The 62,041-nt window shown below is 37.7% G+C and overlaps 2 protein-coding genes across 3 annotated transcripts; both read left to right on the top strand.

The window, feature by feature from the left end:
• The first annotated feature begins 11,632 nt into the window (after positions 1 to 11,632).
• LOC308686477 (uncharacterized protein) lies at positions 11,633 to 23,038 on the top strand. Of its 2 annotated transcripts, none has more exons than XM_081394896.1 (13): positions 11,633 to 11,726; positions 12,737 to 12,811; positions 13,026 to 13,115; positions 13,949 to 14,014; positions 14,229 to 14,318; positions 15,157 to 15,222; positions 15,437 to 15,526; positions 16,314 to 16,419; positions 16,521 to 16,591; positions 16,679 to 16,898; positions 18,440 to 18,584; positions 18,669 to 18,694; positions 22,772 to 22,988. In XM_081394896.1, exons 1-11 carry the CDS (start codon positions 11,634 to 11,636, stop codon positions 18,475 to 18,477), a joined length of 1,005 nt encoding a protein of 334 aa, XP_081251022.1. In that variant the 5' UTR covers position 11,633; the 3' UTR covers positions 18,478 to 18,584; positions 18,669 to 18,694; positions 22,772 to 22,988. The 2 variants fall into 2 exon arrangements, with proteins under 2 accessions (XP_081251022.1, XP_081251023.1); XM_081394897.1 differs by lacking the exon at positions 11,633 to 11,726 and adding an exon at positions 11,860 to 11,917 and having other exon boundaries at positions 18,669 to 18,722; positions 22,772 to 23,038.
• Positions 23,039 to 30,006: 6,968 nt separating this feature from the next.
• On the top strand, positions 30,007 to 58,252 carry LOC308686478 (3',5'-cyclic-AMP phosphodiesterase 4C-like). The gene is made up of 15 exons (XM_081394898.1): positions 30,007 to 30,485; positions 46,126 to 46,302; positions 48,940 to 48,976; positions 49,244 to 49,314; positions 49,448 to 49,497; positions 49,691 to 49,803; positions 50,649 to 50,742; positions 52,293 to 52,462; positions 52,540 to 52,638; positions 52,821 to 52,985; positions 53,096 to 53,195; positions 53,330 to 53,484; positions 54,686 to 54,808; positions 55,079 to 55,261; positions 56,146 to 58,252. Exons 1-15 carry the CDS (start codon positions 30,358 to 30,360, stop codon positions 56,539 to 56,541), a joined length of 2,061 nt encoding a protein of 686 aa, XP_081251024.1. The 5' UTR covers positions 30,007 to 30,357; the 3' UTR covers positions 56,542 to 58,252.
• Positions 58,253 to 62,041: the final 3,789 nt, after the last annotated feature.

Here is a 62,041-nt window from a genome sequence, read left to right as displayed (position 1 = left end):
CCCTTTTATCACATTCAAGTTCCTCTATTTTCCCCCAAAGCACTTTGAGGACTCATGGTAATGAAAAGGTGACTCCAGAACCTCTGAACTAAATACAAAGTGCTTAAAGGACCCCATAAGTTCCAGCAAGAACCTCAAATATTGTCAATGCTCCTCCAGTAACCCTACTATAGGAGAAAGAGCTTTGAGGCACCTAAATTACATTTTTAAGTTCCTTGAGTATCCGACAGGATATTTGAGGCTCCTTTAGTTTTTACAGTGTATATGGAAATGTATAAAGTAATATATCGCATAATATTTAGCTGTATTTTCCCTATATTTTTGTTCCGTAAGGGTCACTATATGATCAAATAAATGCTGTTATCATTTAGCTTGATATTACTTCATTGCAAACCCTTCAAAACAGTCTGTACATTCCAGTCTCTGTGAGAAAGAGGAAATCTAAAAATTCCAGATCAGAAAAGTGGGCAGATTTAGGCCTGACTCTTAGATGGCTCTAATCCAGGCAGTGGAGTCATGTTCCTACAGGAATCACTGCATGCTTGATGACACTTAACTGTGGCGATAACGAAACTGATTGCCAGATCAGGCATACTGTAATAAGGTGACTGAACAGGATATTGAACCAAACTGAAAGTAGTGTTGAAACCCAGTACTGGACTGAAGTTCTGATTAGACACAATTTTAAACTGACCAAAATGAAGTTCAAAATGGTCACTTGAACACTAAAATAAAGTCGAACACAGTGTCAAAATAAGTTCTAATTGGACACTCAGACACAGTACTGGACTGAAATTAAAGTACAGACTGTAGCAAAAGACAGATCGAACACATTACTAGACTGAATTTGTGATCGGACACAATTTTAAACTGACTTCTGATTGGATATGGCACCGGACTAACATTGTAGCAAAATGAACGATTGGACACAGTACTGAATTGAAGTTCTGATCAGACACGCTTCCGACCTTAAGTTCTGATTGGACGCTTTGCAAAGCTGAAGTTCTATAAGTTTAAATCAGGTCATTCTCTCGCTAAATGGAACAAATGAGTGTGCAATGAAAATGAAGTATGTAGACAATAGCATAGGCATGTCAGAACAGCACCCGCAGCAAGAGTGTGTTGTTTTCACTTCATGCTGTGTGTGTGTTCGCGTGTTACTCTGATGATGTTGGCGGGCAAACAGGAGCCACCCATCACAGACAATTCACAATGCACATGTATATGAAATGCTGCAGCGTGTGACCGCACACCACCCTCCAGGCTCAGTTTTCTACACCTCCCCCTCTCTCTTTCTTTTCTCTTCTCTTGCTTCTTCCCGCCCATCTAACATTTAGCCAAAGAAACACTCTTATGGAAACTTAGCAGGACCTTGAACCTCTAAACTGTGTCCCTAGGGATTCCCTTAAGATAAATATAGAGTTTTATGAGTGAATTATGAAAGCAAGTTTTTGAAAGTAGATAGAGTTTCTGATTAACCTTATTTGGCATGTTACAGAAGATATTTGTCAGCTTTGGATGATGATCTACATGAGCTAGTCATCACATTCTTGTTCAGCAGACCCTGAGGATGAGGTTCTGTAAATGGAGACAAAAAGTCCTGGACTAAGGTGTCAGATTTTTGCTTAGCCTCTTTCGACTGAACATGTGTTTTTTTTACATGTTTGCTCATTTGGTTGAACTTTAAAATAGACTGAAACTCTATGGATGTTTCCTTTTACTAAGTGCTGGTAAAAGACCAAGACTTAAAGTTGTTTCCACAGCTTTTTGAAATGACGCACAGGGATCCTCGAATCCTCAGGAGGAATTCACTATTTAATTGTGGCTCAACTCGGAGACGACACTCTTGCATTGGGTATGTTTGGACATCTACTGTACATTACGTCAGTTACATAGGATCTGCTTTGTCAAAGTTTATTTTGATTGCTGAAGTCAGATCAGGCAGGTCAACTGCAGTATGAATGGAATAACTAAGAGTCGTTTGCCGCTGAAGGGCTGAAAACACTGAGTGCAGTTCAGATTTATTACTTTGGCAGACTTCACAGGAGATGGAAAGTCTCAACAGCCCAAGCAGCTGTATAGACTTTCCGACTTGGATGTCTCATGTCCAGATTGTCTCATGTCAAGACCTGTTTTGGAGAAACATTTCAAAGTTTAAGTAGTTCAACTAATGTTAAGATACTAATAAAAAGCAGCTAACGGCTATTTTTAGGCACATTATCAATGAGGATATCAAATTAATAATCTAAGTATTTATCCGAATGAACTGATTAACTAAAATGAATCAGACTATCACAGAGGCATTCGATTATTACCTCAGTTCACTTGGTTTTAATCCTGTATGTGCAGTATAATATGACAAAAAAATATGAATTATATTGAAATATTTCTGAAAAAGGCTACACTATTTTGAAGCTACTGAGCCACTTTCAGTTCAGTTAGTAGCTTCACTACTTTTAGTTACTGCCCAAAATTGGTTAGCCTACTTGATATTATTTGCATATATGTGAGTATCGAATGTCTCTGTAAATATTTGTCTGTATTTTTGGGTTGGCGCATGCAATGCAAAACAAATGCAAATTTATGGCTTTATGGTCCAGATGTGCTGGAAACATGTAAACAAACGGATTAACATTAACAGCATTAATATTTGGCTGTCTATACTCATCACATTAACACCCTTTACACCGGACTACTCACATTTGTAATGCACTAAACACTTTAAGATATTATGTGACTTTGGCCAGTTATTGCTTAAACAACAGATCGCTAATCTATTCTTAGGTGGAGTGAATATAAACTCCTCTGTGAACTTAAATTTCTTCCAGATGTGCAGACGTCACAATGCACGTGCCTGTGTTTGAGGATGCCATGTTTTAATAACATTGTCATATCATATTAGAGTTCTCAAACATCCTAAAGACATCAGTGAAACTGTGTTCAAGCCAAAGTTTGTAACCATACAAACAAAGCAGCACAAAAATATTTTTTATTGTTGAAAGTGCTGTCATTATCTGACCACGTGCTGTCACTCTCCAACCGCACTTGTGTCACTCCAGTGTTTGTGTATTGTGTCCACATACTGTACAACTCCATTCCATGTTTTCCGTTTGGTTTTCAATTGTGTTGGCGTAAGCACATACAACATAAATGATGTGCTATAGGAGAGGACAACCATGCACAATTAATCCTCAACTTTAGAACTGCACCACACTGTGCAACATATCGGGCCTTATCATACACCTGGCGCAATGTAGCACCAGGCACGACGCAAGTGGTTTTTGCTAGTTTCAGCCTGACGCAGTCATCATTTTCACATCCTGCGCCACATTGTTTAAATAGCAAATGCATTTGTGCCCATTTGTGCGCCTATGGGCCTGCTGGTCTGAAAACCAGGTGTGTTTAGGCGCATTGTTGGCACGTTGCTATTTTGAGGCAACTGAAACAAAAACCTGGTCTAAAATCAATGGCGCAGTATTTTTTATTATTATTTAAAGGGCGCATTAGTAATATGAGCCTATAGACAGGTGCAAAACGTGCGTACACTCTGCTTATTAAACACACAGGGATGCACAGCAGAGCCATTTTGCTTGGTTTATTTTAGGGCTGCCTTCGACAAAAATAAATTTCTAGTCGACTAGTATTCGTTCATTTAAGCGTTTAGTCAACTAGTCATGTGTTTATATTAATAAGCCTTAAATCATAATAACAAGCCTTTAATTGGCAATAGATTACATAGCCTAATCAGCGCTCAAACGCACGCATAAAGCTTGCCACAGCGCACAGGCAAATGATTATGAGTGTGTCGTGAAAAAACAGAAGGAGACTGTCTAAACCACTCAAAAAAATAATTTACTGCTAATGTTTTCTGTGTTTATGGCTGCAGAGATTAAGTAGACTCATCATCTCTGCAGTAGTGGATGCGCCTAGCTGCCTATATGCACGTTTCATACGGATTACATAATCTCTGAATATTTATTTTCCATTTGAATTGGTTCATTTAAAAGTGGATATTTCAAGCTTTCGGTCCGTGAGGCAAGTATACACTGAGTTTCGGTTCGTTTTGTGACGTGACTGAGACCAAGACTGCAGAAAGCACATCCTGATTGTTTTCATTATTTTACAAAAGCACAACATTTTGTTGTTACTGTGAGTTTACAGAAATAAAAGTAGACCCTATATAGTTAGCATTACTCTTATCTGAATGAGCAAAAATGACGCAGCATTTTAAGTTAAATGCAAGTGATGGTGCTGACTCCTGTATTTCATGCAGTAAGAGCGCTCTCCACACAAACACTTATGCGCCTGATAATAGCACACATTTATCTAGGTTAACATTAGTGCGAGAGGATTTGCTACTACTTGTTTCAAGTGATAAGCCATATTTGAGGTCGATGGACGATAAGCTAATGTTTGGATTTCCAGAAAACAGCTAAATGCCACTTCCCTTTGTCAGCATAATTCCCTAAATCCACAAAAAACAATCATAAGATGCAAATTGAATTGTATGATTTCAAGATGAATGACAGTGTGCGACTGAGCCGGCTTTCAATTGCCGATCTGCAAGCAGGGGTGTGAAGTACAGAATTACAAATGCTCACTTTACTGTGTTTTTTTTTTCCAGAAATTGTACTTTTTGGAGTAGTTTAAAAGTTGTGTACTTATAGCCTACTTTTACTTGAGTAGGCCTACATTTAAGTGATGTATCGGTACTTTTACTCCGTTATTTTCCCTCCGTTTGTTGTCATTACTCGTTCCATGCTTGTTATTTCATCGAGTAATCGGTCTCGTGACTGTCGTCAAATCAAATTCTGCATTGAAAACTTTAACCGCTGCTGTTACTCGTGGCTGATGTGGATGTGCATTCTTCAAGCATCAATTCAATCGAGATATCAGCGCCTTTCTCCTAATATGCTAGGTACATTTCAAATTTCTGCTTACTAAATTGTTTTATAGAGGCTAGCCTATCTACAGGGCCTGACATTTGGTGAACTACTTCCTCAAGAGCCACATTCATAATGCGGTGAATTCCCGCTCCTATCTATAGATAGACGTGCGTCACGCGATCTGTGCACTGATGCGACTCCCTCGCGCTCAGCATCACTTGGAGAAGTCGTCAGCTCGTTGACTCTTGAGGAGTTTATGAGTTCGCAATGCGCGCTGTGAAGGTGTGTTGTGTTGGTGATACTCTAAAACGCTTAAAGTCCGTGTGAACCGGAAGTTGCAAATGACTTTTCTCCAGTGTTGTGACGTATTTCCCAGTGAAAAGGAATATTGAACAGAGGGCAGGGTTTTACTCTAGCGCTCCTCCTCTCCATCTCTCACTCATAGCAGACTAATGGTTTGAGGGGAGTGGTTAAGCGTTTCCCAACCCAAGCAGTCAAACCTACGTCATCAGCCATTCCAGACCGGAAATAACTTTTCAGACTTTGATTAAAAATTACGACGGCAAACTATTTTTTTTCTGTGTATTAACTTGCACGGATTAATTTTTCACCACAAGACTAGTAATATGCGCTAACAAAGTAAATAGGGTCAACTTTGATTTCAGTTGGACTTTAACGTGGAAAAACACCTTCTGTACTGAAATTGGAGGACCATAGCACAATGACCCATGGCGTTAATTTGTAGGCCTACTGCGTTTCTGTCAGTGCATGACTACAGCTCGTTAATAAACAACGTTTTTTGATTGGTCCATTTCATACAATCCGCCTTTATTTAGCTAAAACAGTTTTCAAGTTTTTTTTTTAACCATTCGGTTGTGGATGCTGTTGAAAACAGCTACGCTAAGACTGCAGAGAGACGAGCGTTTGTGTGTGTTTCTTTTGAAAAAGTTTCCCCGGAAATACTTCCCTATTTAATGCCAAATTTACCTTACAAAATACAAATTATATTATCCGCATAAAAATTTGAGTAAATGTAGCCGTGTAAAATGTAAAGGATGATGCCCACCCTTCTAGGACAATGTGCTTTTACGTTTAAATTGTAACATATTTTATGGCATGGAATTACAGTGTAATATAGTGTTAGCCCACTATCTTAGCCTTTTTCAGTGCATTAGGTGAGGTAAACTGATAATTTATTAGAGAAATTTGCTCTTTTTTTATTTCTCTATTTAACCCATCTCATTGTGTGTGATGCTGAATTCTCGAATCGTTTTTAAAGGTTTTTTAATTCTTTGCACAGTTCTGAACATTGATATTTTATGTGCAACAATAGCATGCTGAGGCTCAGCCGCCTTATGAGTGTACTGAGAATAACTCTTTCATCTTCCCATCTCTGTACTAGTCTCTCCGTGTTGTTTTGATGCAGTTTAAAAAGATGGATGATAGATATTTTTATATTATATTATATTTTATATTAGATGTATCTTTCTGACAGACAACAAAAGATAATTTAAATTACAGTATGTACAACAGTGTTGTAGTCGAGACCAGCTCACTCGAGTCCGAGTCGAGACCGAGACCAGAGAGGGTCGAGTCCGAGTCGAGACCGAGACCAAAGAGAGTCGAGTCCGAGTCGAGACCGAGACCAAAGAGAGTCGAGTCCGAGTCGAGTCGAGACCGAGACCAGAGAGGTTGGATAACCTAAGGTTGGGTCTAAAAAACCAGACCTAAAGATATCTTCAAGAATATGTAAAATATTTGGTGGTAACAATAAAATTGGCACCATACTCAAACAGTAAATCAAATATACCATGGAATCATGTACACTGTAATGGTAAAAAGGCCACATAGTAGGTGGTGTGTAAAGGTAATTTTATTACAATTATTACTTACAATTATTACAATCAGTAAGTGCTCTTGTCCACATTGCAATACAAATAATAGAGAGAAATATGTAAGGGATAATATATAGCGAGGTGAAATCAGCTTGAATCAGCCTGAAGGGGTTGTATTCATAACAACCGCCTCGCTATACATTATCCCGCTTATTACATGGCTACCTACCAAATAAATCAATAATTTGACAAAATATTGATTTAAAAAGGAGCTTATTGATTTAAAAACTATTAGGCTATATTGCTTCCAACTGCGTCCATAGCAACGCTCTGTTTTTCATGGCAACGGTGTGTTATTATACTTCGCAGCGGACTATTATCAAGAAATATCAAGAAATAGCGTTTACGTGCGTCCGGGGCGTTTAGCGCGGCGCGGTGGACGCGAATTCGACTCAGTCGCGCGTCCTACTGCACACGAATTCTGTGTGGCTCTTATATGCAAACTGAATTATGGATGATAAGGCAGACATTTTCAATACATAGTTGAGCTAGAGGCTCCACATCACATCTGACCAGGCTCCTGCTGCATTTGCGTGGCGCGAACGTTAGTCTCAAGTCATGCGCAGTTGCGCACAAGAAAGTCAGCAATCATTGGACGTTTCAATCAAACAACAATTTAAAGAAATATTAACATACAGTAACAATCATGAAATATTTTGAATGGGACTCGAGTGGACTCGGGAATAAGTCCGAGTCCTAATATGTTCGAGTACGAGTCAATTCCGAGTCAAAATGCACACGAGTCCATGACAAGACCGAGACCATTAAAATATGGTCTCGAGACCGAGTCCGAGACCGAGTCCGAGTCTCGAGTACACAACCCTGATGTACAATGTTTTCAAATTTATTTAATTATAGTGTACAGTGTTTATTATAAGGGGGTAGAATCCGCAGCTCAGTACTCAATACTCACTTCTCACTTCTCATGAGTACTTTTAAATAAGCTACTTTTTTACTCTTACTCAAGTAGTTTTCTGGACAAGTACTTTTTACTCTACTCACACTACATTTTTTGGAATGTAATGGTACTTTTACTTGAGTATGTTTTGTCAGTAATCTTTCCACCACTGGTAGAATCCGCAGCTCAGTACTCACTACTCACTACTCACTACTCATGAGTAATTTTAAATGAGCTACTTTTTTATTCTTACTCAAGTAGTTTTTTGGACAAGTACTTTTTACTCTACTCACACTACATTTTTTGGAATGTAAATGTACTTTTACTTGAGTATATTTTTTCAGTACTCTTCCCACCACTGGTTGCAAGTTATCACGTTTTGTCCATCGTTACAGTGGCAACCAGTGGCAATGATGACAGGATTTTGCGAGTAGCAAGTAAACACAACAGTGTTCCTTCTGCTGCTGTAAAACGCTAAAAGAAATGGACGCGGCAGTCACTTGCATCACTACTCCCCTACTGTATGGATCAGTTTCTTCATGGTTTCATTTAAAATTCTGCTTTCATCATCTGCAATGTTTCCAGTGATTTTGGAATACTTTAGTGATTTTGCAACTGTTTACTATATCTTGTTGTCCAAAGAGGTGGACTTAGAAGTTTTTTTTGCCAAAAAAACACAAATGGACTTTTGGTTAAATATCAATTAATTTACTAAAGTGACTTATTGAAAATAAGGCATTTCAATAACTGACTAATAACCTTTTCATTGCCATTAAAGGGGCTATATGTAGTTTTCAGCGGCCTCTAGCGGTGATGTTTCAGATTGCAACCAGTACGTTTACAAGCAAGTGCTCGTGCGTGTGCTCAAACTCAGAGTTTACATGTCTGAAGCTGTGAGTAGCCTATCGAACTCCTGTCCGATGATGCGAGAGCCCTCCCGGTCCAGCAACCAACAAATGCTATACCAATAGCCTTGCCCTCCGCAATTTGTGGGGGATTGTCTGCACCATTTCCTGGCTGCTGTCCCACGTCTGTTTTGCAACTTTTTCGGGGGAGTATTCTAGGTTCGGGCCAAATTCCGAGCTGATTTTCAGCATGTTCCTTTCAACATCTGACATGTTTATGTTTTACATGGCATAAGAATGTGACTTGGAAAAGCTGTGCAAAATCCAATCAGAGCGATCTGACTAAAACTGATTTCCAGAAATTCTGACATGACGTGTATTTGCTAATTATGATTGGATCAGATCCAATCAGATCTGCACAAAAATCAGATTTGGACTGACAGGCTGAACAAGGCTTTATTTTAGAATTACATTTTTCAGATGAACTTAACAGCAAAGGGTTTCTTGGTCAGTGAGCTCCTTGCTGTCTAAGTGGATGGTTCTTAGCCTAAACAAGCTGCCAAAGTGGGCCAAACTTTATTCTGCCAGTCAGAGATCTTGCCATGTGAGACTAGTGTTTGAGAAAACTGTTTGTTTTGTTTCTACTAGTGTTGCAGAAAGTACATACTGCACCAATACTATTGTTTAATAGTTTTATTGTTGAAAAAAAGTATAGGTTGCTTTGGATAAAGAGTGTATAAATATCAAATGATGTGAAGGTGCTGTAACGATTTAGGTCATATTGCTATATATAATGATCTAAAACAAATTCAGGTAAGCTTTAGAGATAACCAAACAGATGTTTACAGACTACAATGCTTGTTTCTTGGTAGAAATTGAGTCATAAGTAAAAAGAGGGCTACTACTCTATCCTTGGGGTCAAGAAAATAAAATAAAATAAAATAAAATAAAATAAAATAAAATAAAAAGTATCTAGAAATGATCGTCCATCAGCAGATTGCAGAATTTAAATCAAGTGTGCCTGCTGAGTAGTTGCCATCGAGATGAATGGGAATGCTAACGGTTAGCTCTAAGTATTGTCACAGAAAGAGGTGTAAATTCTCAGGACACTTATTTCTGTGGTATTGGTGTTGAAGTAGGGAAATTTTATGAATAATATTCAAATGACTCCTGTAGAACTCTTGTTTTCTTTTCATCCTGATTCACTCCACACAAACATATTTGTCCTGTTGCTAACATAACAGTGATAATATCTTCAGGGTTCTCAAGTCTCACGCATTGGCCGTGAGACACACGCAATTCAACCAGTTCACACGCTCACACGCCACACCGTGTATTTCTCACGCTGAAAAGGCAATTCCAACCAAGTTGTCCTACAAGCTTTATATATAACGTTGTATACGAGGCGCGGGCACACAAAGTGAAGGTTTCTGCCGCCAGCACGTATCTCGGCCAGATTGCGTTCGTTAATAGGCAACATAGATGCGCGAACTCACGGAAGTTGACGGAACATTCTCGGCCACCGTACGTTCGTTACTAGGTAACCAACAACATCGCGCGAACACACGTCGTGATGATGGAGAAGGTAAGTTGGAAGAAAGCTCGTCTAACATTTTAAGGCTAGAACATTTAATATATAGCCCATCGTTTACCTTATTATTGATGCAGTCAAAAACTCTACAGCTACTTTGCAACCAGGCCAGAAGCTTTGGCTCAGTTTGGCTAGCTTACGTTATCTGAAACTAAGGGAAATGTTTGTGGGTATGGGAAGGAATGAAGATGTATTTCTTTTTATTTCATTTTATTTTAAATAAATTTAAATGTATTTATTTTATTTTATTTTAAATTATATATTATACTGTATTAATAGTATTTCTAGTTACATTAAGGCTACATACGTATTAAAGCAGAGTGCTCTGGGTAATATATATCCTGTCAAAACATACATTAATCATTGCCATTGCATTTGTATTTTTCAAACACTTACAACACAAAACACATTTCATAAGCTGGAGTGTGTACTCTTGTGTACACACACACACACACACACACACACACACACCTTAATAATACACTAATATGTCATTTGTTCACAATGTCCCACCACACAATAAATCATTATGCCGTTTCAACTAGACACATTCAAAATGCAAAAATATTTGTTTTTCCAAACTGTTTGGAGCAATTTGTTAACTTATTTGTAATTTTGAAATATAACATTAAAGAGTATATTTTATGTGATGAATTGCTCTGTCATTTATTAGATTTACTAATTGTTATAATTTCAATTTGTGCTGGTTAATTATGAACAATGGGTAAAATTGGGGGGCGGGGACAGGTGGGGGCGGGACTCCATTAGGCTCCTCCCCCAACCACATGTGATCTCACTCCAAGCTTTTGATAAAACTTGAGAACCCTGTATCTTTCCTGACCATGCTCTGTGTGTAGGTTTCTTTGGTGAACTGGTGTAAATAACTTTCCTAGCAGTTCTCAGTTTGTGGCTGCCCCCATCTGGCTGAAAGGTGAATTTTTTGCTTTGTGTGACCTGCCGGGACTTGATGATTTGTTTTGAGAATTTCGGCCAGCATTAGTCCATAAAGAATAGCATGCAAAGTTACAAACACACACATACTTGCAGAAACAGCGCTTTTTTGGGAATTTATTGCATGTGGAAAGATAAACTTTTGTAGGGGTGTGTGTGTGTGTGTGTGTGTGTGTGTGTGTGTGTGTGTGTGTGTGTGTGTGTGTGTGTGTTGGTATATGTGGTTTACATGGACAACACGCCAGACATTTCACCTGGGCTCCACGGACCTAAGGGTAATACGGGGACTATGCCAAGGTCCTCGTAAATCAAAGAGTGTAACTGCATTTGTTAGTGTCTGAACAACATATATTCTCTTTTTCTTTGAAAGTCCTCATTTACCACTTGACCTGATTTTGAGTGTATCCCAGTGTATAGAACAGCGACCCCACAGCTGGGTTTTATATTGCAGTTTCATACACATTTCTGATACACACGGTGCATTTTGGCGGGCCGTCTTGTGATTGGCTGGTTTGCGCACGTGGGCGGTAACAAACGGAAGTCGACGGGATGCTCCGCCCATAGCACATGGCCCAGCTGTCGCTAATTAAATACCTAATGGACCACACCTCGGAAGTGTCAGCTCGACGTCGTTGGATTTACTGGATTAAATACATACAGGTAATAATTATATTTATAAATATAGCTGCATTTTTGCATTAAGTGTTTCTTATTTGCAAGAAATTGTAACTTGTAACTTACAATTACTGTAAAATGCTATATATTTACCACAATGTTAGCTGAGCTAGCTTGAGTGGCTATCAACATGTCCTGCTCATTAAGCCTCAGGCTAAAGAGGTGGAGGGCAAAAGGTAGAGATGAGGACAGAAGTAACATTGCCAGCAAGTCAAATTTGGTAGTTTTGTTTTTAAAATGAAAGCTAGCTAGGTTTAGTTGAGCTTGTGGCTACCGCATGGCTTAATGAGCAAGGCGTAGCTAGTTAAAGCCTTAACTTTTATTACAGACATTGTGTTTGTTTTATAGAATTAAATACTTTCTTAGTAGCCCACATTATTTTATTTAAATATGAAGTTGCAGTGACACAGGAAGGCTGTTATATCATTAATATGAGTACTTTCAGGCCATTAAATAAATGTAATGCGTTTATGATGTTCTGTTAGTGTACTAAACCTGTAAGATAAATTAATTGGTACCTAGTAACCAACCACAATGATCAATATACAAAACATGAGGGGCAACAGACCTGACAAGTATCTTGTGCAGTGTGTAAAGTGTTTTTTTTATATATATATATATATATATATATATATATATATATATATATATATATATATATATATATAATTACAAGTTGTTAACTGTTTTTATCTTCTTGACTTCATTTAACTAACTTTGTGAAATTGTTAGTTCTCATATAAGAAATGCTTTAACCATAGAACATTTCACATACCAAAATACTGTACATTTTCCATCTAGCTTCAGGTGGAACATGATTTTTATAGCTTTTGTTAGCACCACCTAACCAGCAAACCATAGATGATACTGACCATTACAGAATGTTAGAACAAAAACAATGAAGTCATCAAATGCTGTGTTCATCAGAGTGTAGTTTTCATAATCCACGGTCTCCTATGTGTATATTATTATTATATTTTTTTTCCTTTTTACAGGGCCTTGATGATGAAATGGCCCCAAAGATGTGTGGTACCACAAACCCCCCATTCACAACTGATGACACTGAAGAGGTATGTCCTCACAAAAGATAGATTTTTATTAATATCTTGCACTTGATTGTTAATATCAAAGAAGTTGTCAGTGAGTTTTAATGCAAGGTTTTCCTCTGTCTTTGTCAACAGTAGAATGGTTTCTTTTTTTACTCAGATGTCAAATGTCCTCTATAGTGTCACGCTCCCAGGACTTTCTCTTTATTGTCCTTTGTCTCTGTTTCATCTTCTACAGCTGACCACTGAGAGCAAGTGCACCCATACAGCCGTCAGCCACCCGAATCAGACTAGTCCAGAGCTCGGCCCATGCACCAAGGTTGGAGAGGTAAATTAAATCTCATGTACAACTTATTTGTGGCAAAATGTTAAATCTGCCAACCTATTTCAATATGTGTGTGTGTGTGTGTGTGTGTGTGTGTGTGTAGTCGCCTGAGTAGAACGTGCTTTATGTGGACAGTCGCCTGAGTAGAACATGCTTTATGTGGACAGGCGCCTGAGTAGAACGTGCTTTATGTGGACAATGGAATGGAAGGACATTTGTCTAAACATGCTTTTTCAAGCTTCAGTCAGTATAATATCTGAGTGTGTGTATCAAACACTGAACCCCACCCAAACATGACTTGGGAGGTCCATGCAGTTTAGAGGGTCCCGTCCCCAGAGGCATCACTTTGGTTTTTAAGAACACTTGGACTGCCTGCATTGGATCTTTATGTTTGTTTAATGTGAATGCTAAGTTGTTTGGTTACATGTAATGGAAAGGCACCCATTCAACAGCACTGACGAAAATTCATGACAAGATGTCATTTAAAAGAATCATAGCAAATCTAAGAACTATAAAAGGACTAACCCCTCACTCCATGTAAAAGCTTAGTCAATTATTCTAGAAGTGCAATCATTCTACGAAGTTGGCTGACAATAGATAAACAACAAAGTAATCAAATGCTGTATTCATCAGTGTAGTTTTCATAGTCTACAGACTGTAGTCATGTGGCCTGTTCAGTGTCAAAGAACCGTTTCAGAGACTACATGTTTTCCACAAAACACTCACTGAAATACAGCCATGATATCGTTTCACTGAATGCTACACAGGGAACATCTTGTCTTCAAGATATTTGTTATAATTTATCTTTTTTTTTGTTGTTTTTTTCCTTTTTACAGGGCCTTGATGATGAAATGGCCCCAAAGATGTGTGGTACCACATTCACAACTGATGACACTGAAGAGGTATGTCCTCACAAAAGATAGATTTTTATTAATATCTTGCTCTTGATTGTTAATATCAAAGAAGTTGTCAGTGAGTTTTAAAGCAAGGTTTTCCTCTGTCTTTGTCAACAGTAGAATGGTTTCTTTTTTTACTCCGATGTCAAATGTCCTCTATAGTGTCACGCTCCCAGGACTTTCTCTTTATTGTCCTTTGTCTCTGTTTCATCTTCTACAGCTGACCACTGAGAGCAAGTGCACCCATACAGCTGTCAGCCACCCGAATCAGAATAGTCCAGAGCTCGGCCCATGCACCAAGGTTGGAGAGGTAAATTAAATCTCATGTACAACTTATTTGTGGCAAAATGTTAAATCTGCCAACCTATTTCAATATGTGTGTGTATGTGTGTGTGTGTAGTCGCCTGAGTAGAACATGCTTTATGTGGACAGGCGCCTGAGTAGAACATGCTTTATGTGGACAGGCGCCTGAGTAGAACGTGCTTTATGTGGACAATGGAATGGAAGGACATTTGTCTAAACGTGCCTTTTCAAGCTTCAGTCAGTATAATATCTGAGTGTATGTGTATCAAACACTGAACCCCACCCAAACATGACTTGGGAGGTCCATGCAGTTTAGAGGGTCCCGTCCCCAGAGGCATCACTTTGGTTTTTAAGAACACTTGGACTGCCTGCATTGGATCTGTATGTTGGTTTAATGTGAATGCTAAGTCGTTTGGTTACATGTAATGGAAAGGCACCCTATTAGTTATACTGGGCTACAAGAAGTCAGCTCCTGGCACTGAGGCTAACCACAAATTCCCCATCTACAATTTAAAAATATGAAGAAGGTATATCTTCATATAGGATATGCTTTAAATAAGCTGCATTCAAACATTCAAAGGAAAAAAACAAAAACTCAGATAATATCTACAAGGGCTAAATTCTGCACAAACCTTCAATTTCAAACTCATCCAGTGACTTCCCCTGGATGCTGCAAAGGTTTCCTTTCTCCATTGACAAAAGGAGTTTGGAAATCTTAGCAAGTTGTGTTGTGGGAACTGGTAATCTGTAGAAGTCGAGGTGAACACGAATGTGTTCATCAGAGTAGTTTCCATAGTCCACGGTCTACAATATTTTTGTTATTTAATTTTTTTTACTTTTTACAGGGCTTTGATGATGAAATGGCTCCAAAGATGTGTGGTACCACATTCACAACTGATGACACTGAAGAGGTATGTCCTCACAAAAGATAGATTTTTATTAATATCTTGCTCTTGATTGTTAATATCAAAGAAGTTGTCAGTGAGTTTTAAAGCAAGGTTTTCCTCTGTCTTTGTCAACAGTAGAATGGTTTCTTTTTTTACTCCGATGTCAAATGTCCTCTATAGTGTCACGTTCCCTGGACTTTCTCTTTATTGTCCTTTGTCTCTGTTTCATCTTCTACAGCTGACCACTGAGAGCAAGTGCACCCATACAGCCGTCAGCCACCCGAATCAGAATAGTCCAGAGCTCGGCCCATGCACCAAGGTTGGAGAGGTAAATTAAATCTCATGTACAACTTATTTGTGGCAAAATGTTAAATCTGCCAACCTATTTCAATATGTGTGTGTGTGTGTGTGTGTGTGTGTGTGTAGTCGCCTGAGTAGAACATGCTTTATGTGGACAGGCGCCTGAGTAGAACATGCTTTATGTGGACAGGCGCCTGAGTAGAACGTGCTTTATGTGGACAATGGAATGGAAGGACATTTGTCTAAACATGCCTTTTCAAGCTTCAGTTAGTATAATATCTGAGTGTGTGTATCAAACACTGAACCCCACCCAAACATGACTTGGGAGGTCCATGCAGTTTAGAGGGTCCCGTCCCCAGAGGCATCACTTTGGTTTTTAAGAACACTTGGACTGCCTGCATTGGATCTGTATGTTGGTTTAATGTGAATGCTAAGTCGTTTGGTTACATGTAATGGAAAGGCACCCTATTAGTTATACTGGGCTACAAGAAGTCAGCTCCTGGCACTGAGGCTAACCACAAATTCCCCATCTACAATTTAAAAATATGAAGAAGGTATATCTTCATATAGGATATGCTTTAAATAAGCTGCATATAAATAAGATACGCTATAAATAACAAAATACAATGCAATAAAAGGGTAATCATATGTATCAGGTAAATTAAATGTCACATTGGTATTGAATTTAAAATTATTAGATATCGACATGTAATATGAAATATATTTCTGTCCAAACTATGTGGCGTAAATATGAAATATCTTTGTCCAAACTATGTGGCATAAGTAAATACTACAATAATTTTTTTTGCCAACAGTGTCAAAAACACTGCCTTGTGTGTGCAACAGTATCCTCCTTGGACAAGTGTGTTCGTTGTGTGGGACCCGTATCTTCCTTCAAGTGGCTTGGCTATCAATGCACAGGTTAGATATTTAGTGAATTAGTATAGAGTGTATATGTGTTGTGCTCTAACCACTTAAATAGACCTGCAGTGTTAACATTGTTTTACTCAAATGTGTTCCAGTTTGTTCAGGGGTCTGGCATAAATCCTGCCTCAAGCAAATTAAAAGAGATGACTTTAACAGCACAGCACAGGTGAGTATCTACTAAGTGAGTGTTGAACTTGAACTGTCTATAAGATTCAATCACCATGTCAAATAATTTGCTTTCTCACCAATTCAGGCGCAGCAGTCTCCTAAGGCTTCTGATGATGAACTGCTGTCAGATCAGGACAAAATTCCACATCCAGCATTGGACAAAATATCATCTGATGATGCTGAGGACATGTCTGACAAGGAATACATACCTGATTCGGAGTCAGAATATTCTTTGTCATTACTTGCCAGTAAAGGAAACCTTTGCAGCATCCAGGGGAAGTCACTGGATGAGATTGAAATTGAAGGTATGTACAGAAATTAGCCCTTGTAGATATTATCTGAGTTTTTGTTTTTTTAGATAAACATCAAGGCTTGGCGTTGTCAGCATCCCTTTCCAAGAAAAAAAAAATCACCTTTCATGTCCAAGTATGAGTCGAGGAGCGAGGACTACTATTCAGAAATATAAACTTAAGTCTACAGTATGGCTGGACAGTAATTCAAAATTATGTTTGTGTAGGTGCAGTCGAATTACTTTAAATATTAACCTAATATCATATTGTGTAATCATTTATCTTATGTGCTCATGGACCACCTTAAACATAAACGCAGGTATAATAGCTCAAAACTACTACTTTGCAAAAAGTGGCAAGTACAAAACCAAGTACTTTCTTTTCCTTATTTTATGTGGCTATTTCAACCACAGATTTTTATGTCCAGCTATTTATGAGAGTTTTACCAGAGCTGTAAACTATTTGAGTAAATGTAATTAGTAATGTAATTTTGGCTACTTTGTAGTTGTACTGAGTATCAAAGATATTAGCTACTTTTACTCTACTTGACTACATGAAGTTTAGTCAAGTACTTTTACTCTACTTGACTTTTGAAGAAGTAAATGAACTTTTTACTCCAATACATTTGTGATGAGTAATGCAATTACAAATTACATTTTGCATGGCACCTAACTTTTCTTTATTGCAAAAACAAACTGCTGCAGAAAGTGATATTTCCATCTAAGTGGCATTGACTGAACTATATCTTGTGAGTTTTGCCCTTACTCACCCAAACTTGTCAACAAGTCTACTTTACGTGAATGCGAGTGCATTAGTAGGTGCTAAATCGCAGACGGTTGATTTAGATGAAGTCAGGACTGCAGCCAGTGATGAGTCCGAAACCAGCACATCCAGTGCAATTAGACTTTGACTATTTAATTTTACTTAACAATTTTTTTTTTATCCACATTATTGACAAGGCCTTTTTGAAGGATATTGGTTTGCGTGTGGCCTTTTTGTGCACTTGAGCTTAACTGAGACTTGAGAGTTTGTAAACGCTTAAATAGATAGTTCACCCAAAAATGAAAATTGTCATCATTTACTCACCATCAAGTTGTTACAAACTTCTTTGTTCTGCTGTACTAGTCATTGGCTGGCAAAATCTGCTTGGTTACAAAATATCTATCTTTGTGTACCGCAGAACAAAGAAATGTATACAGGTTTGGGGTTGAGGTTGACTACATTTTTGGGTGAACAATCCCTTTAAGAGGCTGTTGTGTCGACCCTGATTTATTAGACTATTGAGGTGTTCAGTTTTATTTAGATTTTAGAAAATAAACATGACTTCTCATTTTACAAATCAATTGTTTCTTATTTTCACCTGCATGTCTCAGTGTCAAGGACTAGTGCATCTTTGAGCCTAGATTTAGTATAATACTAAAGTATTGTTAATCACTTTTACTCGTATTGGTGACTGGTAATCGAGTAATTTATGCTGCAAGGTATCTGTCTTTTTACTCAAGTATGGTTTTCAAGTACTCTTTCCACCTCTGAGTTTTACTAATGCCATTTTCCAGATGAGATTGCGTTAAGTGATGCTGAAGACTGGGAGTGAATCTGATGACAGCAACACAGATCTCACCGCATCAGAGCTTGGAACTGTGGAGCCTATGGATATTGACTCTACAACCACAGAGCAAGACCATGACATGGGAGACTTTGGTATGTTAATTCAATTCATAGTCTCTGCTGATAAAATGTATTTTTTCCTGTGACAAAAGTAACTTGTTAAATTGTTTTCAACAGGATCAGTGTAATTTGTGTCGTCCACAGTAAGTGAGAGTGTACCTCCCTCTGAAGGTAAGATGAAGGTAACCTCTCTCGTCTCAGTGCGTGCACTCAATCGCTCTGGCGCGCGGCGACAGTTTGATAGCACTTAGCTTAGCCCAGTTCATTCATTAGGGACCAAACAGAAATGAAGCTAGAAGCGACCAAACACCTCCAAGTTTTCCCTATTTAAATACAGTTACACGACCAAGTATGGTGACACAAAATAAAACGTGGCGCTTTTCTAAGCGGGTAAAAAGGATAACTATAGTGTATGGCGGAATAGCACTGGGAGCACTTCGGCTCGCGCAGTAAAAAGTCACGTTGGTTCTAATGACAGAAGTGAGAGGGAGAGGATTTTTCAAGCGTGACTTTTTACTGCGCCGAGTCGAAGTGCTCCCGAGTCCCAAGTAGAGATGCACGGATGGGCTATTATTTCATCCGCAACCGCATCGCAAAACTCATCATCCGTCCGCCATCCATCCGCACCAACTTTTTTGACCAATTTTCAGGGGTGCAAACACATGTATGGTCAAAAAAGAGAGAGGTAATCGAAGCCCTCGTCCCGCGGCAAATATCCAGATACTACATTGCCACCATCCCCAACCCACCCACCCCTATAGGCACATAGTCAAATGAAATTTAGAAAAACTATCTTGCACTTCTTCTTCTTGCTTTACTGCTACTTCCTGAAAACAATTTCACCTGATTTGAATAGCTCTTTTTGTAAAGAATTAATAATTCTAGGATGATTGGGGTAATTGTGTAGGGTAGGCCTAGTGCATCTGCATAGAAACTAATAAACAAAATACAAGCATCAGGCATGTGATTGGCTAAGGACAAAATAGCAGGAAAATATACTGAGACCCCAATATAGGCCATTTATTAGCCTATACTTTAAATTATCATTTATTTCTGTGATGCAAAGCTGAATTTTCAGGATCATTACTCCAGTAATTACTCCATGATGATTCATTATCAAAGTTGGAAACAGTTCTGCTGCTTAATATTTTTTTAATAACGTGTGATACTTTTAGGATACTTTGATGAATAAAAAGTAATAAAAATTAAAATAAAATTAAAAAGGAAGAAGAATTAAAAAAAAATAGAAATCTTTTGTAACAACAATATACTCTACTGGTCAGTAATTTGGGTTCAGTTTTTTTTTTCTTTTTTTGAAATAAATCAATACTTTTATTCAGCAAGGATGTGTTAAATTGATAAAAAGTGATAGTAAAGAAGATTTATATTATTAGAAAATATTTTTAATTATTTTGAATAAATGCAGTTCTTTTTAACCTTTTATTCATCAAATATTTTAGGCAGCAGAACTGTTTCCAACACTCATAATAAATCAGATTTCTAAAGGATCATGTGATAGACCGGATGTCACATGCTGAAAACTGGAGTAATGATCCTGAAAATTCAGCTTTGCATCACAGAAATAAATTATAATTTAAAGTATAATAAATTGAAAACCAATTATTTTAAATTGTAATAATATATCACAATATTAAAAAAACAAATCTGTATTTTTTATCAAATAAATGCAGGCTTGATGAGCAGAAGAAACTTCTTTCAAAAACATTAAAAATAGTAATGTTTCCAAACTTTTGGCCTGTACTGTATTCCCCCCAAAACTGCACAACTGTAGGGTAAAACATTAATAAAAAAGTGATAATAAATAATGCGTCTTAAAACTGACATGATTGTTACAAAATCACACAGTCTGGACTCTGGAGCTCTCAGAACTGCTTACATTAAGTTTAAGGTAAAAATAACTGCCATGAAATTATAGTATCTTACTCCCATGCAATTAGATAAACTGTTCATTCACTACATGACTTTACCTCTGTCTTTATCCCCTTTTATCCTCTTCTCTTCTTTTTGGCTCTGTATCTATCGCAGACTATAATGCTCATTTATAATGTGTCATGTAAATTCGGCCATCCGTCACAATCAGGAAACTTTCACCGTGTCTAGAACTGGCGCGAGCTGCCAGGGCCGTTTCTACGAGCCTGTGTGTTAAGCGCCCTCAAAAAAAAAGCAATGTCTACATTGGATGCGGCGTCGAGCACACTACACAACAAATTACCAACAACTGATCGCGCGCGCGCTCTGTTTCTGACGCACTTCAAGCACTGGCTGGGCGGGTATTCCGGGGAAAGATTGCATCTCTCTGCCATCTGTAACCATGTTGACGTGCCGCCGGGGTGGCCGCGATCCGCGGCGATTGTGGTTCCGTCCCGGGTTACCATGGTGACGGCTGAAATTACTCGAAAAAATCGATAGGCCTATTTTTTAAATTACAAATATGCATTTGTCAAAACCGAGAGACTTTCATGCATCAAAATGTAACTTATTAATATGTATTTGCGCCTTCTATTTTGTCTGGAAACTTCCAACACTCTTGCGTGTCGCGTGAAAAATAGGCGTCGGTTGCGGTTCTATTTCTAGCACGCGGTTTCGGCGCGGCTCGAGAAGTGTGTGTGTGTGTCACGCAGGCATTGTGCTCTAACACAAGCTCTGACCAGTTAACACGAGAGCGGACATAAAAACGGACACTCCACGCCACGCAGGGAGAAATGTGATGCAGTGGCAGATCCAGAGTGAGACAGAAACACTAGTGGTTCACGCTTGCGCACATACTGCTGGTTTGGCGCGCAGTGTTCTGATTCGCTATTTCCTATTTACTTGTTGGTGGATGCAATCCAGAATTACTGTTGGTTAAATTATAATCAGACCCTCTCAGACCCCCCCCCCCCCCCTTAAAAAAAAAAACTCTTCGGATCTGCACGATTCACACAAGTCACCCAAACGGACGTGAAAAAAGCGGGAGGCGCCGAAAAGCGCGCTGTTTGCACCCCTGAATTTTCAAAACCGCACCCACCCGCCATCCGCTGATTGGGCAATGCAATTTAAAAAAAAGACAAACCATCAATTTAATATATATATATATATATATATATATATATATAAGGATGCATTTATAGCGTTTTGGGGGAAAAAATGGATGGATGACCTTCTATTGCCTTTGTTTTTAATTCTCCTTTTTTGAGTTTGTCACGTAAAGTTACCTCCTTCGCCGGCGTTGCCATCTCTGATAATAACAAGCAGTCTGCATAGACTCGACTAGGCCATATTACTGCGTAATGAAAATTTGACTTTTAAAGTGTGCTCTTTTTTTTTTTTTTTTTTTTTTTTTGGATGTAGGTATAGTTAGATAGCAATATTTACATATATTTTTCATTTGATTGGTTCAACCGCCCGCCACCCGCCCAAATTTAATTAAAATATTATTTTTCGTCACGTCATCCGCCCGATCCGCGGCTGTAACCGTCAACCGCGCATCTCTAGTCCCAAGTGCTATGTCGCCATACATCATAGTTATCCTTTTTACCCGCTTAAAGTGCCACGTTTTAATTTGTGTCACCATACTTGGTTGTGTAACTACTCGACTAACTGTATTTAAATAGGGAAAACTTGGAGGTGTTTGGTCGCTTCTAGCTTCATTTCTGTTTCGTCGCTAATGAATGAACTGGGCTAAGCTAAGTGCTATCCAAGTTCAGCCGCGCGCCAGAGCGATTGAGTGCACGCACTGAGACGAGAGAGGTATGCATCAACTCGTCTTAGTTAAGGGAATAACAGTTTAATATGAAAAAAATGGTGAAGTATCCCTTTAACAGAAGGATTATTATGCACGTCTTTGTGATGTTTTCAACTATCAAAATGCAAGAGTAATCTTAAAGAAAGAGATATAAATAAATAGCCCTAAATTTTATTTTTAGATTGTAGTATTACTTACTGCAATTAATTCAAATAGTAAAAGGTTTGGCCACATAAATAGATGAACAGCAAAGACATTCTAATATTACACTCCATATTGTCCACACTCTAGTGGGTTAATAAAGTTGGTGAAATCACATCGAGTGAGCAACCAACTGATACCCAGAGTGAATTAAGAAAAGTAAACTGCAATTTCTTGTCAACTGTGGCATTAACTGAACTCATGTTTTGATGGCTTCAACTGGACAACACATTTTGTTTGAGATATATTCTTTTTTTGTTTGCCTATCTTCCAGGGAATTATGCTGATGAGGAACATGGATCCAGAAGAGTGGCGAAGAAAGTATGGTCTAAGGCTGAGGTCGCCGCAGTAATGCGACACTACAAAGGTCATATAAGCAGGGGAAAACTGGCCACCAAAACTGGTGGTAGACCCCGTGTTAGCACAAAGAACAGTGCAAAATATAAGGGACTTTGTACAAAATAGAGGAATAGCTGCAAAGAGGCAGTCAGAAAAAAAAAGATTTAAATACACTGACTATTGTGGTGGTGTTTCTATGTTTGTGTTAAAGGAACACTTCGACCTTTTGGGACTTTAGCTTATTCCCCGTATCCCCCAGAGTTAGATAAGTCCACACACACCCTTCTCATCTCCGTGCGTGCCGTAACTCTGTCTGACGCACCCACCGCTAGCCTAGCTTAGCACAAACACTGGAGGTAAACGGCTCCAGCTAGCATACTGCTCCCAATAAGTGACAAAATAACGCCAACATTCTCCTATTTACATGTTGTGATTTGTATAGTCACGGTGTGTATGAATAACAAGGTCACATGACACACAGCCGTCTTCTAACCGTATACATACTGGGAACTAAATTCTCATAGATTTTACTATATAGAAGGCGAAGCACTGCTGGCAGGAGTGATTAGCGCAACCCTCTGAGCGAACTCTCTGCTCCTCACCACGGGCTTCTCAGGTCCTGCGAGCAAATCCCTCCGCCCAAGTAGCAGTGCTTCGTCTTCTGAGAATTTAGTTCCCAGTATGTATATGGTTAGAAGATGTCCATGTCTCATGTGACCTTGTTATTTGTTCACGCTGTGACTATACAAATCACAACATGTAAATAGGAAAATGTTGGCGTTATTTTGTCACTTATTGGGAGCAGTATGCTAGCTGGAGCCGTTTACCTCCAGTGTTTGTGCTAAGCTAGGCTAGCGGTGGGTGCGTCAGACAGAGTTACGGCACACACAGAGATGAGAAGGGTGTGTGTGGACTTATCTAACTCTGGGGGATACGGCGAATAAGCTAAAGTCCCAAAAGTCCAAAGTTCCTTTAATGTTTTAAATAGAGGCCATCACAAAAGCAAACTGTTAAACAGTTTTTAGTTTTTTTATATTTTATTTATTTTTTTGTTATGAGCAACCATGGGTATTTTGAAGTTGGGTAAGAATAACTTATTTGACCTTTTTTTTTGTTGCCTATGGCTTGCTCAGTTGGGGATACTTCATTTAATTTAATTAATCAATCAATAATTCTATTGATCAGCATTACCAAACGTGGACGTTTTACACTAGAAACAAACATTGATGTATTATTTTAATTGAATACTGTGAAGCTGCTTTGATACAATCTGTATTGTGAAAAGTGCTATATAAATAAAGTTGACTTGACTTTTTTGCTCAATTCTCATTGTCATGGCACTGGTGTTGTGTGACAATCTATTGTTTAGCTCTTACAGGCTGTTATCTGGCTGTTAGCCATTGTCACCAACTAACAATGGTGATGTTAGAGTTGTGCAATAAAATAATAATTCAAGTCCCATTAATGCTTGGTGGTGTCAGGTTAATGTGTATTTGTGTTAGTGTATTTATGTTAATGAGCAAGTGACGTCATTGTCCCTTTAAAGTCCCATTAATGCTTGGTGGTGTCAGGTTAATGTGTATGTGTATTTATGTTAATGAGGAAGTGACGTCATTGTCCCTTTAAAGTCCCAATAATGTTTGTTTTGGTCCTTATAAGTCACATATTTTTCAAAATGAGAACTGTCTCTATAAACCACAATAGTTTTAGGGTGGTGTGTATCACGCTCTGAAGGGTGTATCTGAAGTCTAAAGTGTCCTGAATTTTTTTCAAATTTTTTTGAGTGTTTTAATCGAACTCTCATAGCTCTAGGACCTCAGGAAAGGGTAGTCCATCTAAACCACCACCGGGCCTGTTTGGAGAAAAAGTCTGGCTAATCCACATAAACCAGTATGTGTGTGTGTGTGTGTGTGTGTGTGTGTGTGTGAGAGAGAGAGAGAGAGGGAGGCTGAATAGAATCAGTAGTCTAGCCAGAGGTTTATTTTGGCTTCCTCAAAAGAGTTTTGTTTAATTTGAGAAAAATAAGCTCAGAAGAAGTATGCAGAATACATCACTGATTGTTTTGAATGTTATCTGAAATCATGGGAGGAGAGGTGAGCTATTTTTTTTATAAACAAGTGGACTTTGTTGTGTTCATAAGTGTTATGGACCTCCTTAATGTGTGTGAGATCTGAAGTGAATGAGTAAACAAGATGGATGAAGTTCGCTACTCCTGTCTTGTGTGCTTTATTGCTGCTTACTAACTCCTGACAGACACCACAGACATAGGCCTACTATTTTCTCATGGCAATAAATTGTCAAAGAATTTTTATTTAAAAAAGCAATAAATTGTGTGTATAAGTAATCATTGTGTATATTCACACCAAGAGCGATAAAGATAACCTTACTGACAACTATATATTAGCATCCACAACAATGCATGATAACATTCTGTTTATTATGAGCATAAATGCCACTTTAAATGCTCGAGCTCTTTGAAACAGGATGGATTCTGATTGGCTGCCAATGTTGTAATCATTCATCAGCTGAAAAAAAAGTTATTTGAAAGTGATTCCAACAATTTCTTCCTCTGTTGTTATTGTTATAGTTGTGGTGTGGACCTCCCTATTCTAATAAAATTAGGATGATTATTAAAACTTTATACTTATCATTATCGTCATAATTTTTGTCCTTGGTATGAACTGGCCTTAAAGGGATAGTTCACCCAAAAATAAAAAAATAAATACCCCTTGATTTACTCACCCTTAAGATGTATATGTATATGAAATTCCTCTTTTAGACAAATACAATCTGTGTTATATTAAAAAATGTCCTGGCTCTTCCAAGCTTTATAATTACCGTGAATGGCCATTAAAGGGATAGTTCACTTTGAAATGAAATTTTGGTATGTTTTAGCTTACCTCAAGGGCATCCAAGATGTAGGTGTCTTTTTTTCCGCAGTAGTTTAAATTTTGATATTTTTAGGTCAAACCGTTCTTGTCTGACAGTCTTATCATGCAGGTCTATGGTCACTGTCTCAAGAGCATGCACAGAGTCCAAATTAAAACAATTCCCCATCGTCTAAATTAAACAATTCCCCATCGTAAGTACACATTGATGGCCTAAGACACGAAACGAGCGGTTTGTGTGAGAAAACGAACAGTATTTATAACGTTTTTAGCTCTATTTCCCAAAAGCCACGTCCAAGTGATCTGAGGGCGCGCGCACATCCTGGTGTGTGACATGTACGCAGACTGGTGCATAGAAATATATACTAGATGGGGAATTGTTTTAATTTGGACTCTGTGCATGCTCTTTGAGACAGTAACCATAGACCTGCATTATATGACTGACAGAAAAGAACGGTTTGACCTAAAAATATCAAAATTGAAACTACTGCGGAAAAAAAGACACCTACATCTTGGATGCCCTTGAGGTAAGCTAAAACATACCAAAATTTAATTTCAAAGTGAACTATCCCTTTAATCCACACGGCTCTGGGTGGTTAAAGGCACACTATGCAGTTTGCCCCTATGCCCCTAGAGTCGCTGTGGAGAACTTGTATTTAACGTTACTGTCATAAATACCACTCACGCAGAGCCGGCTCTGCACTCTTCCGACCACGTTTCTTCGTTTTCTTCGTCGACTCTGCCATGATTCACGTCTGAAATGCGTGCTAGTGTCTTCCATAGAGGCTGCTTCATATGTTGTTGATGTAAAGCAAGTCGAGATTCTCGCGATATTTGTCGGGGCGCCATCTCTCAAACTTGCATTGCTGGTTTTGCCAGTGGCGAACAGGGCTGGGCAACAAACTCAAGCTCCTTCGACATTTCTCTTTAAAAATTCTCGTTTTAGACTTGACTGGTGACTGGTGTTTTGATCTTCTGCTCCTCCGCGTTCATCAATGCGTCGTGCTTTAGGGTCACAGGTTACTCTTTCACCGTAAATCGATGCGTACGGCTGTCTGCCGGAAGCTAGTTATTTTAGTCGATAAAGTTTTAAATATGGATATTTTTCTCACACAAACGCATCGCTACACTTCTGAAGGCCTTTATTAACCCCCCAGAACTGTGTGGAGGACTTTTATCATGAATGGATGCTCTTTTATGGGCTTCGAAACATAAACAACCATTCACTGCCATTATAAAGCTTGGAAGAACCAGGACATTTTTTAATATAACTCCGAATGTATTCGTCTTAAAAAAGAATGTTATATAGTAAATCATGGGGTAATTTAAATTTTTTGATGAACTAACCCTTTAACTTCATAGATTGACATTGAAAGTGGGACCCAAGTAATATATCTAGAGAGCAAAAGGTCAGATAGCGACTTGGTGGCTAGCTCTTTCTTAAAGCAACCACCCACAACACACCCACCAATCAACCAGTGTTGTTATTAATAAAACTAAGTAATATAAATAAACTTAAACCTTAACAATTACTATGACTATTCATACTAAGTGCAAATAGCTTCAGATGCTATATTTACACTAAGTGTAAATGGCAAATAAAAAGTATTAGCTGTGCACTGAGTGCAAATAGTGTTAAATGTGTAAAGTGTAAATAGTAGGGGTACTCAGAAGTCACGGTTCAGTACGTACCTTGGTTTTGGGGTCATGGTTCGATTGAGCGCTTCCGCTTCTTCAGGTCAAGCGTATGTGGGGTAACGCGGCACTGTTTTATCATTTATATTTGTCTGTTGAAAATTATGTTATAACTTGCGTTCGCTCAGCAGCTGCTATAATACACTTGTTGCACACTGCAAAAAGCTACTTTGATTTTAGAACATCATATTAATAAATGCTGTATAGCTTGTGTTGCTAAATGGCATGCAATTAATTTTAAAACTGCAAAGTAATGCAAAATGCTGCATTACTGTTACTAAAAATAAAGCTTCATCTGATTATGTTATGTTAGCCACTTGACAAAATAGTGTTTTTCTCTGAAGCATGGTAAAAACATGGTAGGTTACTGAGGCATGGTAAACAATGAATGGGACCACAAACTAAAGCAAAAAGCAATAAATCCACAATGCTAGGTTTATTTTATTTTATATTGAAAAGACAGTAGTGCAAATTACAGTTTGTTCCAACTAGCGACATTTAGTCCCCCTGAGGTAGGTACAGTATAGCCTCCTTTAGCAAAACAGAAAGTAAACAGAATGCACTCTTGCATAGGTCACATTTTTGCAGGGCTGATAAAAAAACAAAAGGTATTTGGTCACAATCAGCTACAAAACTTAAAAGCATTTCGTGTTATAAAGTACAAAACAAATAAAATAATGAAAAAAAAAACTTGTGCATTAGGAGTGTTACACTGTCGAGTGTGCGAGCATTTCAAAGTATACTCCTTTGTCCGTGAGCGCAGAAAGACGCATTCAACGCAGCTTGTTTTCAAGCGCTCAAGTCATTTGTACGTGCACTGTTCTTCTTCTGCTCTTTTTCCTGTTGTGATGGTTAGCAAACAGCATTGCATTACAGCGTGCTGCCGCTTGATTGGAGTTTGGATCTCATGTTACTGACGGTATTTGTTGTCTGACTGCATGCACTGAACCATGACAGTTCGGGATGAATACATGTACTGTTAAACACCTAGTAAATAGTGCTATATTTTAAGATAGATAGATTTTAAGTGTAAATAATTGTTAGAAGCTGTTTATTCTTAGTGCAAATAGTGGTAGATGCTAATTGTACCTCAGTGTTTTGTAGAATATTATTCCATACATGTTCTGTCTGAATACTTCATTTAGATTGGTCACCTTCTTAAATTAGAAGGTGTGCATTGAAACCACTTGATGCACAGGCAGTTCCAGTCAGTTTTTGACCACTGTTCTATGTACAATTTTCACTGAAGCAATCACACACACACACATCAGTTTCACACAGAGATCTGAGATTGCGCTGCGCACATACAGAAACATTCAGGAACACAGAAACTTACAGTATCAACACCGCCCCATGACTTTTATTAATAAAATAGCTTTGCTACTAAATTGCTTCATTATATTTTACAGCAAAAAGGGGGTAATATTGCTGTTTTTGAAGTAATTAAACTCACAGATTCGTTGCTAGTATAGAGACCCTTCCAGTCAAATATTGCAATGCAAACATCAACAACAGCTTTAATTTGTCAGTGCTGGCAAATGACCATGGTGTAAGCAATCTATGGCTAACTGTGCATTAAATGATTTGAATGTTTGTTTGTTTTTTGCCTCCACGTCATGCATTAATATCGTTGAATGCACAGCTAGCCGTGGATTTTCCCTTACTTAAAAAACAGTATGCAATAATAATATATTTATTAAAGTCATAATGGATGCTGCCTTTTTGGGACATTACTTGTCCCTGTCCCTAATGCCATCCCATACATCTACCTCTAAACCTACCCATTATATACTTTATTTGCACTTTATTTCCACTTTTTGATTATTTTCTCACTTTTTATTAAAAATAAACGAGCACAAAAGGGAGAGCAATGCTTTCAGAAAAAGCGGATAAAAGCTTGTACTTAACCCAGAATATTCTTAGTTATGCTCGTGTTCCCCTAACCCTAACAATCAATCAAATTTGTCTTCATTTTGTCATTTCAAATTAAAAACCTAATAGACATCTAAGAAAAAAAACAATCCTGATTATTTTAATTTACCATGCAGTACATTTGACAGTACAAAAAACACATTTCAAAGTGAATAGAAATAATTATTAAATGATATAAGCATGTACTTAAGTCCTACTTAAGTGGGTCAAAAAAGGACTCTAAAGTACAGCTAATTGCATTTAATATAATTTGTATCTATAACTACAATATATCGCACTTAAGCATATTTTCAATAATAAGTATTCTTTTTAAAAGTATGGTAAAGTGTACTTCTTTATCACAAATAATGTTTTGTTTAAAACATGGCACTTGGTTTGATATTTTAATGTAGTGACATTCATACCTTTTAAGAATGAGATAATTGTACAGGGACATACTATAAATGCACTTGCGTTATTGCTCGCTTTAAGGGGAGTCTCCAGTAAAGGGTTAATGTTGAGACAGTCATCTGGTGGTTCCACCCTCTCCATAGGCTGTGACTCACTGTTCAGCTGCCAGTCCCACAAACACACATAAACACAAATGCACACACACACCCCCATATGAGGCCAGCATGCTGGTGTAAACTCATGTGTATCAGAGTTCAGCTGTCTGAGCTGCAGGGAGAGAGAGAGAGAGAGAGAGAGAGAGAGTTTACTTTGGTGCTTGGTGACACTGGAAGTTTGTTTGTTTGTGTATTATCCTTGTATTTAACAGCAGAATTCAAGACTATACAAATATTTTTTATGAGGATTACAAGGAGTCAATGTGATTTTAAACTGAAGGATGATAACTAGGCTAATACAAGATGTCTGGGCGAACTCTGTCATGTCAGCGTGGCTCCATGTGTTCATCAATCGACAGTAACTCAGCGGTGGGAAGCATGTGTTTCAGACTACATAAAAGGAAGAGCTGATTTCTGGAGGGAAACAGCAAAAAGAACCAGCGAGAGACACGGAGGGAAATATGAGTTTGCCAACTGGCTGTGTCTTTCTTCCACCCACTGACCGCACTTTTAAAGTTCGAAACGTCAGTCTTTGCGGCTCTCCGTGTGCTGTCAACTGTCCGATTGACATTGTGCAGAAACGCAGGCGGTAATTGAATTTCATATTCTTTTGCTTCTGTTGTGTCTAGAATCAGTTATGCATGCAAAATAGCTTTGGCTCTTCTAAAAAGTAATGTTCTCTCCGATGTTAAAGTACTTTTCCCCCAGTTTAACAGGACTTTAAGCCAGTTAAGCAGTTTGATTTCCACAAAAAGGGAGACACTAGCCGCGTTTCCACCGCAGGAACTTTCCCCAGGAACTAGGAACTTTGGGCTGGTACTCGATGTGTTTACACCGCAGGAACCAGGGTCTAAATGAAGTTCCGGGTAAATATTTCCCCCTCCGATAGTCCCTGCTCACGAGGTAGTACTTTTTCAAAGTTCAGGAACTTTCAGGGGTGGGACTTGTGCGCTGCACAAGCTGATTGGTTGTGTTCACGCCGCATTTTGGTTGGATGACTCCACGCAGCATTTTCTTTATTTTTAACCTCCCTTTTAAAAAGTGGCTTCATGCAGTAAAGTTGTCTGTCTGCAAATATGGAATTTAATAAAAAAAACTGGGGGACTGGCGACGAGTTTCAGGCTTTATTATTTGGGTATTTGTGGAAGAGGAAACTTTCTGCGCGTTCGTCACAGCCATCTCACGGCCAATGTCCGCAATAGCTGATAACATACAATTTTATATTTAACGTTAGCATTACGAGCTCTGAACACGCTTTATCAGTGCTCGTCTCTTTTATGCCACAGCTTTTAATATTAAGTCATTATGTTTACACATTTGTCATCTATTTCAAGGCAAACCATGTTACAAATTTACTATAACAGGATTGAAATAGCGCATTGAGGTGTAACAAACAACTATTTACAAGACTGTCACTATTTATGATTGATAGACGGGGTTCAGGCTTTTTTTAAAGAGTATTTACGCAAAAGGAAATTTTTGCGCGTTATTCCCAGTCATCTCACAACGTACCTTGTCTTAATTTTATACGCATACAAGCTTTCTGAACACGCTTTAGTATCAGTGCTCGTCTATTTTGTTATGTTAATTACCACGTTAGTAAACCAATAACTGCAACACAGTTTGAATCTCCTCCAAACTTATAAATGTGGCGCTCAAAACTGATTACTGTCCGTCGCAGACTGGGAGGAGCAGTTGCGCGCAGTTTACCTTCCCGTTACTTTAGACCGCGGTGTAAACGCAGAAAGCAACCGGTCTGGGGCAAAAAAGGTTCCTGGGAAAAAAGTTCCTGGGACAAATTGTTCCGGGTAATTTCGGTGGAAAAGCGGCTACTGAGGCTCTGTGCTGCTATCAAAATATTTGTTTGAGCGGTCCGTCTTGTCAACTTATGGCTCAACCAATAGCATATGTTTGGGGTGGGCCTACTTGTTTGCCTGACCAATAGAAGATAGGGGCAGGGGTTGAAGTGGTGGTAGGAGTGTTTGGGAAAACCTGTTTGAAACCAATTATTGTTTTTGAAGGTCAGACAGGTGAAGTAGAAATGTCTGATTTAGAACAGTTTATTTATATTGGCATTTCTGTCAGGACCACTATCGTCAAATATGATTGACCATTAGCAGTTTGGATTGGCGGTATGGTTCTGTTCTGGGCAAGAACTCTCTGTGCGTCCATGCATCCTAGCATGGATAAGAGCAGGGAGAGCACAAGAACTCCCCTTAGGGTAAACAGAACAGAACCAACATGAATATATTGCAGATATCATTAATTCAAGATTTTAAGTACAACATAATTCGAGAATTTATTCTGATTCAAGGGGAATCAGAAGGCCAAATACTGACTGGCGAGAGGAGGAGCTGGGGAGGGAGGAGGGTAATTATCTCCTGAGAACGCGATAGCTGATGATAATACTGAAGGAGCTTATATTTACAGTGATAGGCGTCGTATTCCTATAGGTAGACGTGGATCAGCTGAGAGTCAGCTGACGCGAGCTTGACTAACGCGACCTGCCAGAACTGACGCTACGCTTAAAGCTGCAGTCGGCAAGTCTGGCAGATTGAGTGGACTTAGCCAAAATTTTGAATGTTTACAACTCTCATGCCCCTCCCCCACTACCAGCGAGCACCCTCCCATCGAGTTCGTGCTCGTCAGTGCGTGTGCACCAGATTTTCTGTGAACGCGTCCGTCTCTTCAGCATCGATCAACACCATGGACTCGGAGGTAGGCTGCCCTGGCTAATCCACCCATAGATAGCAATAACCAAGGAATTGGAAGCTTGTTAGTAGATTTTCTCTCCGCCATCACGCTTCGTACAATCCAACACACCTGCGAACTTCAGGCGTGTGCATGTGATATTGTAACGTGCGCAGGGGAGGGGGGATCTGTGGCGTGTGCACAAACTGTGATTGACAGTCAGATCTCACACAGCCCTGCACTGATTGGACCAGAAGAACCGGGAGCGGTGGATTTTTGCAAAACAAATAACACGCTCTTTGTGGAGGTAGAAGCGCAATTTTTAAAACCGGCTGATTTATGTTGTTCTGTCGGAGCATAGTGTCAGTTTCAGTGAATATGATCAAAAAAATCTTTCCGACTGCAGCTTTAATTTTGGTAATTTCCAATATGCTGAAAAGTGACAATTTGTTATGCAAAGTGACCAATCTCTTTTTTCTTACTTGTTGCCAATATCATCATGACATATAGTAAAAGTTATGTTTACTGTGCAGTTTCTAGCTTGAAGTTAACTGAAACAGATTTTTTTATTTTATATATAAAAACATTTCAAAGATATGTAGGCTACTGTGATAACTTTCTTCAGATGAATTGAGTCCAGTGAAAGACTTATTTTTTAGTTGTGCTTCATGGAAACCTGTAAATTGTAATTAAATAGACACGACTTCATGCATTTAATTCAGAAATACATACAGAACAATAAAAAAAAAAAACTGTCTACTGAAAATTATCGTAAGAAACATCCAACACTAAATAATTAGAAAACATAACTATTTGACAAGATTTTGTATGGATTTGTACGATATGATTCGTGAAAAAGTAAGCAAGAAGGTCCACCCTTAACCCTAAACATCAGTTGGGCATAAACAGATTGTACTAAAAGATACGAATGAGATCATACAAATCGTATATGAATTTGCCGCAAATTTAGGTAAGAATTGCTTTAATATTGTTTTGGAAATAAGTATTGTTTGCCTTTGGACTGTTGTTTTGTAGGTGTCAGTTTCTGTGTAGCGATTTGTGTGACTCAAATAAGAACTAGATGGTATATTCTTGAGCCACACATGCTGAAAACATTACAGAAATGAACTTTCACTGATGTTCATTCAGGAAGTTTGTTTTCGTCATTAGCAGTCCCCTTGAGAGTGCTCTCATGACAGTGATGAAGTGATTTCACAAAAACATGTCCAGGTCATATTTCACACCAAAATCAAATCATAACACGTATAAAAATAAATGCATCCAAGGTCAAAAAAACACTTTCATTTTCTCATAATATACATTGCAGCATCACCTCTTTTCTCACAGTTTCTAAAACGGTATGAAAAAGGATTCTGTCTCTCTAAACCGGTCCTTTCTGAGAGTCTACTCTTCTCTGATTGGTCAGATGGCACAGTCTGTTGTGATTGGTCTACCGCTTACAGAGTGTGTCAGAAACAACACGTCTATTACCATATCTGAATTTCCAGCCCGTTCTCACCTCAAGGCGTCATATACTGACGCTTTTGACATTTCGTCTACATCGAACGCACATGGCACCCTTTAGCGTCAATATGAGACGCAGATAGATATAGGCAAGAAGTGCCTCCTAGCGGTCTAACCCTAACCCTACCCCAGACCTAAACCTACCCATAACCGAACAAAGCTCTGTGCGTGTCATATTGACGCTAAAGGGTGCCATGTGCGTTCGAAGTAGACGAAATGTCAAAAGCGTCAGTATATGACGCCCTAGGATGAGAATGCGTTGGAATTTCTGATCCGGAGGCATCCTCAGAACAGTGCTTATCAGTAATTAAACAGTAATGATGGTGTCAGTTTTACCATATCAATTCGAGCCCGAGTCCTCATCCTTTGGAAGTGCATCCAAAATGGATTTGATTTCGCAGTGCAGAAAAACAGCAGGTTCTCAACATGTTATCAGCATGAACCAAACTCTTCCAGACCTCAGCTACAGCTTCAGTGTTTGATGGCAGGTCAAAGTAGACGTTCATGGTAGCCAATGAAAACCATAGGCCGCCATTACGCAAATTTGTTCCAAACCTACGCAGGTTTGTGCTGGAAGTAAGACTGGAATTAGTGAAGACTCATTTCAAACTGTTCAGAATTGGTTCTTTCTTTTGGGAGACAACAACTACTTTTAAAAAACGCTGGTGGGGAAAGAATTAATATGAGAATCATTTAGTACCATGATATACATGATTTATGATGTCCCAGGGCCAGGTATGAAGGGCCACATTGTCACTGCCTACTGCTTTTCCCTGAAAACTAGAAATAAGAAGAGAGAAACTAAAAGATGAGCTCAGGGTTTCAATAACAGCAGCCATAGCCTGTGCTGAAGCTGTAATGCAGATATACTGTAAATATAATATGATGCAGTTTTGTATAGGGTCAGGTCTATCTAAAACACATCAACCACCCTGTCTTTTATCTCAGAGCAAATTTCACATCATTTAGGGCTGTGCACAGCAACACAGTCTGCCGTGATCTGCCTCTGTTATTGACCTGGAAAGAAGTGAGTGTGTATTTAGTGTGTGCACATGGAATATTTCTGAATCTACAATATAAAGTCTTGTTTCAATGGTAATTTAAAGAGATAGTTCACCTGTAGTTTTTTGTAATTTTTTATAACAAGGGAGCAACATTTTTCATCCCTCCGCATTCCCCCTCAAATGAAGTCCTGGCTATGTGAGGACTCAGTTTTTTTCTGTCATTTGACCAAAATCTCATGTTATAAAATATGAAGTGATACGACTGGCTATTTTACAGAGAAGGTCCGAAATGTGTGTGGCACTTCTTTCCCAATTGAGGCGAGGTGGAGTTATGAGATTTTATTGACAGTTTGATGATCCAGTGGTTCATTGGTTAAATATTTGCAAAACCCACAGATAGACGTAAAGGTTGACCAACAGTAATGAATTGTGAAGAAAAAAAATATATAATTATGGAGATTGAAGGTTTTTCACCAGACAGCGACGGAACAATAGATTTGTGCGTGCCTTGTAACAATAGATGTTCTATCCAGATCATATCTTTTTTCATATGGGCCAAAAATATATATTTTTACATTTTTTAATAGCAAATGCATGCGAGAAAAAAAAAAAAAGAAGAAAAAGAGAAGATATTTATATTCTGAATATTGTCCAAATTTGAAAAAAAAAAAAAAAAAACTTGTGATATTCATGTTTAGCTACATAACCCAGCATTTATCTATTACTCTAAAAAGAGTAGATCAACAGTTAGCATACAGTTTGGATTGGCAGTGAATTGTGGCAATTGGATTGGGCAAGAACTCCCTGCGCATCCATGCAGCCTGGATAAGATCAGGGAGAGCAGCAATAAAAACATGATAAGATAAACAGTCAAGTAAGATAAACAGGCCAACTGACTGGAGGTTTTTTTTTTTGTTTTTTTTTTGGGAGGGGGGTGGGGGATGATTACCTAATTTGAGCAGGAAGTGGCATCAGCCATGCTTGAATTACTCATTTATTGAAACATTTAGATTTAAGCCACATCTACACCTCTAATCAGGGTCCATCCCTCTCTGCAAAGCTGTTCTTGCCCATCATGCATTGAGTCTTTATATGACTGGCCACTGTGCACTTTAATTGCCTCTGCTCAGTAACTGATGTGTCCTGTCGTGTCACGATCGAAGCAATGTTCCAAATTAAGACCGATTCCTAATCGGACCCAGCAGAGAGACTAGAGTCAGAGCTCTGGAATACAGCTGGTGTGCAGGTGAACAAGGGCACTAGTGCATTGTGGGAGAATAACTGTCCTTTATTACTGCAGACCTCTCATCGTGCTCTTCACACCAAGAGCTTATTGATCCCACCATTCCAGATCCCCGCTCATAACATGAGCACCTGGACGGATTGGTCAAATCTGTCTCCATGTTTGCCTGTTCAGAGCCACCAGGGTCATACATGAACAATGATGACTTTAAGAGTGTCACAACTGGTGCAGTTTAGTTCATTCTAAGTTACTACATTTCAAGTCAAGTCATCTTCATTTATATAGCGCTTTTAACAATGTAGATTGTTTCAAAGCAGCTTTACAGAGATAAACGTACAATTTAAGGTAACAGAGATTGTTTTGGCTTTATAGCGGTTCTTTAATATAGTTATTTTCCAGCTAAAGTTAGTTTTGATTGATTCGCTTCCGTCGCAACGATCATTTGTTATTAAATTAGGGGCCGCTAAGACGACACCATTCTCTCTACACAGACTTTAAACGTGAACCTGTGAGAAACGCTGATGGCGGTCACATGCGCATTAAGAATTGGTTCTATAGTTATGTGCGTTTGCATATATGTGCGCAGGTTTGGAATTCCCTACAAACCAAGCCTAAACAAAGTACTGGCGTTTCCTTATAATTTTTGATACAGAATTTTATTTTATTTTATCAATTCGGGGGAAGATACGCGAATTGAGTTTCCCGACGACGCTTTATCTGTAGAGTGGAAAAGGGATCCTCCATAGGGAGAGACTAGTTGGCACTTCAGCACTGCGTTGTCATCGGGTCCAGGCGAAGGTCCTTCATCAGATCTGGATACGGCCTGGATCCGGCAGGCTGCGGGAAAACCTCGGGATAAACAAAGACACTAAAATTAGCGTAGATGCCATTCTTCTTATGATGTAACGAGTACATCAGGATTTATGGGAAGTGTTCCCAGTAACTGAATTGGAATTAAATTTGTGCACAAACCTGAATGTAATAAAATTTGTTTCTTGCTTGCGTTAAGATTACCAACTAATTACATCCGCTATGAGTGTTGAATTGTGAAACATGTAATTCCCTGGAAAAATGTATGACGATCTGGATAACTGAGAATCGACGCTACATATTGCTTAATTTCACTTCCACGTAAAATATTTGTACAAGCAGTTTGTTTTATACCTTGAGTAAACAACGTGTGCTAACATTCCACTTGTGACAGTAATCATTCTCTCTAATGTGGCTCTTTTCCATAGACAATACTCATAATTTATGACTTGTGAATCTGCCTTCAATTTCAAACCAAAACAAATAAGAATAAACTAAATAATACATCATTTTGCATTTACGAAGATATGAATCATATGTTATATATATAACTTTTAAATAATAAAAGTGACAATGATTTTCATTATTGTATTACATTTCATGAATTTATCTTTTTTTATAATTTGGGCTATTTGGGGTAATTTTGTGGAAAAGGTGTCTTTAATTGAAACAAAAGTATTTACAATGAAAAAAAAATCGCCTTTATTTTCTTTGTACAAAGTACAATTTCTTTTCTTTTTTTCTCTCTAAAGCGTGTCTGATCCTGAAGCTGTCTGACGTGCGTTATTGTGGCATTCTACAAATCTGTCAGCTCTGCTGGCGTGTTGCGACTTGTGTGTTGGCAAAGAGAAGTTACGTGTGTGTGTGCGGTCAGAATACAAGAGAAAATGAGAGGACTGGATGGATGTATTTATGGTAAAACACTGTATTTAGATTAAAGGTTTACAGAGTTTGATCTCTGGATTCAAGTAATTCGAGGTATTTAAAATAAATATCAAATCAAATTAGTAAATCAAATGTAAGAAATCTATCTCTTTATTTGGTAAGAAATATGTTATATGGTTAGATTGGCATTGGATTTGTCTCCAAGGTTCCTTACTAAAAGTCTTGAGTTAGAATGGCAATCTGCTTGCAGACAAGACCAAGATCTGCTGAAAAGCACGTACTGTGGTAAGTTCACTGTTGACATTTGCCACATTATATAAACTGAGCCGTATTGTCAGACCAGCTCTTCAGAACTCGTAATTTGTACTTTGCTCTTTTTCTTCTCTGTTGAAATATATGGAGTTTGCTACACCGTACTGAATTCAAAAAAAAAAAAAAAAAAAACATATTCTATAGGCTGTAACTGTACTGACATGTCATATATTGTGGTCAGATTTTTTTGCACTATTATACATAGTTTCCCCCCCAAATCCATATAATACCTGTTGTCATAACACTGGTTCTCTGGTTTCTCTGATACCATATGCATGTTCACAAGACATATATTTGATATCTGTGTGTTTTAGTCTGGGAAATGTCATTTTAGAGCATTTTCTCACTTACAGTATGTGTTTAAAACAGCAGATTTTGTTGAGATATTGATAATTTAGAATGTATGTGAATCATATGCTTACTAGATAAAATATAAACAAACATTTTGATAAGATCTTTAATAGATGTTTGTATTTGTACAATAATTAATACTAGATTATGTCCAGACACCTTGAATTTATTTGTTTACAGTTTACTGGACAAATCTGCACAATTACTAATTAATGTATCATTACTGTAATGATTTTAATGTAAAAGCGTAAAAAAGCTGATTTAATTCATTATGGCTGCATCTTATTATACATTATAGAATGTTCACAAAATTTGCAATGATTTTGCTGCCGATAAAATTAAGACTTAAATTATTTCATGTGAGATGATTTAACTTTAACATTTAGCAATGGTGCTAAAGTATAAGTAAAAACAAGAAGAAGAAAAAGAAATCCAAAATCTACTCAAATTTCACTGAATCAATTCTGAATTCTGATTCAGAATTTGCATCACCACTTAAAATCATTATTATTATACATGAGAATGATTCATTTAGGTGACAAACAGCGGAAATCACCTTTTTTAAAACTAGATTTATACTCTGTTTTATTTCCTTTATCATTCCCATTACATATTTTGAATTAATTATTTAAAAAGGGTTTGTCCACCCTTTTTAGCCGTTTTATTAATTTCTTTTTATAAATATATATATATATATATTAATATATAATATATAAAAAAATTCTGTTTATAGAGAATGTAGTTCTTTTTTTTAATTTTCTTAAGTGTCATCTGTGCAGGTACCACCCAAACCAACACTTTATAACACTTTATTATAATTTTTTTTTTTTCCTGTGGCACATGTTTTTCATCTGGGCCCCCGTCTCTAAAGTGCCAAGGTCAGGCTACAGAACCCACCAGGACAAATGTATACAACCTGTTTTTCACTCTACATAAAAGAAAGAATGGGGTCATGTTTGGCCTTTATTTTCAGAGAAGCTCTCTGTTGTTTCAGGGACAGTGATCTTTAATGATCACATCTGTGTCTCAGTGCCAAACCACCATTCTGGGGTTCTCATAAATGCCTTTGTGTAGGCCAGCTGCTTAGAGTCGATCCAAAACATCAGGGCCCGTATTCATAAAGATTCTAAGAATCCTCTAAGAAAACTCTTAATTTAGCTTAAAAACTTTTACGTAGGAGTCTTAGCTTAAAAGCGATTCAGGACCGATCTGAGAGCAACTCTGAGTAAGGAAAAGACAAAAACTTTCATCTTAGTAAGGAGGCGGGGTTGACCCCGTTGCTATGTATGACACAATCTTTTGAAGACTGTGATTGGCTGGTTGTCCAAGAAGGAAAAAAAAAAAGTGATTTTAAATATAGGGTCTATTCTAAGCCTTCACTTTGAAATTACATGCATAATTTTTCCTATTTGATCGTTCACACACACACACACACACACACACACACACACACACACACACACACACACACACACACACACACACACACACACACACACACACACACACACACACACACACACACACACACACACACATATTATATATGTGTATATTAATCCTTTTGTTTTATTTACCATGCTGTTTATTTCCTATAAGGTATTTGATTGGCTTAGAATGATAAAAAAATGTTCCACTCTTTCCAATTACACTGATTGCTGGCATGTCTATTTAAAGTGGTGGTTTGAATGCTGGTTTTAATGTATCAAACATGGAATTTTCCCAGTTGCCAAATATCGTAATGTAGTGATTACTTTTATTTCTGGCGCTATGGCATTTCTGCGCTGTGTCGGAGATGTTAGCGCGTCTCTAATAAGATCAGTCTCAAACATGATCCCTGCACAATCTAATCTATAGCGTCTTATTAACTCACTGTCATCCATTGTCTGCAACAGATTTCTTCTCCCTCTTCGTCTTTCTGCCATTTTCTCCGCTGCTAAAGAAACTCTTAAGCCTCTTAAAAGTCCTCGTCCGTGCTCCTAACAATTTTGACCTTAAGACCTCTTTTAAGGGTTAAGATGCTTTCTGAATTACTTTTTTCTTTACTAGGATTTTTTCTTTAATTTTAAGAGTAAACGCCCACATTTCTAAGAATTTTCTTAGAATTTTGTCACTAGGAGCTACTCTTTGCATTAAGATTCTTTATGAATACGGGCCCAGGAGGAAGGTTAGCTTGAAAAGATAAAACTGATGTTCTCCCTAGAATAATCTTGAAATCTTCCTTACTCAAATGTAAAGGTAATGTGCAATTCTGTAAAGACCCTAGCGCCCTCTATTGGCCAGCCGCCCCTGTACACTATGTAACTTTTGGCCCTCTGGCGGTTAAAAAATAAAACTGCACGTATTGTATGGAAGAACATTGTTTTGGTTGTGCTTTGACTCTGCATGAGTGCTCATAAAACCTTCACTACTACGCTTAAGACATATAACCAGTTTATGATTTTTAATAGATGTTTGTACACAATATTTAATACTGTACGTTACTGTAGCTACACCCATTACAGTACTTCCTTGAAAATACATTCCAGAAGCGCTACAACAGCCCATGAAATGACCCTTCACAATAGATAATGCTTTCCAATGAACTCTGTTAGATATATAATATGGAAATCTATAAGTTAAATAAAATACCTTACTCACCTGTTGAATATCAAAAACGCAATCTCGCAACAAAAACGCTATTCTCACAATCTCCAAAAAGCCAGTCTAGTTTTATTACGAGCTCTGTTGCGTTCTCTTTTTGCCAGCAGACTCTCCTCTGTTCTGTGTTTTGTTTTTTTCCCCCTGAGATTTAGCTGCTCCATGTCAACCTTTCTCACTCATTGTGACATCTAACCTCTGCCACTCTCACGTCATACATGCGTCAAAGTAGCTGGAGCAACTTTTCTCTATCTACGAATATGACGAGACACACACAGGCAAGTGACGCATGTACGCAATTTCCCACGAAAACCATCCCAACAGGTCTAAAATATTTCTAAATATATGATTATTATTATTATTATTTTTACCTGCATTTATCATTAAGGACTCAAAGGTTGCAAAGATATTCTGAATGATTGTGAGCAGGGTCAGAAATGAACTTTTCCGTTAAGAGACATATTCGTCCCCTGAAACTGATTTCCAGGGGCATTTTTTTACAGTTGTAAAGGCAATTTTTATAAATACCTTTTTTTAACATATATGTCTTATGTTTTATGTCAAATTCTGAAGTTTAACCAAAATACTTGGTCAGAATACTATAGACCGTTACCAATCAAATTTTAGCAACATCAACAAAAGCCATCTTTACATTGCAAAGAACAAGTCAAGTCAAGTCAAGTCATCTTCATTTATATAGCGCTTTTAACAATGTAGATTGTTTCAAGAACAGAAGAAGCATCTGATTATTTACACAGATTAACTTCTGACTTGTGCAACCTGCAATAAAACCACATCATGTTGCTTCATTTGGCCAAATGAGGACTGGTCCCCCAACTGAGCCTGTTTTTTCCCAAGTTTTTTTTTTTTCTTTTTTTTCTCTTCATTCTGTCACCTGATGGAGTTTGGGTTCTTTGCCACTGTTACCTCCGGCTTGCTTTGTTGGGGTCACTTAAAGGGATAGTTCACCCAAAAATGAAAATTAGCCAATGATTTTCTCACCCTGAAGCCATAGGAGTATATGACATTTTTCTTTCAGACGAATACAATCGGACTTATATAAAAAAATGTCCTGGCTCTTCCCAGCTTTATAATGGGAGTGAATCGGTGTATATCTTTGGAAGTCCATCAAAGTGCATCCATCCCTGATTAAAGTGCTCCACACGTCTCCGGTGGTTTATAAAGGCCTTCTGAAGTGAAGCGTAAGTGTTTGTGCAAGAAAAATATCCATATTTTATCGACTAAAATTACTATTTTCCGGCAGACGGCCGTACGCATCCATTTATGGCGAAAGAGTAACACTTGAACTTGACGCACAACGTAATGACGAACGCAGTTGCCCAGCCCTGTTTGTTTGAACCGCGAGAGTCGTCAAAGCTTACGCTAATCCTACATCCGACGTCATACATCGTCAAGTGTTACTCTTTTGGCGTAAGTCAACTTGTGTATGGTCGATAGCCAATTTAATAATTGATGATCTTCACAACGGAACTGAATCAAAACTGAACTGACTTCAGCTGAACAATGACACTTTTTTTTCTTTTTAAAGCTGCTTTACAGCCGAATTACAGTTTTTTTTTTACGATCGCTATGACAATGTTTTCAATACCTTTAACAATTTTCTTAAACTCTTAACGCACCAACACATCTACAACACATAATTGGCAAAACGTATAATTTCATGCTAAAAATCACACACTGTAAACTAAACTCCAACACAAATTTTCAACACAATACACTGTCTACCAAAACACTAACACATGTTCTCTTCCAACAGGAACATTTAGTCAATCAGCACATTGTCATAAAAACACTAATATAAGATGGAATTACAGAAACTGCATTATTTTATATGTGTCAGGTCTGCCATTATACAATAGACAGTATATTGTTTTGATTATAGATTGTGTTTTGGACTGCAGTTTCTTTTGAAGTCTCTTTACATGTTTTGTTTGGGTTTAGTAAATGCGTGCATTATTTATTTATTTATTTATTTGCAGCAGAAATTCAATACAAAAAATGAATGACCCTTCTTAGAGTAGCTTTATAGAATGTAGGGTTTATGAAAAAAGAAGAAGACAGAGACAGAATTGCTGCAGTAACGGCTTTATTTGTAACAGGACATTTCTGCAAGATAACAAAAATATGCAAAATAGCTGCCATTTACAGTATTACTGTATGTGAAAATACCAAATATACAAACATAATTTGCATTTGGCCATGGCCACATGTTCTCATCCACATCACACCTGATATCTACTCTGGCAAGGCATCTTGGGAAGAATCTTTTGGCATGCCTTATCCACCCCTGGCAGTGTTCAGCTGTGATGTCTTGGCATGCAGCATCTATTGCATCCAGGAGGGACATTTGGTCCTGTGGAAAATGGTCTAAAACCTTCCATCTCCAGGCTGATAAAACTCCTCAATGGGGTTGAGGAAAGGGGAGTGATGGGCTTCAAAGCAGGCTGTGACTGGAATGGTGGAATGCCACATTGTCCCATATTTGCATAACTTCAATCAGCTGTTTCTCAGTAGCAATGGAATAAATACAGGGGATATTTTTGTGTTTCAGTTCACAATATCAACAGCTGTTCAGTTTGACTTTAACCTATAAGTTTAGAACATGATGTTATCTGTTCTGACATACAGTGTGAAAGCATTTGTAAATTTGGCAGTAAAAATATATTGTTTTGGTCTTGGTTGAGCTTGTGCGTAAAAAAAGCTCAAGCATTTTAAATGTGTGTTAACTGAATGCATTTTGTGTCAAAGCAGCAATAAATGTCTTAATTGTATATCCTACACAGACGGATGTTGTGCTAACTTTGTTAAGAAATTGTTAAAAGTATTAAAAAAAATTGTCATAGCGATCGTAAAAAACTTTAAACTGTTTGTATCATTGTATCATTATTTTCTTGTTGATCACTGCAAAGCTTCTTTGAAACAATCTGTATTGTATAAAGCGCTATAAAATTAAAGGTGATGGGACTTGTCTTCTAGGGTTTTGATAAGGCAATATTTTACCTTAGAAACTAAAAATAGATCCTCAGCCAGAGTGCGAATTACCCCACCATAAGTGGGGGGTACTGCTCCTTCACTTCTTCTATGACCATCATGGTCCACTACCATATCAATCCCCACTGTGATCGCCAAGTGCAACATGTGTTGTGCAACACACATACAAGGTCTAAACATGCGACAAACTGATAATCAGTAGGCTACAGAATATCTCATTGTTATTATATATCCAAAAGAGAACTGTTTTGATCAACTCTCAAAAGTTAGAAGTTAAGTGCACTGAAATACCATTCTAATTACTAGTAAAAGTAATATCTTTACAAGAAGCCTATTGCCTATTTCAGGGTTTTCCTGGCTCAAACCGAGGCGGAGGTGGTAAAATCATAATAATGTATTTTAATAATAAGATAATTAAATGTGTATTTTTTTGTAAATCATCATATTGCTTCATTTGTTTCCCACATTTTTTAGTTGGTGTAGCTTGGTATCGCTGTCGGGGGGGAAGAAAATTTTGTACATTTTAAAGATAAATTCATTAATCTGGTGCACTTTGAGTCACCCGAATCCACTATTAAAAATAAATAATCCACCCGCAAACCGCCCATATTCTTTGATTTAGATATCTGCATCTGATCATCACACTCTTAGTATTAAGCATGATAATATGGTAACATATCACACTGAAGTAGGCTGATTTAAAATGAACATTTATTTAAAATAAAATTTCTTCTTTTGGCAAAATTACATTTCCTTAATAGCCTAAACAGAGGCTTTACTCCCTTCAAGCTTACATTGTCAATGTTTCATTACATCACTGTTTGAAAACACTTTTTGTACCGTTATAAAGGGCAGTTTCCCCTAATTTTATTAAATGTATGCTCCATCTTTCATTTCAAATTATTAAATTTGATAAATATATTCAATTAAAATAATTAGACACTAGGCTGTACCAATAAAATTAAATAATTTGCATTGAAAAATTATAACTGTATTAAATTAGATTATTTTAAATATTTTTGAATATACAAATAAGGAATGTTGAAAAAAATGATACTTTATGAAACTAGCGTTTTGTCATTCAACGTTGACACTTGCTTGAGAAGTTGAAGTCGTTCTCTATCTCCGTTGCTTCTAGCCACGGTGGTTAAAAATGGTACGGTCCACAATAGGGGTGTCTGAAATCGCTTTACATTAAAATGTTCCTACAGTGAAAATAGGAGTTGACTTGTATTGTAACTGTAATTATATTTTTTCACAATATCAGAAAAATTATCTGACCCCCCAAAACTGATATCTCTGTCCCTTTGGGACTATGTGATTCGAACTATGCCCTCAGCCACTGAACCTTTACCACAGATATAAATAAACCAGAAGCCCTGGCTCACTTTCTCTTCAAGCCCTTGAATTCAGTCCTACAGACAGTCTAGCAAGGCCTGTTACTTCTCTTTTTGAGCTTGTGGGCCAGAGGCCTTCATTCACTAGAAATCATGAATGAAACAGTTTCCTTCAGAACATAAACTTGTGTCTTCTGTCTTCATCACAGACTTAACATAAATAAACAAAAAATAAACTTGTGCTTGCTGTTTTAACTGAGTTGCTAGAATACCAGTGTCTATTCTGAAACAAAAGATAATTGCATCTATGTTGCAATTCTCAGTATTCCTTTGATCAAATGTTGGGCAGTTTCTTCTTTTTAGTTGTCCAAATGTTTTACTCAGATAACTAATTTCTTCTCACCTGTATGTCTGTTGCAGTTTCGATGTGGAAAATGGGTTGTCAATCGGACGGAGTCCACTGGACACCAGTCCAAGTTCTGGTCTGGTCCTCCAAGCAAACAGCCAGAGGCGAGAGTCTTTCCTTTACCGCTCGGACTCGGATTTCGACATCTCGCCCAAGACGATGTCCAGAAACACCTCGACTGCCAGCGAGCTGTGAGCTTTTATCACATACTAAAGCAAAATATGTCATAGTACTCTGTCATTGAACTGGCTCAACTCATTTTCTGTTCAGAGTGATTTCTTGCTTAATTATTACTTCATCTTTTGGCATGTAGCTCTTGAGAGTAACTCTAGAAGCAAGTGTGGGATAGATGTTGTAATAGTGTAAATATAAAGTCAGTGTGAAATACCATTCACAACCTATGGATTTATAATTAAAACAAGACATGCTTAAAAAAGAAAAATGTAAGATGGGATTGGGAGTGCAGAATTAAGAAATAAACCTTTCATTAAAAATGTCACTCAATAAAGTGTGTGTGTGCGTGCGTGCGTGCGTGCGTGCGTGCGTGCGTGCGTGCGTGCGTGTGTGTGTGTCTGTCTGTGTGTATATTGATGATATGTGAAAGAGGACAACACTTGACTTGGGATTAACAGTACTTTCTAGGCAGGTGAGAGGAGCACACGTGGAGACAAGACAGAGGGAGTAAACAGTGGAACAATGAAGTAGCAGACAGACTATGGAGAACAGATGATGGAGAAATCCAGGTAAGTATATCCAACAGGTAAGATCAACACAAGTGTCTGAACAGTCTTTGGTAAACAATGACAAAACCAAACAAAGAGTGTGTGTACATGTGAGCAGAGTATAAATGCTGTCATTGATGAGCAGGTAAATGGTGACTAGGTGCTTGCGCAATTAGAATGCAGGTGAGATTGAGCAGAGTGCGTTTCTGACTGAGGATAGTGAGGGAAAGCTTGGTGTAGTCGAGGCCCAAGGTGGAGTAGGGGACCAAGGCGGAGCAGGAAGCGCTGGGATCCACCGGCTAAGTGGGAGACCACAGGGATGCTGGCTGAGCAGGGAAACTCTGGGATGAGGAAGACTTGGGAGTGCCTGCAGAGCGGGAAGCCTTAGGCAAGCCAGCCGAGCAGGGGACCATGGTGGAGAGATGGATTACCTTTAGGTAATCAGCATGGATGAGGACTAGGGTGGAGCAGATGAAACCAGAGGATGAGGAACTATGGTTACCATGTCCATGATGAAGGAGAGGGACACAGTTTTTTTGGATGATGAAGATGAGGATGAGGGAGTGGGGAGTGGCCTCCATGGCTGAGACAAGGGAGCGGAGAGTGGACTTAAGACCAACCAGAATACCTGACTTGGGACAACCTTACCACCCGACTTGGGACCACCTAGATGACCTGACTTGGAAACACTGGACTTGGAACCACCCTGACTACTGGACTCAGGGCCACTTGACCAGAGAGCTCTGGGACCACCGGACCAGGGACCACTGGACCTGGGAGCTCTGGGCCTCTAGACTTGGGAGCTCTCCAGAGTGTTCAAAGACAGACTTCTTCCTCCTCCTTCACCTCCTCTTCTGGACTGCGGTCAATGTGGTGCCCGGACTGGAGGATGGAAGGTTAGAGGGAAATCTTAAGTGGAATCTGGAAGTTGATTCTAAGATGACTACAATGGACTGTGGAAGCCCTGGAGAAACTTGATTGGAGCAACTTAGGGTCCTCATCCACTTCTTCCACGGTTGAAGGGGGATCCATCCGATTGAAGGGCCAGATCCAGAAGTGGGCAGAGCATCCCTCAAGGATCACTGGATGGCAGCAGTGATCCGAGGGGTTTGTTAATGCTGGCTCTGAAGAAACTTATGAGGATATCATCCTCATAATTCCTCGAGGGTCCTGGGTGAGGCTAATGAGAAGGAATGCAGGAGTGATGAAAGTTCAGTGTGTTTGGTCTGGTCTTCTGTCATGGAATCATTTTTTTAAATGTTTTTTGGGATGACAGGTAACGCAGGTAAGTATATTGATGATAGATAAAACAACACCAGCACTTATCTTGAGAGTAACACTACTTTTTAGTCAGATGAGACGAGCACACAGGGAGACAAGACAGAGGGAGTGATCACAGCGGATCAAGGAAGGAGTAGACAGACAATAGAGAACGATGGAGAACAGAGGCGATGGAGAAATCTAGGTAAGTATATCCAACAAGTAAGATCAACACAAGAGTCTCAGCAGTCTTTTGTAAACAACAACGAGACCAGAAGTGTGAGTGTTTGAGCAAAGTATAAATGCTGTCCCTGATGAGCATTGATATATTACTACATACATCAAAATCCAATGGCAATGAAAAAAAATAATTTACATTATTTATTTATTTATATTTATTTATTGACACCATACATAAATTACCATACTAAATCATGAAATTTGTTTATACATTAAGAAATAACATGTCAATTATTTCCCATTGGACTTAGATGCAAACATACTGTATATTTATTTACTGACACATGTTGTGATCTATTTATTTATTGATGCTTTTAATGAAAAATGTGTTTATTAATATGGCACTCCCAATCCTACATAGATGTATCCATCAGGAAATTATGTTATTGTTGATTGGAGGGAAATTGGTTAAAGGGGATTTTTGACATCAATGGCAATGCAATGTTGTTTAAGAGTCGGAGTGAATTATTACATGTGCACTTGTCAATATTTTACAATAAAACTAGGCAAGTGCTTTAAGAAAGTAAATTTGGTCAATATTGATTTCTTGTTAAATATGAATTAAATAAATTAATCTGATCATGACTGTTGACTTCTCTTTTGCAGTCATGGGGAGGACATGATTGTAACGCCTTTTGCGCAGGTCAGTTGGGTGCAAATTTGGTAAATGTGTAAATATATTTGTAATTTCACAAAGGTTCCAAATAATTGTGCAAGGCAATATGTGCATTCTATAATGCAGATGAATGTGTACGTATGTGTGTGTGTGTGTGTGTGTGTGTGTGTGTGTGTGTGTGTGTGTGTGTGTGTGTGTGTGTGTGTGTGTGTGTGTGTCAAACCTACAACATGTCAATTAATCGATAAAGTATATATATTTGTGTGTGTGTGTGGGTGTGGGTGTGTACTATAGGTTCTTGCCAGTCTGCGTACAGTGAGGGGTAACGTTGCAGCTTTAACCCACATGCAAGATAGAAGCAACAAGTGAGTCTGTAGTCAAAACATCTTCAGATAGTCAGTGAATGGAATGATTAATGAGAAAAATATTTATAACAATTGTCACATGAGGTCTCTTAAATTTTTTTTTATTTTTTTTTTTTACATATATACATATCAGGAGACCATCAGGCACTAACCCTCAATCTGCCTGTAAAACAAACCAGACTGGTGAGTGGAAGAACATGAGCTGGTCTAGCCAAAGATGAGGATTTTTTTTTTCTTGCTGTAGACCTCAGATTTAGACGTAAAAGTTTGAACATCTGAGTAGTCACCAGAAATGAAAATGATGTATTTGGGGCTTATTCTAACATTATTTAAAATAACCAGGACTGTTTTTACATCTAAGGGTTTGTTTTTGTAGATGAATCATATCAAAAACTCGCTGTCGAGACTCTTGAAGAGCTGGACTGGTGTTTGGACCAGCTGGAGACCCTGCAAACACGTCACTCTGTCAGTGAAATGGCCTCCAATAAGGTATTTAAAGCAATACCCCCCCCCCCCCCCGGCTATACAGCACAGCTTTACACTTTATTAGAATAATATACTTCGGCAGCCATACAATATGTCCATTTTATCAGTTCATCAGAATTTAGTCGTTTTTATTGGTTATTAATAGGTTTTGGGTACAGAAAGGAGGTACATTTTAATTAAGGTTTTTTGATTATAATAACATGAATTCAATTCACATTTGATGTTGTGCATGTTCCACGCCCAAAGCCATGCATAAAGTCAGCAACAAGATAATACAAAACCAACACATTTCAGTAAAATACTGAACAGAAACTTGGACGTAAGGCAAACAATGTTGGCAGAGTGGTTTCAGTCATTACAGTACATGTGACACACTGTATATTTGACTGTACTGTCATGTACTGTATCGTCAAAAGACTCATGCTTCAGTGCTTGAAATTATTTTTTCTGACAAAACTATTTCAGTCTTTTATTGCAATGCATCATATTCAGTTTATTATGTGTTAATCAGAGCTGTAAATCATTTTTCTGATGCATGATTACATAACCCTACCATGCACTGTAGAGTCTGAATGAGTGTTTCCTTACTGGCCTTTGGTATGGACTCAGTTACCATAGTAACTAAGTAACATGTTGAATAATTGTGCTGTAGGGTTCTGATGGCTGATCAGTGGCAATGTTCATAACACTAGTTTTCTTCCGGACTGTGTATATCATCTACTGTTCGCACTTACATTTATTGTATCATTTGCTGTCGGTATTACACTGAAATTAGTTCCATAATGCATTAAATGGACTTTTGTGATTAGAATATAATGTTTCACTTTTATTTGTTGTATTATTTTTAGTTTAAAAGAATGCTCAACAGGGAGCTAACTCAGCTATCGGAGACCAGCCGGTCAGGAAACCAGGTGTCGGAATTCATAGCAAGCGCAATTTTACGTGAGTGACTACTTAATGTAATTTAAATGTAATTATGAGACAGGATTTGTAATGGTGTGTTTACTATTAACTCTTTCCCCGCCAAACACAGAATTTGTATGATACTATATAGAACATACTTTTTTAGCAGCCCAGAAGTAATTACTCAAATTTAAAATAAGTACCTACTCAAGAGAGTATGCGATTTCGGACGCAACCCAAGTGTGTTGCACAAGTCCTGAAAAGTGAAACCTAAAACGTTTCGATCGCCCCCCCCGGTGGCTGGATGCAGTATAGGTCATAAACCCCGCCCTCTCCATGTAATCTAATGGGACGTGAGACAAACTAAACAATCAAATTACACTTCAAATTTTTTTTTTCCAAAGATGGTTTCTGGCATTTAGGAAGTTTTTTGTCACGCTGATGCAAGTTCAAGTGTTCGTTTTTTAAGTAAGTTAAAGTTACGCTATAAAAACAGGGTTTGACGTCATGATTGACAGCCTCTCTGAGCGAAGTAGTACCTGAGGCACCATCTGACTTTTTGGGGGATCTTCGGGTGGAGATTGGAGCTTCGACTTTAATTTCTACATTTCTATAACTGTTTATTTCACACACACATAATGAGTTGTTCTGCAGTAAACTTTTAAGATGCAGAAACAACAAACTCATATGTAATCATATTCATATTTAAAATAACGATCATCAACATTAAAGGTGGTATCAGTGATTTCAGGCCCAAAAATATTTTTATCACATTCATCTAATCTTTCCTAACGATCCGCTAGCTGCCCGCCCCATAAGCATGCCGTCAAAAAACTGCGTCTCTGTAGGCAGCCTAGGCTCTGAGATCTGCACACAAAAACAAATGGTTTAGCCAAACACTCAAAACCAAAACAAATAGTGTTCCAACCAATCACCGACAGGGGGAGGGTGTTGTGAGGTTTTGTGCTCGTGCACAGCTGCACGCGAAGTCAGAGCTGAAGAAAAAGCTGGCTCAAAACCTCACAACACCCTCCCCCTGTCGGTGATTGGTTGGAACACTATTTGTTTTGGTTTTGAGTGTTTGGCTAAACCATTTGTTTTTGTGTGCAGATCTCAGAGCCTAGGCTGCCTACAGAGACGCAGTTTTTTGACGGCATGCTTATGGGGCGGGCAGCTAGCGGATCGTTAGGAAAGATTAGATGAATGTGATAAAAATATTTTTTTGGGCCTGAAATCACTGATACCACCTTTAAACAGCATATAAATCAAAACTGCCTAATGTTACTGAATTAAATGTTGACCCAGGATGAGTTACAGGACTGTGCAAGTTTTTGTTTTTGTTTTTTAAAGCAGAGGGTCTGTTCTTTCTTTTGATATATTGCATGTTCAGATATTAATACAACAAAATATTCTGGGGGCCATGAAATGTTTGTAAAAATGATCAAAAACACTGGCGGTGGCTGGCAACTTTAAAAAAAAAAAAAAAACGCTGGCGGGGAAAGATTTAATTCAGATTTTTAAACTGTGTCTTCCTTTCAGTCTGAATGCAGCTCAGGGCTTTTCACATACTTTTTGTGTTTGTGTTGCAGAAAAACAGCATGATGTGGAGATTTTGTCATCAACTTGTAAGGAGGAGAAAAAACGGCGTCCAATGTCTCAGATAAGTGGAGTGAGAAAACTGAGCCCTAGCCTGAGTCTCCCACCAACAAGCATCCCACGATTTGGTGTCAACACGCAGCACGAGAGCCTCCTGGCCAAGGTATCCATTCATTTCATTTTACTTCTATTTATTCGTGCTATTCATTGGAGAAAAAAATACCATATTTTTTACTCCAGGGGCTTGAGGACATGGATCGATGGGGTATAGATATTTTTAAGATAGCAGAGTATTCTGGGAATCGGCCACTGACAGTCATAATGTACACCATTTTTCAGGTAAGGTTTTTGAATGTTTTGCTGCTTTGCTATTGTATTTCCTACAATATAGCCTTGATTTAAAAAATACAGTAGATAAAGCCATTGTTGGAAAAACTTCCAAAAGAAAAAGCTCATAGTTTGATCATTGGTGTGAAGCATTAACTGCAGATTTGACTCTTTATGTACTCTGTAATTCTCAGGAGCGAGATTTGCTCAAAACCTTTAAAATCCCATCGGACACGTTCTTAACTTTTCTGATGACTTTGGAAGACCACTACCATGCAGACGTGGCCTACCATAACAACATCCACGCAGCAGACGTTGTACAGTCTACACACGTTCTTCTCTCCACACCTGCCCTAGAGGTCTGCATGGATGTGTGCACACATACACAGTGCTCACGGGAATTGACCTAAACACAAACACATCCTGGTATTGACAATGGTTTATTCATTTATTTATTTTTTACTTTCAGGATGTGTTCACTGATCTTGAGATCATGGCTGCTCTGTTTGCCAGTGCTATTCATGATGTGGATCATCCAGGAGTGTCCAACCAGTTCCTCATTAACACAAGTACGACTCAGACAAACCATTACAATGACTCCCTAATTCATTCACTTAGGCTCTCTCCCCAACACAAATACATGAAAGACTATCTGAAAACCTAGCTGGACCTTAGTATGTTGTTTTTCTCTTCACTCTTTCAGACTCTGAACTGGCTCTCATGTATAATGACGCCTCAGTGTTGGAGAATCATCACTTGGCTGTCGGCTTCAAGCTTCTACAGGAGGAAAACTGTGATATCTTTTGTAATCTCAGCAAGAAACAAAAACAGTCCCTGCGACAGTTGACTATAGATATGGTGATTCTTTGTGATATATTTGTGAATATCATCATTAAATGTTAGAGTAAAGGCCCCGATATACTCACAGCGAAGTTCTTTTTCGTTCTTCGCTTAGGGGTAAAACGAAGTTCGAAATACGTAACCGGTGATATACTGTTAGCGAATAACCAACACCGCCCACACTGCTGATTAGATGAATATGTAAATATGTGCTGTGCACTTTCCTCTCAATAACAAAATAAACACACAACAAAATTGAGAAAACAGCAAGCGTTTTTTAATAAAGCATAAGAAAAGCATCTGATCATAGCAATTGATGCCCAATTCGGCACTCTGGTCACGTCATGTTTATTTATATAGCACTTTATACAATAGATTGTTTAAACTGAAGCAGCTTTACCGTATTAAACACGAACAACTTCATTTTCTACTATAAAGCAGCTCTCCAGCGTGAAGGCGGACTGAACAGGAGAAATGAACCAGAAAAGATTTCCGCGCGAAAGAAGGCGGAGCCTCCGCGCACACCTACCTATTACGTAATCGCCATGAACCAATGGTAGTACAAAGATGTTTACCAGCCGTAGCGAACTTAATGACTTTTACTACTTTTGAACAAGCACCAAATATCTGATCCTTCATCCATTTTACTATTATTGATATTTAATTATTTTATAAACAAAAATACTTATCATGAATGATACCATGATGCTATTTTGGTCACATTGTTTAAAGTACTATTATTACAACAAAACTCTGTTCTTAATGTGTATCTTAACTACACCGAATCGAAATTACACTCATTTACCTTTTATGGACCTTAAGGAAAATATAACAGTGAAATATCGTAACCAGATCTGTCTGATACGAATGATGTTTCAGTGAGTGAGTCAAATTTAGTAACTGTTCCAAATGATTCAGAGAGTTAATGAGTGATTTAGACCAATGAGTTTGCCAGTGACTCATCTGTGAGTCATTTAAAAAAAGGAACCAGTTCAAAAGATTCATTGATTTGTGAATCAGACTACTACTACTGACTGTTTGTTATTTTACAACATGTATTTAATCCAGACTGTTGATTAAACTGAATAACATAAAAAACTAAAAAAAAAAAAATCCAATCCTAATAAAACGTTAAGACAAACCTTTTTAAGATGTCACATTTCAAATACTGTTTTTAATACTCATGGGTCTAATACCAAATTTCCTGTTGTCTTTTCAGGTATTAGCCACTGATATGTCCAAACACATGAATTTCCTGGCTGACCTGAAGACAATGGTGGAAACTAAAAAAGTGACCAGTCTAGGAGTCTTACTGCTGGACAACTACTCAGACCGAATACAGGTATTGCAGGTCCAAATACACAGTACAATTCCAGTATAGGGATGTGAGACCCTGTATAATTTGGGGCCCCTGATAGCATCACTAAATTCAGCCCATTTAAAGCACCACAGCCACAAAAAACTAATTATTCAAAGAGAGTAAACAACTTACTAAACAACACTATTTAAGTCTTTTTTTAGTCAACCATCCTGAGCCACCCCTAGCTATTACTGGCTTTTTAGTGCTAGTTGCTCATCAGATGTAAAACTCCTTAATTCTTTCCTTCTAAAGGTGCTCCAGAACATGGTGCATTGTGCTGACCTCAGCAACCCCACAAAACCCTTGGAGCTCTACCGACTGTGGACTGATCGCATCATGGTGGAGCTCTTCAGTCAGGGTGACCGCGAGCGTGACAAGGGCATAGAAATCAGCCCCATGTGTGACAAACACACGGCTTCTGTGGAAAAAACTCAGGTATCCTGTAAAAATCTGATTATGTCTCCTATTTTAGGGGGTTTCAAAACAGTAGTGGGTTCATAAAAAAAATAGGGCTGTCAAAAGATTAATCGCGATTAATCGCATCCAAAATAAAAGTTTGTGTTTACATAATATATGTGTGTGTACTCTGTATAATTATTTTGTATATATAAATACACACACATGCATGTATATATTTAAGAAATATTTGCATACATATACTGTATATATTTATCTAATTTATATTATATATATAAATATATTTTTTATATATAAATGACACATTTTTCTTAAATATTTACAAGCATGTGTGTGTATTTATATATACAAATTTAATTATACAGAGTACACACACATATATTATGTAAACACAAACTTTTATTTTGGATGCGATTAATCGCGATTAATCTTTTGACAGCCCTAAAAAAAGAGAGTTTATTTTTATTTTATTACAATATTTATTTTTAGGGCTGTCAAAGTTAATTTGTGCTCTTGAGATATTAATAAATTATGTTTAGTATAATGATTTTAACATTCACTAAATTTGATTCATGAAATCACGAGATAAATATGATTTCTTTATTCTATTAATATCAATATTTTTAACTGTTTGTTAATAAATAAATAGTAGAAAATATGAGTAAATAAACGTTTGACAATACAATAGCCAATTATAAAAAAAAAGTCTTTATAAAATGACACTTAATATTTTTATCACATATTGTATAAATGAATTTTTATACATAAAAAAGATATAGCTGTCTTTGTGTTTTAGGAAGAGGGTACCTTGCAAAAATGATCAAATGTGGGGATTAACAAGTTAGAAAAACCCTGTCCTATACTATATTAATGATTACCGTGTTTGATCATTGTTTCTTAAGGTGGGATTCATTGATTACATTGTCCACCCTCTATGGGAGACATGGGCTGATCTGGTCCATCCAGATGCTCAGGACATTCTAGATACATTAGAGGACAATCGAGAATGGTACCAGAGCATGATCCCGCGCAGCCCGTCGCCCACCCCCGAAGACCAGGACTCGCGGGCCACGGTGGGCTCAGCCGGGGAGAAGTTCCAGTTCGAGCTGACTCTGGAGGAAGAGGATGGAGAGTTCGAGGCTGAAGAGGAGCACATGGATTCAGAAAGATCAGGGACTATGACGGACACCAGGCATCCACAAATGTCCCCCCTTCAAGTCACTCCCATTTTAGACAGCGGTGAAAGAGAACTGGACCAAGAAATGACCAGCGCCTCCATCCTGCAGTTGGAAACTTAAGATGACCCAGTACCAACCGCAGCACTGCTCATTTGTGTTTCTAAGTTGCACTTATTCGTTTGGGGTTGAGTAGAACAACCATACGCTAAAAACTAAAAAGACATTAGACCCAAGGTTTATCTGACCAAATAACCTGTATTTTAAAGCTATATTTGTGTCCCAGACACAAACATTTCCAAAAAGACTGAGGCCGAAGTTGTAGATGAATGTTTTTTTGTGGTCTCATGTCGTATGGAGAAACATGAGTCTTCCCTTGAGTGACTGTCCATGCCAATTGCAGAGGAAAGCTGATTAACTCATTATGTGAACTTTTTCACTGGACTGTAGTATATTTAATATCCTGAACATTTTTAATAACGGATAAATTAATGTTTTGTTTTTTGCCACTGAAATGAAACGGGACAGTTGCGAGAAATATTTAAGGCAAGACACCACAGGTGAATTGAGTAAACATTTGAACTAATATATCACTATAATTCCCCAGTTGATTAAACACTGTACAGAACACTTTATTGTACAGTGTCTGTTACGTGCATGTTACGTGTACTTGCTATAAGAATTACAAGCAACTAACCTTAAACCAAACCCTTATCCTAACCCTATAGTAAGTTATTATTGCAAAGTAAAGTGTAACCCTTTATTTTAAAGTGTCCGTGTTACAGTGTAATTATACATTTAAGTACTGAGCAATAATAATGAACTACATGAACTTACTATAGGGTCAGGGCTGTTAGAATCAGGGTTAGTTGCAAGTAATGATGCACAATTTATAGTAATTACTATAGTAACTACATGTGACGTGTAACAAGGACACAAAGATAAAATGTTACTAAATAAAGATAAGCCCATTTTTTTTTATTACAAATTATAATCTAATTCAATATGCACTAATTTGCATACATTTTCAGAACAGAAATCTGTACATTGGCTCAGCATATTTTATTTTGTTGACATATTAAAGAGATAAAGGTTTTTACAGAGGGAGTTTTTGATATCTTTTTATCATTCCAAAGAATATTGTCAGTAGCCAGAAAAAAAAAAAAGCTGTATTAATCAGGCGAATGGAAGGAAGTTTGGCTTGTAGTGTCTTGCCTTAACAGGTCAGCGATAAGATTGTGAAGATTGCTAACAACCTCAGGATAATATTGATTTCATTGAAATGTAGCAAGACTCCAAAGTGCAGTCACTAAACAATCTGTTTATAATCTTGTTTTGAACAAATAAGAAAAGAAAAAAAGAAACATTTAATCTAAAAGTCAAATTTATGGACTCAAGACCACCATATGGAGAATCCCTTTACATGTGTCTTTGTACTGAAATACCTTTATACCTCTTAAACATTAGCACTATGTATACATAATGATTATATAAATAGAAACAGGGTTGATGTTTTATCTGATTTATGAATGAATTCGAATGGTGACAGATCTTCTTATGTTCGCAAATCTAAACTCACCTAAACTTGACCATCACGGGTGAATCAGTGTTTTACATTGATTTACTCTGGTGTGCCCATGTTAGACATTGTCAAATTGAAGATCGCCTCTGGCTGAAGTGAAAGCTGAAGTGGATCTGATATCTTTTGCGGTTTCATGGTTGCAGGTGGATTTAAACAGTAAGTTCTGATCCCAGACCAGCGCAGACAACCGTTACTCTTAGCCAAACGCATGTCCACCTCATATAAAGGGCTTTGACAAAATGATCCTTAAGATCCTGCTCTGATATTGCCATCATTTTCAGAGCTTTTTGCCTCAAAATATTCCATAAATATCTGGTTATATACAATCAGAAACATGCTATGAAATTACAGAGGGATTTTGAAGGTGAAGTGTGCAATTTAAATATATATATATATATATATATATATATATATATATATATATATATATATATATATATATATATATATAGTTTCCTAGTTTTCCAGTAAAGGCTACTAAAAGTAAGTCATTTGCATGTTGATATCCCTGAAAAGGGAAAACCAAACTAGGATCAGAGAAAATTGCGTCAAATTGTGAGAAATCAGTAAATAAAAACATTTTAATACATTAACATGTACCAAATTTAACATTACTGCTTCATTCTAAATACTGCTCAGAAATTACAAGTTTGAGTAGCAAAACGATTTTATCTATAACTTTAATCTATAGATTATATTTGAACATTTTCCAGATAATATCTTATTACATATTTTATTTATTGGGGTATAACTCTCTCTTCTTCTGACCAATCAGAGATGGGGGTCTGCTTGGGAAACCTGTTGTAAAATATGTTTTTTTTTTGTTGTTGTTTTTTTTTTTTATAGTAGCCCAGGAATTACACATTTCACCTTTAGTTTGCTAAGAATATGAAACCGTGATGCATAATGATTTTGTTTAATTAAAAAAACAAATAGTCAGCAGTGCTGGGAGAGAAGCTGTTGCCAGATTGATACTAAATGCTAAAAGTGCCACCCAGAAGCCTTGGACACACTCATTCTCAGAGATCAGAAACGCCAGTATAGAAATCCAAGCATACAGCCTTAAAGCACATCCCTTTAGCTTCAGTGCCATTACAACAGCGACTGTGAAACATTTAGTGTCTAAAATGAATTTTGTTGTATGATATTAACTCAAATGTGTCCTCTTCTCTGTAATAATGTGCTATGTTTATATGTGTCTGTTTGTTAGTATTACTGATGTTGTCAAAAAAAATATATATATATATATATTTGTTCAGTTTGTTTACAGGTTGAGATCACGTTTCAGATAAAGGTGATCACAGAGTGTGTTTGTGTTCTCCACTGTCAGAGCCAAAAAATACTTAATTTTTAATTAAGATTGTTCTGAATTGCCAATAAAAACAACAACAAAAAATACAACACCTATTCTGTTGTGTGTTTCTGTGTTTTAAGCAAAAATGTATAAATAAAATAGCTGCCAAGAACATGAAAAGTCCAGAACAGGCACAGTTCGACTGGTTAGCTTCGACTATATATATAATCGACTACATAATCTAATCTAATCTAATCTAATCTAATATTATATTATATAATATGATATAATGCCATTGTGCCGGCAGTGTATTTCAGAGCCATTGAGATGAACAGGAATGCTATTATAGGTCTCTCCTGGTACTTTTATAGGTGGTAAGCAGTATTAGAAAGACAGATTCTCATTCTAGAAAGCATTTGATTGGCCACAATATTGCATGAGCCCTTGAATGCAAGATGATTCACTAATATTTTTGCTCTGTTTTTGTGTAAAATGAAGATTGCAGGTACAATTTTACATTTTAAAATATTAATAAAACGCATATATGTAGGCTATACTTCATTTAAACTTCAGCATTACACTCGCATATAGAGGACCTCAAAGCGAACTGACATGCCACAACATTCATTTTAATTTTATGGGGTCCATATGCTCCATAAAGACTTCTCATAATTTGAGTAAACATGGATTTGAACACTGGATGGCGCTAAAATAACTCTAAATGATGTAATAAATACAACACAATAATAGAATAATAATAATATTATTATAGTTATATTATGTTATTATTATAATATAATAGGCCCTACATATAATATAATAATATTATCAGGAGGAAATAATATTATTAGAATGTCAAGAAATTATTGCGTTGAAAATCACCATGCTAACCATTGTTATGGTCAAAATAGAATAGTTACCACAGTTACTACAACATGAGAGTCAAACATTGGTTACATATTAGTGTGATGAAAATGACACTGACCTGCACCGCTAATGTAAACAAATCCCTGTGTCAGCTGCTCGTTTTCTACGACCATTTTAATTGATTAATTATGGAAAGGCCAAAGCCAAGTTCCTAAATAATGAATGATGCTGGTTTTAAAGAGTCTTGAATATTTTACGTCCTGTGGGTGGGATTGCATTGTTATTATTAGCTCTCGGGTCCGTCAATCAAAAGCTCTGACCCCGCCCCTCTTGGCGTCACACGTCTTTCAAGTGACGTCAAATTGTCTGCAGGTGTTGGAAAAGGCGCAGTATTGGCGTAAGTGACGCTTAAAAAGGCTTTTACGGTAAGAGAACGGCAGTAATATGCGTTTTAAATATTTTACGCTAAATATACCGTAATATATGTTTATGTGTGTGTTTGTCACTGGGAAACTGGGGGAAATGTGCTGGTTGCAAGGAGAATAACCTTCATTTGACATGAACATCGCGCATTCTGTGCTTCTATTTTTACTCCCCATGTAAGACAGATCTGCCACATAGCCTTTGAAGCGTTGGCATAACATAGCACGGATTCGAATGATTGTTTGCCTTTTCGTTTTTTTATATATCTAAACGAGAATAACGAATCCATGCTCGTTGTGTTCTTTAGCATCATCCCAGAAGATGGTGAATCAGGTGAAAATATCCTCCGCAGCAGCAGTGTTGCATGTACATGTGCTGTTTCCTATTATGTAAGGATGCTCAGATATTTTTTTGTTAGTTACAAATTTCCTTTTATAATAAAGGGCTATACTGTATAATAGGCTGTACTGTATTATGTTATATTCTAGTATAACATTGGGCTACTGATAAAATTGGCATGTCTCATAGAACCATTCAAGAAAATGCACATGTGTTTTGTGGCTCTATGTCTAGGATATTTACCTCCATAATTCAGCAAAACCAAAGTTATTAGTGGTTCTGTCCTTGTTTTGGACAAATGTCTCCCATTTGGCAGTTTATATGTTAGGTTGCTTCGTTTAGGCCTATTCTTTGCTAAAAAAAAAAAAGGTTTTAAACCAGCCGAAACAGGCTGATGGTCTCCCAAGCTGGTCTTTTGGCTGGTTCAGAGGTGTTTTTGTGCACTTTCCAGCTGGTCACCTGCTTAACCAGCAAACCATTTTAGGCTGGTTTAAGATCTTCTTCTTCTTCTTCTTCTTCTTCTTCAGCAGTGTTATCTGACTAGTATTTTAAATGATGATTTTGAAGCAGATCAGTTTGATGGTTCTTGAACAGAGCAGCTCTAACCACACAGTGTCCACTGTCCACTAGGGCTGTCAGTCTCGATTTCTTTTGCATTATTGAGGATTTGAGTTTAAAGGAAGAGAAAAGCAGTCTCTAGTCTAGAGCAGAGCCTGAACATTTCATGTAGTGTAATTAATTGCTGTTGAAAACAATTCAATTTTCTTCGCAACAATAAAAATGAGCTGGCGGTCTGTTTTTGTTTTTGGCCTGAAAGAGCATCTGAGATCCTAAAGTTAGCCTCTATTTTTAGTCTGCTCAAGCCCTCTGTTATCAGGAGAGATGCTGATAGGATGCTTTGGTGTTCTGCGAATCTTCCCGACACACCAGACGTGGAGTGCTGAATCACAGATCAGCTTCCTGGTTCTTTAGAGGAGAAGCCTTTTTGTTGAGTTTGTGCTGTGTCTGGTGGAAATAATTCTGATTGTGATGAACATACATGTGTCCTGGTTAAACATGTATATGAAATTAATTAAACTTGTATTAGAGTTTTTATTTTTTTTATGGTGTTTTTGACA

Source organism: Scardinius erythrophthalmus, assembly GCF_964197995.2.
Source record: "Scardinius erythrophthalmus genome assembly, contig: HAP1_SCAFFOLD_305, whole genome shotgun sequence".
In the NCBI taxonomy this organism is placed as follows: Eukaryota; Metazoa; Chordata; class Actinopteri; order Cypriniformes; family Leuciscidae; genus Scardinius; species Scardinius erythrophthalmus.
Note: the sequence above shows the minus strand (reverse complement) of the source record. Positions and strands in the feature narration are given on the sequence as shown.

Coding starts and splice junctions, on each gene's coding strand:
- LOC308686477 (XM_081394896.1), top strand. CDS start 11,634: ATGGCCCAGCTGTCGCTAATTAAATACCTAATGGACCACACCTCGGAA. Junction 11,727..12,736: donor ACTGGATTAAATACATACAG/GTAATAATTATA, acceptor TCCTTTTTACAG/GGCCTTGATGATGAAATGGC. Junction 15,527..16,313: donor CATGCACCAAGGTTGGAGAG/GTAAATTAAATC, acceptor TTTTGCCAACAG/TGTCAAAAACACTGCCTTGT.
- LOC308686478 (XM_081394898.1), top strand. CDS start 30,358: ATGAGTTTGCCAACTGGCTGTGTCTTTCTTCCACCCACTGACCGCACT. Junction 46,303..48,939: donor ACCTCGACTGCCAGCGAGCT/GTGAGCTTTTAT, acceptor TCTCTTTTGCAG/TCATGGGGAGGACATGATTG. Junction 52,639..52,820: donor TAATGTACACCATTTTTCAG/GTAAGGTTTTTG, acceptor TGTAATTCTCAG/GAGCGAGATTTGCTCAAAAC.